Source organism: Myodes glareolus, chromosome 14 (genome assembly GCF_982192425.1).
Source record: "Myodes glareolus chromosome 14, mMyoGla1.1, whole genome shotgun sequence".
In the NCBI taxonomy this organism is placed as follows: domain Eukaryota; kingdom Metazoa; phylum Chordata; class Mammalia; order Rodentia; family Cricetidae; genus Myodes; species Myodes glareolus.
Genome location: NC_142039.1, coordinates 26919695 through 26991783, shown reverse-complemented (window position 1 = coordinate 26991783; position 72089 = coordinate 26919695). Strand labels below are relative to the sequence as shown.

Sequence of the window (72089 nt, the reverse complement as noted above, 5' to 3'; positions counted from 1 at the left end):
AATGTCAAAGTATGGACTTGAATCTCTTCTTGCTTCTTTATTTAGCCTTATCACTGACTACAAACAACTTTTCTCAGATAGGCTTATCTGTGGATTTCTTTGTGTTCACCTTGCTTAGAGTCACTTGTGATTGCTGTACAGACAGATAGTGCCTTTCTTTAAATTCAGGAAGATGGTTGTGAGCCATAATATTCAGATTTGTTTTTACTTTAAACTGTAAACTATTATTTTTTATTTAAACAATTATTTAATCTCTAAACTAGTATATTACAACGAATTTGGGGATTTCTAGCAATCATTTCTTCATGCAACTGAGAAATTAAATCTTTAGCCTTTCATCTAAATTCAAACAAGAATGTGATTTTAAAACTACCCAGAGCTAGGCAAGTCACAAATTTTGTAGAAGAACCTGTTAACCAGCATAATTCTTAACTACATTCTAAATATTTGTTCTTATGCCCAGTGATGAGTTTAGTCCTCACCCCCATCAAGGAAGCATCTCTTGGCAACAGATGAGAACCATTACAGAAAACCACGACCCGTCAAAATGCAAAGTTGTGGGGCCCAGTTCCAATGGCTACATCTACTAAACAACCTCAACACGTAAGTCTTGGGGAACATTTGCAGGAGAGGAAGTGGAAAGACTGTAAGAACAAGAGGACCAGGGAGTTTTGTGTAAGAGTGTCTCCTAATCAGCAGAAACTGCACATATAAAGTCTTACTAAGATACAAGTTGTTCAAAGACAAAAATAGACATACTGAAGTGGGTATGGGAAAGCCCACAAGACCTCACCCATACACAAAGAACAATAGGCAACTAAGGAATTCTGAGTGGAAAAAAATAGTCTTCTCCAGCAAAGACATACCAATTGATAGTCCAATACCAATTGGATATATATATATATATACACACATATATATGTTTATATGTACATACACACACAAATAACATTATACAGATTGAGCAGGTTTTAGCTAAGAATATATATGTCATCAGGCAGTAGTGGTGCAAGCCTTTAATCCCAGAACTCCAGAGACAGAGGCACATAGAGCTTTGTGAGCTCAAGCCCAGCGTGAATTCTCAGACAGCCAGGGCTACACAGTTATCCCTGCCTGAAAAAAAATATAACAAAAAGATTATATACATGTGTGTGTACACACTTATACATATATTCATGTAACAATTAATGAGAAAGAAAAGGCCATAAATTTGAAAGAAAGCAGAGCAAGAAGGTGTATTTGAGTAAGTTTGGAGAGAGGAGAAGGAATGGGAAATGATGATCATATTATCATTCCAAAATTAAGGATATAATTAAAAACCCATCAAATATTATATCATCTACAGCTCCCCAATTATATAGATTTTTTATAGGAAGATTTTTTTACCTTCATTTCATTTACAGTGGATCATAAAAAAGCATTGCAGATTTTAAGAGAAAATTGAAACTTTTATTTGTATATTAAATATCTATTTAATTGGACTTACATTTTAGTGGACATTGCATTGAAGCCAAAGAGATTTAAAGAATGATCATCCATGTGTTATTTTTGTTTCAAATACTGAAAAAAGAAATTTGTTAACTACTTTATTTGACTGATTCTATAATTGTTGGAGGAGACTATTCATTCGTTCCTGGTTGTCCTGGCCGAAATATTCACACAGAAACTGTATTAATTACAACACTGCTTGTCCTATTAGCTTATTTTTATTTCTAGATAACTCTTACATCTTAAATCAACCCATTTCTATTAATCTGTGCATCACCACAAGGTCATGACTTACCAGCAAGGTTCCAGCAGCCATCTCCTGCAGCAGCAGCTACATGGCATCTCCCTGACTCTGCCTACTCTCTCTATATATCTCTTTCATTTTGGCTTTTCTCTGTTAAGCCATTGGCCAAAAGTAGCTTCTTTATTAACCAATGGCAATAAAACATACATCACCTTTCACATCATATAATATTTGAAGAAGGAAGCCTTACTCCATCTACAGACACTTTTTATTTCTTATACATGGGCACTAGGACTCCAAACCAAATATTGTTGGTTTGAAAATCAATTATTAGAAAGGAATGGAATGTGAAAAATGCTATGACATGTTAATGTAAAATGCTAATGTCACTAGAGAGTATGAGGAATTGATAATCTGGTAAACGTTTATTCAGAATATAAGTTTAAAAATGGGTTTATTATACATACTGGGCTTTATGTGTGAAAAGGAGGGCTATATGGCAATGTTACTTTTAAAATAAATAGAATGGTTTCTCAGGTAAGTTAAACTTGAAATTCTATCAGTCAGTGGCATCTTAGATTCAAGTAAGGATATCTGAAAAGAATTTTCTAATCAACTTCTTATAGGAATGTTGGTATGTAACACTTAAAGAGCCCACCTTGATCTGGGCTGGTTCATAAACTCAGAGAGAATAAATTAAAACCTTGTTGTAAATTATAATTGCAAATATATTTACAGTATGGATGACGGCATAAATTCTGGCATATTTCTCTTTCATATGTACAAAGGTAAACTTGGTAAAATATATAGTGTTTAGGTTAAAAAAAAAAAGGTAAACTTGGACTAGTGAGATAACCCAGTGGATCAAAGAACTTACCCCAAAACCTGATGACCTATGACGACAAAACACTCACTCCCATAAGGTATCCTTTTTCCACCACACATGCTCCGTGGCACACTCCCCAAAAGTAAATGAATGTGAGACAAATTAAACAAAAAAGCCTTTCTCAGAGATGTAGCTGCAAAACAATGTGCTTTCAGCTTACACTGTAGAGGATATTTTAAAACCTGGAAATATTTGCCAAGATAATGTAAGATGATACTAGGTTTTTAAATAGATGCTATATAATTTTCTCCATTATTATTTCAATTGTTCCATGTCTTTGAATCAAGAAAATGGAAAATGACGCAAGACTTAAATTCTTTAAATATAATACTAGTCAGGATCAAAAGAAGTATCTTTGTTCAGTAAGATCTTAAACAAAAATGACCCCCAGATCCAAAATTTGAAGGAGGAAGTGAGTGCTTTATCGCTGGGCAAGTGATAAGACAAGCCTGGAAAAACTGTGTTGGAGTAATGTGTTTAAAAAAGAATCTCTCATTAAGCATTTATTGCTAAGTGTTATGCTGATAAATTAATTTTCTATCATTCTCTGAGAAATTGTTCAACAATCAAGCATCTTTGTGTCTTTATAACCACAGCATCAGCAATCTCTAATTGTTTGGGGAAGAACTGAAAAATATTCAAATGAGCTATGGGAAACCTTTTCTAGTGTTTGCTTCTCTTCGTTTCTGTTGCTGTAAAGTATACATTGTCAGAATGAGGTGTTGGGAGAGAGCGTTTCATCCTGCGTTATTCATCTAGAGAATACATGTGAAATGTTAATTTTCAGCCAGAGATGTCCGAGTGTGAAAGGGTGAGAACAGTGGACTATGCAAGATGAAATTAACCAGGAAAAGGAGGTGTGATCACGTCTGTCTGGCCTGTGTCACTCGGGCATTCAGTCCTTACAGTTCAATATAAATTTCACATCTAGGGACACAGTTGTTTCATTTTTGAGACAAAATGACTGGCTGTGTTACTTACATTTGATAGCACTGTGACAACGTGCCTGAAAGAAGAAAGTTCCTGAAGATGGGATTTGTTTTGGCTCATGGCTTAGGGGGATACCGGCGATGGGTGTGGGAAATAACACTCGCAGCACTTGTTGCAAGAGTTGGTGTCCATCTAGGCAAATTAGAAAGCAGAGATGATACAGGATGGAGGGGTCAATCTATAATTCTGAAGCCCCCCTCCCCAGAGACCCACTTTTGCTGGCTTTGCCCTCCCTGCTCCCTAAAATTTTATCACCTTTCCAAATAGTGCCACCATCCATGATTTGTAGAGGACATTTTACATCTAAACTGTACAACTGATAATCTTAGTTCTTATCATAGTGTCTTGTGCTTAACTTAATGCCGAGGACAAATCTTATGGTGGGGTGGGCTTTTATACTTATTGACAGCTACTCTGTCTGGTATTACTTTTGCTCATATCTTAAATCTTCTATACTTTATAAGGTGCACAGGATTCCAAAAGTCTGATTACTTCCTAATTTTAAAGAAAGAAACCAAAGAAGTAAACCATCCCTCAACAAGGAAAACAGTCAAGTTTAGAAGGAAGCAATGAGTTGTCAGCTAAGGGCTGGAGAGACAGCTCAGCAGCTAGAAGCATGCACTGGTCATCTAGAGGACCTGAGCCTGGCTCCCAGCACCTCTATTGGACAGCTCACAACTGCCTTTAGCTCCAATTTCAGAACATCTGACACCATCCTTTGGTGTCTAGAGAGAATGCATTCAGATGCATAAAGTGACTTTCAGAAATAAGCATATGCATAATTAATTGTGGTGGTTGGAGACAGGGTTTCTCTTTGTAGCTCTGGCTTTCCTGAAACTTGTTCTTTAAACCACTCTGGTCTTGAACTCAGAGATGCACCTGCCTCTGCCACCGAGTGCTGGGGTTAAAGGCATGTGTCACTAGGCTTGGCTCATATCTTTTTTTTTTCAAGACAGGGTTTCTCTGTAGCTATTGGGAGCTACCCAGAACGAAACTTAGCACTCACTCAAGGTTCATATGCAAACAAAAGCTAGCTTGGGAAGGGATCTGAAGGGTAGAATGAACTGAGTGACTTAGGCAGGTTTTTCCTGCCTGTTTCTTTATTCCTTGGGGGAAGATGAAAGAAGAGAAAAGAAAAGGAAAGAGCATAGGGGCACAAGGCATAAGAGTAAGGGCATAGCGTAGGGGTAAAGGCATAAGGGCTAAGGGCTCAGGCATAAAGATAAAAAGGGGTGATCTCCACGAAGTTTTCAGTTTATATGGGCATACAGACAAGTTAACAATCCCATAGGTGGTAACAATGGTACCAAGCGTGCATTTTCACAGAGTCACAAGAAGCTGCTGGCAAGGTGGCGACTATGTCTCAGAAGGGCCTTGGCTGTGAAGCTCCCCTGCAGCTGGGCACACAACTTGGTAGCCTTACTAACCTGCAGCCTTGACTTACATTAGCATCTAGCTGGCTTAGTTAAAAGCAATCTCTTCTGGGGACCTTGCTTTTTATTCTTGTGTGGTGCCCAGGTGAGAATTTTTTTCTCTGAAGCTAGTTTTGATGACTCGGGTCTTTTTCCTATATAAACAATTAATTTCCTGCGCTATGATCTTGTGTTCGTTGAAACCAAGGTGAAGGATAAATACAGAATATTAGTATTCAGTGAGACCTGAAGACCAGTAGATTATATCTCCCTGCCTCTGCTATTAGAGCAGATATATTGTCTCCAGTATGGAACCCCTTTCTTATCAGTGATTACTATCAATAAAGAAAGTTTGTGGAGGACTATTTTTATGGAGATTTTGGCAATGAGAACCAAGGATTGACTGAGTGAATCCTTTTCACATCATGGCTTCATGGTGTCTGGGGAGGTGTCCTGTTGCCCTGCAGGAAAAGTCAAAGTACATTGCTAAGATACTATAGACGAGAGAGAGACCATTATACCACAAGATTTCTACAGAGTTGTCAGTGGCTTACCCAAAGAACAGGTGTGCCTGCAGCTCTACGAAAACGGCTTAGTCCAAGTACATTTGCGTGTATATACTTCCTGTGGATTAGTCCAATAGAACCATCACCTATACATGTACTGTATAATACTTGTGGGCTCACCACATATAGCTTTGGAGCCTGTCCTGACTCCAAAAGTTCTTGTCGACCCGGCTGGCCTTGAATTCACAGAGATCTTCCTGACTCTGCCTCCCAAATGCTGGGATTAAAAGCATGTGCCACCACAGCCTAGCTTATAATTAACTTTTTAAGAGAAATAATCTTTTAACTGGCAGAACTTTTTACTCAGGTCTGTGATTTGCTGAATCTGCAGGTTTCCTTACTGGCCATGTTCCTGAATAATTTTTTTCCATTTCTTAACAAAAATTTTACTTTTCACTTTACATACCAACCCTAGTTGCCCCTTGTTTTTCTTCTCCCACCCCCTCACCTCCCTAGTTCCCATCCCCCATTCATTCCTCAGAGGGGTAAGGTACTTCCTTACAGAGTTAACAAAGTCTAGCAAAGCAATTTAAGGCAGTACCAAGCCCCTTTGCCTGTATCAAGGCTGAGCATGGTATCCCACCACAGGAAATGGGCTCCAAAAAGTGGTTCATGCACCTGGGATAGGTACTGGTACCACTGCTAGGGAGAACCCCCCCCACAACAGATCAAGTTATGTAACTGTCACCCACATTCAGAGAGTCTATGCAGGTTCCCCAGCTGTCAGTCCATAGTCTTTGAGCTCCCACTGCCTCTGGTTAGCTGTCCCTGTGGATTTTCCCATCATGCTCCTAGCCCCTTGTTCATATAGTCCCTCCTCTCTTTTTTCAATTGAACTCCAGGAGCTCAGCCCAGTGCTTGGCTGTGGGTCACTGCATCTATTTCCATCAGGTACTGGATGTAGGTTCTATGATGACAATTAGGATAGTCATTCATCTGATTAAAGGGGAAGACCCTTTCAAACACCCTCTTCACTATTGCTGGAGTCATCCTTTTGGATTTCTGAGAATTTCCCTTGCACCAGATTTCTCCCTTACTCCATAATGGCTCCATCTATCAAGATATCTCTTTCATGGCTCTCCCCCTATATCACTTTCTTAACTCAGTCTTCTTGATCCCTCATGTTCTAATCTCCCATCCCCTTCTTTCTACCCGCTTTCCAGTTTACCCAGGAGATCTTAACTCTTTTCCTTTCTAGGACCCTCTGTGTGTGTCTCCCTTAGGGTCCCTCTTTTTATCTAGTGTCTCTGAGATTATGGATTGTAGCTTGATTATCCTTTGCTTTACATCTAATATCCACTTATGAGTAAATATATATTGTGTTTGTCTTTCTGGGTCTGGGTTACCTCACTCAGGATGTTTTTTTTCTAGTTCCATCCATTTGCCTGCAAATTTCAAGATATCATTGGTTTTTATGACTGAGTAAAACTCCATTGTGTAAATATATCACATTTTCTCTACCTGTTCTTTGATTGATAGACATCTAAGTTATTTCCACCACACTTTTTCTACTGGACATGTCTGCCAGACAGAAAATTAACAGAGAAATAAGGGAACTAACAGATGTCATAACTCAAATGAACTTAAAAGACATCTACAGAACATTCCACCTAAACATAAAAGAATATACCTTTCTCTTGGCACCTCATAGAACCTTCTCATAAACTGATCACATATTCCACAACAAAGTAAACCTCAACAGATATAAAAAATAGAATAATCCCCTGTATCTTATCGAATCACCATGGTTTAAAGCTAGAATTCAACTGTTTTTAACTTAAAATGTATTAAAGATGCTTACGCCGGTTTTGTTCATTGAACTGTGCAACATACATAACCAAAATCAAAAATAGCACCAGAATGTTACTTTTATGAACATTTTATACCTAACTGTAATTCTGTGAAACTAAACTGTAAAAGATTTAGTTACATGTAAGCAAAAACAAAAATCTGCTTTTGCTTCAAGATAACTCAGCAGTTTGGTTGGAAAATGTTTTAGATTGAAATATAGTAATGATGGGTGTGGCATAAAAAATCTGTGAATGATAAAACCCATTCCGCAATAAACAGATGAAATGTGTATGTGACACAAAAAGTCTAGAAGTAGTTTTTCTTCTCTTCCTCTTTTCCCCAACCATCCCTTTCTTTTTCTCTCTTCCCTCTTTCCCTTTAGTTATTTAACTTTTCTTTTTAGTCTTCTCCCTCTCTCTCCCTTCTGTTCTTATTTTCTCCTCCTCCTCCTCCTTTTTCTCTTCTTTTTTCCTCCTCCTTTTTCTCCTCCTCCTTCCTCCTCTCCTCTTCTTTCCTCTTCTCATTTTTCTTCTTCTCCCCTCTCTCATTTTTCAATGTGTCTCATAAATGATGCCCACATGTTTCTATTTTCATAAACTTGTAAGCATAGAACTACCCCACCTTTGTGTGTGATCAGAGAGGCGGAACGGTTAAACTGGCTATAGTGAGCCACATATCGAGTGGGTGGCAGAGTGAGACACAGGTGACGACACTTGAGTAGGATTGTTGGAATGCAAAAGGTAAGACAAGACATTGTAAAGAAATGTTTCAGAATTAGTACTTAAACGTTATCATGCTCCAAACAGAAAGAAAACAAGTAAAACATTGGGCAGTGAAGTCATTTGTGAGTTTATCTCATAAATGAACCTTTACATTCACATGAATGTAACTCATTAATCCTTAGTAAGAACAAGAAAAAAGTGTATCATGAAGAAGGGGAATTAAGCATTTGTGTCTTCCCATCAGAGTAAATCATGAGTGTATTGTATGTTATCTTTGTTAGTCTGTGGGGCTCTGCATTCTCCTTAGACTGTGATGAGCATTCAACTCATAGAAAAGTGGTGGGCAGAACTCACGGGACTTTAGATCCATTGGAGGAAATTACTGTGTATAAAGTTGTTTCTTTCAAAAAAGCATGAAAACTAACCATGTATATTAGAAAACCTTTGTAAGAGTTTAATGAGTTAGATACTCAGTAATAAACAGCAGGTATTATTAGTATGACTATAATGCATTTGTCTATGTTTCTACATAGGATAAATTCATCTATTTATCAACCTACCCACCGATTGTCCACCTATCTGTCTATAAACCCATTCATGTTCTTATATTTCAAATTTCCATTTAAATTGATGTTACATTTACTATTCTTTAACACTTACTGAATTCAATGAAACCTTTAAAATAAGCCTGTTTGAAAATTTTACTGTATTTATTTGACCTATTGCTGTTTTGGGACACAGACTGTGACTCCCAAAGATTCACACACCAATATATTGGTCCTGTTAGAAGCTGCATAGACAATAGTGTTTTTAACAGGTGAGACCTAGTGCAAGGCAAACTAATCAAATGTGCTTGGAAGAAGTAAGTCCATTTCTCACGGGACGTTAAGTAGTTCTTGCAGAAGCAAGAGTTATAAAAAAAAATAAAAAATTTAAAAAAAAAAAGGCTGACAGCAAAAGTCTGTAACCCCAGTACTCAGGAATCTAAGATTGCAAGATGGAAACATTCTGAGTTACATCGTAAGACCCTTACCAAAACCAAAACCAAAGCAAAATGCCAAGAGTGAGACAGAAAGGATCGACTTTTAGCCTTTCTGCCTGCTTGTCTTACTGTGTGATATCCTCTTAATGTTTTTTCATTGTTGTTATGTCAGATGCCAATAGATCATATGAATGGGGCAGTGTGATCTTTGGACCTTCCAAATCTGAAAACTTAATAAATCTAGTTTCTCTATGAAAGCATTTACAGTCAGAAATTTTGTTAGAGCAATAAGAAAAGGACTACCATGCCTATATTTCCCTTCTCCATCTTTTGTATTTACTAAAAAATAATTGGCAGCTGTTAATCTCCTGTTCTTGTCCTTTGGATTTGACCCAATCTGTTACAGCCACTGAGTCTCTCCTGGGCGTCCGAGCTTCTTGGCTATTTCTCACATTTCTTCTATGGGTAGAGGACAGTTAGCTGCCATCCCCAGACTATAGACAGACAAGAAAGGCTTTGTATGTAGCTGTCTGAGGACACCAACCAATAACTCAACTAAATGTTACAGCGCCACAACTAGAAACCATGCCTGTCTACAAGAAATGACCAGCTCAGACTCTGTATTCTCCATTACAAAGAGTCCTCATTAGGGGTCACTCTCATAGCTACAATATGCTTCCACACTGCTTCCCAAGTGCCCCCCAATTCCACCTGTCTCTCCCAGTACTCTCTCCCTTCATCCACCTCTAACTTGATGCCTCTTAGTTCCATCCTCACCCACCGCCAGTTCTCTTGTAGAATTTATTCTTTTTTGCCTTCCCAGAGAGATCTGGGCTACCCTCTGTAATCTTCTTTACAGAATCACTCTGGGGCTACTGATTGTAACTTGCTATTATTTTCCTAACAGCTACTATCCACTTATAAGTGAAAACAACCCTATTTGTCTTTCTGGTTCTAAGTCACCTCACTTGAGATGATATATTTTTCTAGTTGTATCCATTTGCCTGCAAATTTCAACATGTCATTTTTTTAACTGCTAAGTTGTATAAATATACCACATTTTCTTTATCCAGTCTTCAGGGACATCCAAGTTATTTCCAGTTTCTGACTGTTATGAATAAATCTTCAATTAATATAGTTGAGTAAATGTCCTTGTGGTAAAATAAAGATTGCTTTGGGTTTATGCCAAGAATGGTATAGCTATATCTTGAGATAGAGTCCCAAATTTCTGGGAAACTGCTATAATAATTTCTATAGTGCCTGTACAAGTTTCCACTCTCACCAGCAGTGGGGGGGGGGTGTTCCCCTTGTTCCATATTCATGCAGCAGGAACTGTCAGTTGTCTTATTGATCTTAGTCATTCTGACAGGTGTAAGATGAAATCTCAGAGCAGTTTTGATTTGCATTTCCATGATGGCTAAGGATGTTTAGCATTTCTTTAAGTGTTTTTCAGCCATTTGAGGTACCTCTATTGAGAATTCTCTGTTTAGATCTATACCACCTTTCAAAAGGTGATTGTTGGGTATTTATTAATATCTAGATTATTGAGTTTTTCTTATGTTTTAGACATTAGACCTCTATCAGATATGGAGTTGGTAAAAATCTCTTTTCATTCTGTAGGCTGCCTTTTTTTCCCATTGACAGTGTCCTTTGCCTTACAAAAGATTTTCAGTTTCATGAGGTCTCATTTATTAATTGTTGATCTTAGTGCCTATGCTATTGGTATTATGTCTATAAGGTTGTCTACTGTGCCAATGTGCTTGAGGCTGTTCCCCAATTTATCTTCTATCAGCGTCAATGTGTATAGATTTATATTGAGGCTTTGATCCACTTGAACTTAAGTTTTGAGTAGCATGATAAATATGAACATATTTGCATTCTTCTACATGTAGATATCCATCCGATTTGACCAGCGCCATTTGCTGAAGAAGCTTTCTCTGGCCTGTATTTCTGATTTCATTATCAAAACTCAGGTGCCCATAGGTGTGTGAATTTATCTGTGGGTCTTATATTTGATTCCATTGATCAATGAATTTGTATGTGGGTCTTCAATTTGATTCCATTGATCAATGTGTCTGTTTTTAAGTCAATGCCATCTGGTTTTACTATGATAGCTCTGTAGTACAACTTGAAATCAGGGATGGTCATAACCACAGCCATCCTTTTATCCTTTTTTCCCCATGTGAAGCTGAGAGTTGTCCTTCCAAGCTCTGAAAAGTAGCGTGTTGGAATTTTGATGAGGATTGCTTGAATCTACAGATTGCTTTTGGTAGTATGGACATTTTTTTCTATGTTAATTCTAGCATTCCATTAGAATGGGAGATCTTTCCATATTCTGATATTTTCTTCAGGTTTTTTCTTCAAAGACTTGAACTTTTTGTTATAGATGTCTTCCACATGCTTGGCTTGGTTAGTATTAGCTCAAGATATTTTATATTATTTGGTGCTATTGTGAAGAGTTTTTCCCCTTGTTTTCTGGTATAGGAGGTCCTTCTGTTTATGTGTTGCTTTCATTGATTAATCAATAAAGAAACTGCTTGGCCTTTTGAGAGGGCAGAACTTAGGTAGGCAGAGTAGACAGAACTGAATGCTGGGAAGAAAAGCAGAGTGGCAGACACCATGGCTCTCCTACCTGCGATAGATGTTGGTTAGAATCTTGCCAGCAAGCCACAGTTACGTGGTGATACACATTAATGGAGAAGGGTTAAACTAAAATGTAAAAGTTAGCCAATAAGAAGTTAGAGCTAATGGGTCAGGCGGTGTTTAAATGAATGCAGTTTCTGTGTGATTATTTTAGGTATAAGCTAGCCGGGCAGCAGGAACAAAGGGACCCTCTCTCCCAACAGTTTTCTTTGTAGGTCTATTTGTCATTTCTATATAGAGAAGCTACTGATTTTTTTTTAAGTTAATCTGTATCCAGTCACTTTGTTGAAAATGTATATCGATTGAAGGAGTTTCCTAACAGAGTTTTCAGGGTCACTTATGAATCATATCATATGCAAATAAAGATACAATTCTTTTACTTTTTCCATTCCAATTTGTATACCATTTATTTTCTTCAGTTTTTTTATCCCCTTAGCTAAGAATTCAAGTACTATATTGAATAGATATGGAGAGACTAGACAGCTTTGTCTCGTTCCTGATTTAAGTGGAATTGCTTTGAGTGTCTCTCCATTTAATTTGATATTGGCATTAGGCATAAAATAAATTGTCTTTGTTATGTTCAGATATGTCCCTTTGATCCTTAATCTTTCAAGGAATTTCATCATGAAAAGTGTTATATTTTGTCAAATACTTTTTTTGGAAGTAATGAGATTATCATATTTTTATTTCTGTTTATTTGTATGGTGGATTATACTAACAGATTCTTTTATGTTGAACCATCCCTATGTCTCTGGGATAAAGCCTACTTGATCATGGTGAATTATCTTTTTAAAGTGTTCTTGGATTTTGTTTTATTGAGTACATTTTTGTCTATGTTCAAAAGAGAAATTGGTCTGTAATTCTCTTTCTTTGTTGAGTCTTTATGTGGTTTTGGTATCAGAGTAATGATGGCCTTGTGAAATAAACTGGACAATGTTCTTTCTGTTTCTAGTTTGTGGAATAATTTGAGGAGTATTGGCAGCACCACTTCATTGAATGTCTGGTTTACTTCTGTGCTAAAGTCATCTAGTCCTGGTTTGTTTATTTTTTTTCTTTTAGTGACTGTTTCTATTTCACTAGTGGTTTTGGGTATATTTAAATTATTCTTCTCATCTTGATATGCTTTTGGTAAGTGCTACTTACCAAAAGTATTCAACTTTTTTGTTTAGAATTTCCAATTTTGTGGAATAGTTTTTTAAAGTATGTCTTTATTATTATCTGAATTTCCTAAGGGGCAGTTGTTATATCCCATTTCATTCCTGATTTTATTCATTTGGACAGTCTCTTTCATTAGTTAATTTGGATAAGGATTTGTCTAGATTATTGATTTTATTAGAGAACCAGCTCATGGTTTCATTGCTTCCTTATATTGTTCTCTGTCTCTATTTTTATTGATTTTAGCCCGCAGCATGATTATTTCTTGCCATCGACTCCTCTTTTGGTTTTGACCTTTCAGGTTTGCTGCTACATTGCTACTATGATGTCTCTCCAATTTCTTTATGTAGGTTATTAGTGCCACGAGCTTTCTTCTTAACACTACTTCTTTCATTGTGTACTGTAAGTTTGGATGTGTTGTGTATCCATTTTCATTGAATTCTAGAAAGTCTCTAACTTGTTCATTTCTGTCTTGACCCATTTCCTTTTAACAGAGCATTGCTCGGTTTCCATAAATTGTAAACTTTCTGTTGTTGCTGTTCATGTCGAGCTTTAATCTGTGGTAGTCCCATAGAATAAAGGGGCTATATCAATTTTATTGTGTCAATTGAGAATTGTTTTGTATCTGAGTATGTGGTCAGCTTTAGAGAAAGTTCTGTGAGGTACTGAGAAGAAGACATTTTCTTTTGGGTTTGAGTGAAAAGTTCAGTAAATATCAGTTAGGTCCATTTGGTTTATAAAGTCTGTTAGCTCCAGCATTTTTCTATTTTGTTTTTGTCTGGATGGCTTGCCATTGGTGAATAGGATGTTGAAGTCTCGGCCTATCAATATGTGAGAGTCAATGTGTGATTCAAAATGAGGTATTTTTTTTTAAAAAAATGAATGTCTTTTTGTCTGGGGCATAGATATTAAGAACTAAAATGTCATCTTGGTGAACTTTATTTTGGTTGATTTTAAGTGTCCTTCCCAGTCTCTTTGCATTAATTTTGATTTGAAGTCTATTTTGTTAAAAAAACAAACAAACAAACAAAAAACCCTACACCAGCCTGTTTCTTGGGTCCATTTGCTTGGAATATCTTTTTCCTATCCTTGATATGGAGGCGTGTTTCTTGTATGTAACAAGAGGATGGGTCCTGTTTTTATCTCCATTCTGTTAATCTGTGTCTTTTTATTGGAGAATTGAGGCCATTGATATTGAGAGATATCAATGAACAATGGTTGTTAATTACTGTTGTTTTCTTGTTATTGTTGTCAGTGTTGGTGATACTAGTGGTAGTGGTGGTAGTGTTGTAGGAAGCCATTTGTTCCTGGCTGCTCAGCCCCAAAAGAACCACACAGCAAATGTATTATTTAAATCACTGTTTGACCAATCACTTAAGCATATTGCTAGCTAGGTCTTTCATATAGAATTAACCCATTTCCAGTATTTTATATTTTACCACGAGGCTCGTGACGTACCTGCAAGGTTCCAACATGTCTGTCTCTGGTGGCAGCTCCATGGCTTCTCCCTGACTCTGCCCTTCTTTCTCCCAGCATTCAGTTTAGTTTCCCCCATCTAGCTCTGTTCTACCCTATAAGGCCAAGCCAGTTTCTTTATTAACCAATGGTATTCACAGCATACAGACAGGAATCCCTCATCAGTGGTAGTGTATGTGTGTATGCTTCCCTTATTTTTGTTTTGATGATGTGATATTATTTATTGTCTGTGTTTTTATGGGTGTAGTTAACCTCCTTGGCTGGAATTTTTCTTCTAGCACTTTCTGTAGGACTGGATTTATAGATATTGTTTGAATTTGGCTTTATCATGAAATATTTTATTTTCTTCATTTATATTGGTTGACAGTTTTGTTGGTTTTAATAAACTGGACTAGGATCTGTGGTATCTTAATGTTTGCAGGACATCTGTCCAAGCCTTTTTGGATTTTAAAATCTCTGCAGAGAAGTCTGCTGCTATTCTAATAGGTCTGCCTTTATATGTTACTTAGTATTTTTTTCTTTGAAGTTTTTAATGTTCTTTCATTGTTCTCTATGTTTAGTGATTTGATTATTATATGTTGAGGAGACTTTCTTTTCTGGTCCAGTGTATTTGGTGGTCTGTGTGCTTCTTGTACCTTGATAGGTATCTTCTTATTTATGTTAGGAAATTTGTCTTCTATAGTTTTGTTGAAAACAAGTTCTTGGTCTTTAAACTGGTATTCTTCTCTTTTCTCTATTTTTGTTATTGCTAGAATTGTTGTTTACATAGTGCCCCTAAGTTCCTTGATGTTTTGTGTCAGGAATATTGTAGATTGAACATTTTCTTTGACAAAAGGATTATTTGTTCTATCAGCTCTTCATTCCCTGAAATTTTCTCTTTTATTTCTTGTATTATATTGGTGAAGCTTGGCTTTGTAGTTTCTGCTTGCATTTCTAAATTTTTCATTTCCTGAATTGCCTGTTTGTTTTCTTTATTGCTCCTATTTTCATTTTCAGGTCTTGAACAGCTTTGTTTCCGTCAATTGTTTGTTTTTACTTGGCTTTCTTTAAGGGACTTATTCATTCTTTCCAAATATTGTTTTTGTATTTTTCTAAATTTCATTAAGGGATTTATTCATTTTCTCCAATTGTTTCTGTTTTCCTGGATTTCTTTAAGGGGTTTTTAAATTTCCTCTTTAAGGTACTGTGTTATCATCATATAGTGGGTTTTAAGGTCTTTTTCTTATACTTCAGCTGTGTCAGAATATGTTGTAGGATATCTAGGCTCTGGTGGAGACATTGTCCTGGCTGTTACTGATTACACTCTTATCTGGATTTGGGGTTAATATAGGTCTTGGTGCTTATTTCTGGGTTTGTTTTGCTTGGGAGTTTTATGTCTTTGTTTCTCTTTGCTCTATGGATTTTCAGACAGAGTGTTGGCCTTGTGTCATCTTTATTACTGGTCTATTTGACTGGTGTCTTCACAGGGGAATGCTTTCTGGTTTTGAATGCAGGAGGAAGGAGAAGCCATGGGAAAATGGATAGTCAGGGGGATCCATGGACGGCATGTGTGGAGGGCAATCTGCCTGTGGTGTTCTGTTACAACCTAGGGATGACCCTGGAAATTGGGTCTGAGGTAACAGAGAAAGGGAAAGGTTTGCAAGGCAGTCAACTTGGTCTTCTGGAGGGTGTTGCCTATGGTTGAGCAGGTAGTGTCCACCCAGGCTGGGGGCTGAGACACAGTAATGAGTTGTTGGCCCAAAGGGGTCCCATGGAAACCCTCAAATAACCTAGACTGTTGCGAAGACTATAGGCTTGTCTCCACAAACCAGCAAGTCCCCATTGCTGAAGAAAACATCTACACCACACATTGAACGTGGAGACTCCTTTATGCACAATGGTATACCATCTGAAAGATATGCTAAGGCAATGATGTCACATAGCTTGTGTGAGTAACTAACCAATATCTGTTTGGATTTAAGGCCCACTCTACAAGATAGAACCCATACCTGACATTGTTTGTGTGATCAAGAAACTGAGACTAGATGGTACAGGGACTTAGAATAAAACCAAATATTACTATTCTAAAAATTAAAAAGAAGAAATGAAATTACACTTAATGACATTCTGCTACATTCATATGTCCGTGTCTTGTTCAGTCATCATCAGAGAAGCTTCCTCCTGCAACAGATGGGAACAAATGCAGAGACTCACAGTCAGACATACAGAAAGTGAGAAACCTTGGGAACACTCAACCCTAAACAGGATGTAATCCGTCCCCTCAGGACTCAGGGAATCCTCCTGAAGATGAAGCAGAAAGTGTGTAAAAGCCAAAGGGGATGGATGACACCAAAGGAAGAAAACACTCTAAATCAACAGAATGGATGCACGTAAGAATGCACAGAGACGGAGATAGCATGTGCAGCACCTGCAAAGGTCTGCACAGATGGTATCCTAGAGCTGAAAGAAGTAGACACATGCCCCAACCCCTAACCCAGTTGATAACCACGTAATAACACACCGGCACAAAGGTTTCCACCTGCTTATCACACAGTGAACTCTGTCAGCTTCTTCTAGTCTGAATACAAAAATCGCCTTTTTACGTGCCACTTTATCATCCTGGTGGGTGTCACTCAATCTGTCTTCTCTCCCTTCGTTTTCACCCTTCCTGCTCACTGGGGTTCATCAGTGTATTTTGTTTTTGCACATGCAATTGTGTGCGCTTACAAATAGACTCCAGGCTCAATGTGTACATGAGTAACATTCAAATGTCCTATGTTTGGGAGCAGGATTGAACAATATTTTTAACAGCATCCATTATTTATTGAATACATTTTTACTATTGTCAACTACAGTAATGATAGATGAACATATCATTCTTACATGAACTGAGTAACCTGACCAGCCCCTAAAGTTTCTTTTACATTTAAAAAAATTAGAACTGCCAGGCAGTGGTGGTGCATGCCTTTTATCCCAGCACTAGGGAGGCAAAGGCAGGCGGATCTCTGTGAGTTCAAGGCCAGCCTGGGCTACATGAGCTAGTTCCAGGACAAGCTCCAAAGCTACAGAGAAAACCTATCTCAAAAAAACAAAAAAAAAACAAAGAAACAAACAAAGAAAATTAGAACTAATAAACTAATTTGTAAACAGTATTAAAGATCTTCCAGCTCTCCAGGTACCCTGAGACCCTCCAGAGTGTGGACCCTTTATCTAATGTGGTATTTCCCTCTGTATACTGTGATTACCATTAATAAATAAATAAACTGATTTGTACTTATAGCAGGGCAGAACTTATTCAAGCGAGGAAAACTAAGCTGAATGCTAGGAGAAAGAAGGACAGAGTCAGAGAGAAGCCATGTAGACCCTGCCAGAGACAGACGCTAGGAATTTTACACGGTAAGCCACAGTCACCTGGCGATACACAGATTAAAGGAAATGGGTTAAATTAAGATGTGGTAGCCAAATAAGAAACTAGAGCTAATGGGCCAAACAGTGTTTTAAATAATGCAGTTTCTGTGTGATTATTTTGGGGCTAAGTGACTGGGAACCAAAAAACGGCCTCCACGCAACATTTATCAACATTTTTTTTCTTTTTTTCCTTTTTTCTTTTTTTTTAATTCGTTAAAAATTTCCACCTCCTTCCCACCTCCTATTTCCCTCCCACTCTCCCCACTCCCCCTTTCTCTCCCTCTCCAATCCTAAGAGCAGTCAGGGTTCCCTGCCCTGTAGGAAGTCCAAGGTCCTCCCCCCTCCATCCAGGTCTAAGAAGGTGAGCATCCAAACAAAACAGGCTCCCACAAAGCCAGTTCATGAAGTAGAATCAAAACCCAGTGCCATTGTCCTTGGCTTCCCAGTCAGCCCTCATTGACAGCCACATTCAGAGAGTCCGGACTGATGCTCCATCAGTCCCAGTCCAGCTGGCCTTGGTGAGCTCCCATTAGATCAGTCCCACCATCTCAGTTTACTCATAAATTACTAATCAATCCTCTTCTGATTTCAAACAGGCTGCTAATTTATCTCCTAGTCTGGAACATCATCTTCCCTTAGATTTTTAGCTGCAGTGACTAATTTTTTATCTTCTGGAATAGATAAAAATGCCCTGTATAATATGTTATTAAATTTATTAGCAGGTAACTTCTTAAAGACACATTTTATACAATGTATGCATGACCTCATGTGTGTATGTGTGTGTGTGTGTGTGTGTCTGTGTGTCTGTGTTTATTCACTCATTGTGTCTTTGTAATAATAGAATTTTAAAACTCAGCTCTTGAAAAAACTTCTTTTAGGTCACCTACCCTACTCAGAACAACAATGCTGAGGTTTAAAAGGGATTTTTGTTCATGGCTGACAATGCACTTTCAAGAAAAATCTTAAAGGAGTCTGACAGCTGCTGTGAAATCCTGGAATTTCTCCCCTCTCCTCTATGACACCTTGATAAGGCAATTATAGCATAATTACCTTAACAAGTGGCATTACAGGAAATTATTGTCATTCTCCTGTTAAAATAACACATAATCATCAGCAAGTGAATTCTAGAATCCCCAATCAGCATCTCATTACCTGCAGTTGGTTCCAAAAGGAGCGCAATTGGTGGGCAATAACTGACAAGGTATCTGAAGGGAGAAAGATAAAAGAGGACTATCTGGGAAATCAACAGAAATACAACCGAGTTAACCCCCAATGATCAAATTTGCACTCCACCAGCAATGTTGCCTGGTAGTCAGTGAGCCCCATAAACTTGGCAGCTTCTTTGTTTTCTGTAAATATGTTTGCGTTCCTTACCTGCCATCTTGGTTTTTTCCAAGACAGTCACCTTCTTCTACAAAGCAGCAAATTAGGCAGCTATATTCCATAAATGACACCATTTTAAACTGCATGTCACTTCAATAAAAACATTTATTTAAGCCATTCACTTCTTGATATGATAATTTGCTTCTGAAAGCTGTTGGGTTTTAGCAACAGAAGCAGGAAAATAAATCTTTAAAATCCATTCCATACTGTATAAGGCCTGACTTTTCATCAAGGATAAAGCAGTAGGATTAACATAAACAAAGGGGCAAAATTAGACAATTTAATTCTCTTTCTCTCAGTGGGGATGGAGGGATATGGCTTTATAAGTTTGTGGGTTTGAATATGTGCTTGTGTGTGGTGAATGTGCATGGATTGTAGAGGCCAACACTGGGTGTTTTTCACTGTTTTTGTTAATCTTTTTTTTTTTTTAACCAGACAAGGACTCTCAAGACCTTTTGCTAATTGTGTAGACTGGACAAGAACCTCCTGTGTCCATCTTCTCAATGCTGTTATCACAGGCCCACAACACTGACTTTCTACATGGAAGCCAGAAATCAAAACTCAGGCTCCCATGTGTAGCTTGAGAGGTTGCACAAGCTAGCATGTGCTGCAACAAGCAACATGCTGATAGAGTCATCACCCCAGGCCCAAAAGTTCCTTTCACATCTAAGAAAAAATGAGATGGTAAATGTCTGCAAATAGCAGTAGAGGCCTCGCTTGCCTCCATATGGAACTCCTGCTGCTCAGGCACCTAAACTAGCTTCATTAGAACACAATCCCTTTGCCAGAATCTTGGAGTAAATCATACACTGCTAATCAACCCTTTCCTGAATGTCCAGATGACTTTGGTTCCATAGTTTTTTTTTTAGTATAATATGTAAATAAAGAGGGAAAAGAAAAACAGCATTCCAGTAAGTACCTACTTACTGGAAGATTCATTCCATTGTTTAAATTAGAAAAGCTTTTGATACCTTGTATGACTGTGTCAACAAGGCTACTTAAGCCTATACGACGTGGAGGGAATTGGACTTCTGTGAGTTCCTAACACAAATAATAGTAATGTACAATAAAATAAATCGGTTTCTAAGAGAAAAAAAGTCTCATGGTATACAAAAATAATGATACCCAGTACACCATAGATAAAGCATATAGAGTATAGGTGCCCTGATTAGACAAATGTTTATGTGTTATGTTTTATTATTTTTAGTAATTCCTAATTATATTTATATGTGTTGTTTTAGATTCCAACATGTTAAATAAAGTTTTGACAGACAAATAGAGATTCAACTAAATGCCTTAGATCTATTTTCCATTTTCACAGAAATAATCACTGAGATCAGAACATGTGAAGTATAATATCCCAGCCCATATGTTCTGGATATTTGAAGAACATCAAGTCATATGGAGGGATGAAGAAAATCACATTGTCACTTTGTTATTAATGAGAAGTTTTAGAATTGTAAATTTGTGGCTCCTGGTTGTGTTCACACTTCCTGGGAGACTTAAGTAAATGCCTATACAACCCAGAAAAGTCATCAACTTATAAAAAGAACAATTCCATCTAAGTCCACCTTAGTGAATCTCAGAATTTATTGGGGTGAAGACAGGAACATGGCTGAGAAATTGCTTCTGGGTACATGGGTTGAGGGATACTTACAAGAGTATTGAGTGTCCCCCAAACAGCTACATCACCAAGAAGAATGAGACAAGACGTATGTCAGCTCTCTATTCATCACTTCTCTATGTCCTATGACTTTTTTAGAACCCATTTTGACAGCTCACCAAATTCAGCATTCTGCATCATTCATTGCTCTTATTATTTATGATAGTTCGCAAAAACACAACTCCGTGCCTCTACCGTGGTGGCCTTAATATCTTCCTATTGTGTCGTCAGTCTCTGCATAGCAGTATGCATTTCTGTCTGTCTTATTTATCCAACCATCAAACATCTGTCACATTTGTTAAGTCCTTGTTACTATTGAAGCAGTTTGGATAGTAAGGATGAAGAAAGCCAAAAATGTTCAAAGCAACCTCAGGCCATGAGCTTCAGCAAGGACAACACAAGTGCTGAGTACAGGAAGCAAGGCAATTTTTGAAAGTTATAGTAAAAAAAAAAAAAAGAAAAGCAAGTTTATATTTTTATTTTCTAAGAAAATATTGAGAGAACTTTCTTTTTAAATCTATGTTTTGTGGCTATCCTCAATTCTCTGTTGTTTTATAAAGGAAAAAGAAAATACCAAAGAAATAGAAGTCAAAATGAATGAGACTTGGGCCATCATGGTTTGAATAAATAATGGTCTCAAAAATTCTGGATAATTTCAAGGGCAGAAGAAGGTTTATATGGAAGATAAGGCCAAATATGTGTGTGTAATATATATACATATATATATATATATATATATATGTATGTATGTGTGTGTGCAATACATGTGGCACCTACATACACACACACACACACAGAGTGTAGTAAAAACTTTTAATTAAAATATATTTATTAAGGGCTTGATAGATGAGTCAGCTGTGAAGAGAACTGGCTGTTTCTCCAGACCTGGGCTCCCTGTTCAGCACCAACCATGTGGCCGTTCACAACCTCTGTAACTTCAGCTCCAGGAATCTGATGCCCTCTTCTAACCTTTGTGAAACCAACGTGTGTGTGTGTGTGTGTGTGTGTGTGTGTATTCATCTCCTTACACATAGTTGAAATTCCACATTTTGGGAATAGTTATTCTTTTTCACAAGGCCATGCTCTTTGATGTGTCTTCATTTTTTAAGTCAACTTTTAAAATTGAACAGTAGTTTGCAATTCCTCCCACCCATGATAAAGTTATCTTCAAACTTTGCTATTCTATCATCCTTTAGTTCTTCATATGAGAAACAGAAAAAAAGGACTCTGGGCTCTGAACTTTCCATATTGGGTTTTATATCAGAATAGTTATGAAGAAAAAAGTATTACTGACATATTTTACACTGTTATTTTGTACTGTTTTGATGGCTGATAGTATGTCCTATTCTATGTACTCATTTGATAAATCAATTTTCCATTGATTTTATATTTTCCCTCATACACTTGCACTTAGAAGTAACATTTCATTGAGCATGTTATTATGTGCAACAAAATATGCTGAGAAATACTTTTTGTATTTGCTGATTTCCCATTCAACTATGTAATTAAAATTATGTTGTATTTTTCTGTTTGGTATCTGAGAAACTGTGACATCAGGATTAAAATACTCCCACAAAGTAAAATTGAACTCTTCTTCACTTTTTAAAATCACCCAGTCCTGCCTGGTGGTGTGATCACATCTCTTCTACTGCAAGACAGAATGCTCTGTCCAGCCCTGAAGTATCCATTTTGCTATAGTCCACCAGTGTGTACAACTCCCAGAGACTCCGTGAGAAGTCCAGAAATGCAGGTCAGAAACACAGGGGCATTGATGCTCTGGAGAGGACAATTTGGGTGTGAAAGAGAGAAGGAGACTTGAGAATACATAACTCTCCTCCTTTCCCCAAGATGGACAGTCCCAAGGTAAATGACCAGTTCCTGGGACATAGATTCTGACAGAAGACATCCACACTCACTTCCTAGAACAGTGTTGGCCAGCCTTGCCAGGAGTCTTTTTATGTCTGTCTCCAAGCTTCCTCGACTCATCTCCTAGTGCCTCACTCTTTCTTTCTGGGACTGGCACATCTAACTAAAGAGTTAGCAACACTGTCACATCAAGGATTCTTTACTACAAAACCCAGTTTAAGATAGACACACACACACACACACACACACACACATAAAGTTTCACTCTTCAAATAGGAAAAATAATGACAGTCTTTTGAAAAAAATACATAAAATTATCCTAAACTGCATATTTCTTAAAGGGAGTATTAAGGCCTGTACTTTAGAATTACTGAAGTTGTTCCTACAGTATGGGTTCTTTGGAAAGACATATGAATCATTAAAGCACTTTATTAGACTATTGTTATCTATGATAACCACATAATTATTTACACCTTTGCTAATAGCATGGGAACTAATAAAAACCTTTGCGTGGGCAGAGTAATTTTTCTAGGTCACCTTGAAGATTGCATAGCTAGGTGGCCTTCAGCAGCTGCTTATTGCGTTAGATTTGGATCATTTTTACTTATGTCTGCTAGGTTTCATAAAAGCCTGATAATTATAGAAGACAGCAAGGAAGAATATCATAAAATGATAATCACAGGGTTGGTGATCATATCAATAAGATACTAGACCCCTAGTTCAATGGTGGAATAAATAAATAGGTGAACTGTTCCAGAAAACACACAGATACAGACATTGGCATATACAAAAAGGATAGATACAATTCATTATATTGCTAACTTGAAAACTGTCTCACCTCTATTTACCAGTATACCATTTGTGTGGTTTATTTGAAATAATAAATTATTATTTTGCATATGCATTTTACTTTCTTCCTTTCTTTGCTAAGTGCATTTCTGGAAGACAATATTTGGTGAACGGTCTTAGAGAAATACATCTTGCTGCAAAAGTGTGTATTTAATTACATTTTGTCATTATAATTGCAGAAGCATACTTTATGATAGCAAAGAAAATTTTTCTTTTCACATGTATGTATATGTGTATGGTCTATACATGTATATATATGTGTACTGGGTTTTTTGTTTTAATTGCATGAGAGCTTTTAAATTTTAATACATCATGCTTTGAAAGTATAGAGCAGTATACCAAATATGATTATATATTATAACATTTAAAATTCATACACAGGACTTTCATTCACAAAATAATGTCACGTAAGCTGGGACTAAGTTGCATTATCTAAGAGAAAGAAGACTATACATTTTTACATTTGAAATAGGCAACACACAAGTTTGTTTGCATAGTCAATGACGTGATAAAAATGAACCATCCCTTCTCTCAAGACGCCTTTCCCTTCATCGTGTCTGTGAAAGACACTGGCTACTTTACAGGAGACGTAGAAGATTCTTTTACATACTTCACATTACAGCAATGCAATTTTCATCTCAGTGTGCTTAAGTCTAGTCACTTACTTTGTTCAAATATGAAATTAAGGACATTGTCTACATTTATCACACTGTATTATGTATGGGTTGAATATATGTAAATTGTACTTGAACATTAATTAAACGAGACAAATGAATTCTACACATTTTTGCTTATTTGTTAGTATTTGCATGCACTGAAAAGTGAGGAAAAGATCTCCTCAAAATCTCCATGTTTTTAGAACATCTAGGTACATGCCTCGTACCCCAGCCCTATGAAGGCTGAGTGAGTAGTGTCATGAGCTCAAGGCTAGTCTGGGATACACAGTGAGATTCTATTTCAAAAACAAAATCCGTTTACTTACTCACAGTATAAAGTAGAGAAATATTTAAATATTAAAATTTCAGGATCAGTGATATAAAGATGTTTGAAAGCTTATCCTTGATCCCAGAAGCCATAGTGGAAAGAAAGACTGTACTCCTGAAAGTTCTCTTCTGACTTTTATACACATGCTGTAAAATGCAGGTGCCTGCATTCACATGCACATGCATGTACACAGATGCATTCACACTCATGCATATGCTTATGTACACATGCATGCACACACATACATGCTCACACACACACCACAATAATAATAAATAATTTTAATGTCAATCCTACACTTTTTCTAAACATCCTAGAAATATTTTTAAGTAGCGCTTTTTGCATGAACAGTCACCTACAAACAGGAGGGTACACAGTAGAAGAGAGTGACTGACACAACGCTGGTCAGGAATCAGAGGGAGAGGACAGCTGTCCTGGGAAGCTGCCTCAGTTTCCCTCTATTAGTCTCATAGGTTCCTGGTCCAAAGGTACTGCTGGATGTATTCAGGGTGGTTTTCTACCTGGGTTAGACTGAGCAGACCTTCACTGACATACTCTGAGTCATGCTTTTCTGATTTTTCAGGTGTTTACTACCTCACTGATGTTGACATTCAAGATGAATCATGGAAGGGATTTGAAGGAGAAAATGAAAAGGGGGATGATGACATATTAACATCTTAGTTTTAAAAGTTTAATACAAAGCTAATACAAAAGTTTTAAGGAGCAAAATTAAATTTAAGAAATCTGCTGTGAAATTTTCAGCAACAGCAAAATCATGAGCCACAGCCCTTGAATCTACCCCCACCATGTTTTCGTTAAAATGTTTTCATAGATTTTTTTTTACTGTAGGTTATAATGTCTACTTGGCTAAATATTTCCTTCAATGCTTGACAATTAACCTGTGCACATTTTGTGTTGTAAACTATGTGAACAGCTCATTTAAGAGAAGAGTGATATTCACAGTCTGGGGGCTTTACACTCTGTTTATGTCCATGCATTTTAAAGTGACTTTCCCCCCAAGCTCCCTCTTCACCTCAAGAAGAGACTGCCCCAACTGTCTTCATGTAGGCTGGGTGAAATGAACTGAAACAGTAGGCAGGAACTGTCATGTTTGTTCTCAGTGGCTCATGCAGATTGCAGTGCTAGGTCCTATGTCTACACTATCTCAGTATTCCACCAAAGGTCCAGAGGTGATCACCACTCTGCATCCTATTTCTCACCAGGCCACAGACTGAATCAATTATATCACACCAACAAAAAGAATACTTTCTTCTGCGAAGAAAAGAATACCTATGCTCTGTTCAAAGAATCTGTTTTTTGTATAGATTTTAGGAAAACCATTGTGACAATTAGATTTAATTCATAAACAGTGAATAAATTTTGCACTCCTGTCTGTGTGTTCGGTTACTCTTTTGTTGCTCCCTCAAAATAGAAAACATATCTGAAACAGAGATTATGGGAAGCTGGATTCCCCAGTGTACTCTCTTCCATGCCACAGTTCATTTGATGAATGTTTCCTTTTTCAACTAAGGAGAGAAAAAAATGACCTAGTCCAATCATCAAAGGGCCCTCCCCCAGTGGAAGAAGGAGGAAGTAGAGGAGACAGAGGTCAATAAAAATAAAATAATGGATGAATGAATAACTATCCAACAAACCATTGCAAGAATTCTAGCACATGGGTACCTCAATGCTTGAATTTCTGTTTTTAACTAATAGAAGCATAACAAGGCTATTAATAGAGGCTAGTTAGTAGAGAACTTGCCTAATGTATCGGAAAATCTGGCTTCAATCTCCAGAACCACATAAACTCAAGAGAAGTGGCATGTGTCTGTAATCACAACCTCCAAAACGTGATGACAGTTGAGTCAGAAGGTCAAAGTGAACCTAAGCTACATAGTATAGTTGAGGTTAACTTAGGTTACATGAGGCCCTATTGGGAAAAAAATCTAGTTGACTGCAATTAATAAAACTCTGCTCCACAATGCAGCAATAATTTGTCTACTTGTATTATAAGACAAATAGTGCTGCCTTAAGGAGTCTAAGCAGTAATCATAAACACTAATGGAAAGCCATGACTTGTGAATCCCCTGACCTGTAGCATGAATAATAAAAATCCAGAGACAGAAAATGGGGCTCAGCCTGAAGATTGGAAAAGCAAAGCAGCCATTTACTGGTTCTTACCTCTACCTTAGACCTAAATAAACCTAATTAGTGATCCTGCCTCCACGAATCCTCAGCATGAGACTGAAACTGTCTCCTTCCATTTTATATTCCTCTCTAGTGCTGGGGTTAAAGGCATGTACCACTACCATCCAGACTCTCTGGCTAACTAGTGTGGCTACAGGGATTAAAGGTGTGTGCCACCACTACCTCGTCTGTATGACTGACCAGTAGGACTGTTTTACGCACTGATCTTGGCAAGTTTTATTTATTAAAGTACAAATGAAATATTACTACAATTCCCCTTTTTGTCTAAAACAAAAAATAAGGCTATAACTAATATAAAAACTATATAAAATAAGTATAATAATTATATACAAAATATACAAACAATAAACAAATCAAAAATATCTAGTCCATTTGCACTTTATAAATTCAGAAAAAATACTCCATATCTATCCTGTTTTGGTGAGTTCAAAGTCTTGTACCTAATTTATTTTCTATCATAATTTCCATCACCATCTGAAACTATGTTTTAATATCTCTCAACCTTTACATTTACATACTTTACATTTCTTTATCCAATTTCTTTTCTGAGTCTCATAAACCATGAAGACTGTAACTGTCTAGTCTTCAACTACCTCAGAGACTGAGAAGGAAATAATAATAACTGAGTAAACAGGAAGTGTAAGCAAGTCTTTTCTCAAAAATTTGAGAAGACAGAAATATCCCCTGGATAGACACCCAAAGTTCCTCTGCAACATTGGGGAATTCATCTTCAGCATACAGGCCTAGAATATCTGACAGACTTTTCTATGAAGCAGGGTTTTTGAAGAACTATTCAACCTTGTCTGGGCAACGTTTGGTAGTCACTCTCTTTTGTGTCCTGCATGTCCCATTAGTACAGCATACTGTCAGGCGTTGAGGCAAGGGCATTTTCATTCCCAGTGGCTTACTTTTGCCACAAACAGAGCAAACTCTATGTGGAGTTTTTCAATACCTATCATCTTCTCTGAAGTAGATTGGTGCTGAAAGGAGCACACATATCTCATTATCATAAAAAGGAAAAAACCTATATTATTAAAATACCTAAAATGCCATATTCTATAGATCTCTGAAGTCTTTGAAGATGACCTATTTAAAATCTATCTCTGTTTGACCTTGAAAACATTCCTAATGTGGCCACAAGTTTGATTGTAATAGGTGACTAATTACTAACCTGTATTTCCTTATTATCCTAAACAGTTGACAATAATAACTTTCAAGTAGTATAAATTTGCATTACATTGTTAAGTTAGGTATATAGGTAAAATACCTTGAACAAGATTAGAAACATATGTACAGTCTGTTTTAACAAAATTAATGTCAAATTTGTATCTATATACAAAATTTGTATACAGTATAAAAATAGTCCAATCCAATGCAAAATATTTAAAACTAGTAGTTGTTTTCTAAAAGTAGATTTAAAAAGCTACCTTTTATCTTATTCTTTTTTTTAAAGTTTATTAAATCATAAAAGTTTCCATTTCAGCCCCTCCTCCCAACACCCTCCCACTTCCCCCACTCCCTCTCCTCCTCCCTCTCCATCCCTAAGAGTAGTCAGGGTTTCCTGCCCTGTGGGAAGTTCAAGTTCCTCCCCCCTCCCTCCAGGTCCAGGAAGGTGAGTATCCAAAGAGACTGGATCCCAAAAATCCAGTATATGCAGAGGAAACAAGTCCCAGTGTCATTGTCAATGGCTTTTCAGAAAGACTCCAGGCAAGCCACATCCAGAGATTCCGGCCAAATTCAGAGAATCTGGTTAGATCACGTGCTCATTCAGTTCCAGTCCAGCTGGCGTTGGTGAACTCTCATTAGATCAGTCCCCTTGTATCAGTGGGTGATGGCGCCCATCGCAGTCCTGATTTCTTTTTTCATCTTCTTCATCCTTCTGCTCCTCTTTAGGACCGTGGAGGGTTCCGTCCAGTGCTCCAATATGGGTCTCCGTCTGTATCGCCATCCAACGTCGGATGAAGGTTTCCTCTGCTCTTGCCTTCTTTGTTCAAGTTCTCCTTCCTTCTGCCTCTCGTTTGGACCTAGGGAGCTAGGTCCAGTGTTTCGACGTGGGTCTCCGCCTCCATCTCCCTCCATCGCCAGATGAGGGTTCTATGATGATATGCAAAATGTTCATCAGTATGGTTGTGGGCCAAGGCCGGTTCAGGCACCCTCTCCTCTGTCCAGAGAACAATCTGGGGATCTCTCCTTGGACCTGGGATCCCCTTTATACTCAAGTCTCTTGTAAAACCTAAAATGACTCCCTTAGTTGAGGTATATACTTCCCTGATCCCATATCTATCCATTCTCCCTTCCCCCCATCCCAGTCCCCCGATCTTTCCCCATTCCTCCCCTACTCCCTTCTCTCTAACCCTCTCCCCTTCCAACAGCCCCCGCACCCGCCACATGCGCCCGAGGTTACCTGGCACCCTTGTCTATTTCCAGTCTCCAGGAGGATAGCTACATGATTTTCGTCAGGTTCACCTTCTTATTTAGCTTCTCTAGGATCACGAATAATAGGCTCAAAGACCTTTAATTACGGTTAGAATCTACTTATGAGTGAATACATACCATATTCCTCTTTTTGGGTCTGGCTTACCTCACTCAGTAAAGCGTTTTCTATTTCCATCCATTTGCATGTAAAAGTCAAGATGTCATTGTTTTTTACCGCTGAGTAAAACTCTAATGTATATATGTTCCACACCTTTTTTAACCATTCTTCTATTGAGGGGCACCTAGGTTGTTTCCAGGTTCTGGCTATTACAAATAGTGCTGCTATGAACATAGTTGAACAAATGCTTTTGTGGTATGATAGGGCATCTCTTGGGTATATTTCCAAGAGTGGAATTGCTGGGTCCGGAGGGAGGTTGACTCCCAGTTTCCTGAGAAACCGCCACACTGATTTCCACAGTGGCTGCACGAGTTTGCATTCCCACCAACAATGGATGAGTGTTCCCCTCATTCCACATCCTCTCCAGCATAGGCTATCATCGGTGTTTTTGAGTTTGGCTATTCTGACAGGTGTAAGATGATACCTCAAAGTTGTTTTGATTTGCATTTCCCTGATCGCTAAGGAGGTTGAGCATGACCTTAAGTGCTTTTTAGTCATTCGAAGTTCATCTGTTGTGAATTCTCTGTTCAGTTCAGTACCCCATTTTTTAATTGGGTTAATTAGAGTTTTAGTGTCTAGTTTCATGAGTTCTTTGTATATTTTGGAGATCAGACCTTTGTCTGTTGAGGGGTTTGTGAAGATCTTCTCCCAGTCAGAAGGTAGCCTTTTTGTCTTACTGACAGTGTCCTTTGCTTTACAGAAGCTTCTCAGTTTCAGTAGGTCCCATTTATTTATTGTTTCTCTTATTGTCTGCGCTCCTGGGGTTCTGCTTAGGAAGTGGTCTCCTGTGCCTATGTCTTGTAGACTACTTCCTACTTTCTCTTCTATCAGGTTCAAAGTGGTCAGATTAATGTTGATGTCTTTAATCCATTTGGACCTGAGTTTTGTGCATGGTGATAGATATGGATCTATTTTCATTTTTCTACAGGTTGATATCCAGTTATGCCAGCACCATTTGTTAAAGATGCTATCCTTCTTCCATTGTATAGCTTTAGCTCCCTTGTCAAAAATCAGGTGTTCATACGTTTGTGGGTTAATATCCGGGTCTTCTATTCGGTTCCATAGGTCGACTTCTCTGTTGTTATGCCAATACCAAGCTGTTTTCAATACTGTTACTCTGTAATAGAGTTTGAAGTCAGGGATGGTATGCCTCCAGAAGTTCCTTTATTGTATAAGATTGTTTTGGCTATCCTGGGTTTTTTGTTTTGCCATATAAACTTGATTATTGTTCTCTCAAGGTCTGTGAAGAAGTTTGATGGGATTTTGATGGGGATTGCATTGAATCTATAGATTGCTTTTGGTAGAATTGCCATTTTTACTATGTTGATTCTCCCAATCCAAGAGCAGGGGAGGTCTTTCCATTTTCTGGTATCCTCCTCAATTTCTTTCTTCAAGGACTTAAAGTTCTTATCAAATAGGTCATTCACTTCCTTGGTTAGAGTTACCCCAAGATACTTTATGCTATTTGTGGCTATCATGAAAGGTGATATTTCTCTGATTTCCCTCTCTGCATTCTTTATCCTTTGTGTATAGGAGGGCTACCGATTTTCTGGAGTTGATCTTGCCACAACTCCTGCCACATTACTAAAGGTGTTTGTCAACTGTAGGAGTTCTTTGGTAGAGTTTTTGTGATCGCTTATGTACACTATCATATCATCTGCAAATAACGAAAGTTTAACTTCATCCTTTCCAATTCGTATCCCCTTAATCCCCTTATGTTGTCTTATTGCTATTGCTAGAACTTCAAGCACTATATTGAAGAGGTATGGTGAGAGCGGACAGCCTTGTCGTGTTCCTGAGTTTAGAGGAAAGGCTTTGAGTTTCTCTCCATTCAATTTGATGTAAGCTGACGGCTTGCTGTATATTGCTTTTATTATATTTAGGTATGATCCTTGTATCCTCAGTCTCTCCATCACCTTTATCATAAATGGGTGTTGAATTTTGTCAAATGCTTTTTCAGCATCCAATGAAATGATCATAAGGTTTTTTTCTTTCAGTTTATTTATATGATGGATTACATTGATAGATTTGCGTATGTTGAACCAGCCCTGCATCTCTGGGATGAAGCCGACTTGATCATAATGGATAATTTTTCTAATGTATTCTTGGATTCAGTTTGTCAGTATTTTATTGAGTATTTTTGCGTCAATGTTCATGAGTGAGATTGGTCTGTAATTCTCTTTCTTGGTCATGTCTTTGTGTGGTTTAGGTATCAGGGTAACTGTAGCCTCATAAAAAGTATTTGGCAATGATTCTGCTATTTCTATATTGTGAAATACATTAAGGAGTATAGGTATTAGCTCTTCCTGGAAGTTCTGGTAGAATTCTGCATTGAAACCATCTGGTCCTGGGCTTTTTTTGGTAGGGAGATTTTTAATAACAGCTTCTAATTCTTCACGACTGACAGGTCTGTTTAGATTGTTCACCTGGTCCTGGTTCAACTTTGGTATATGGTACTTATCTAAAAAAATGTCCATTTCTTGTACATTTTCCAACTTTGTGGCATATAAATTTTCGTAGTAAGATCTAATGATTCTCTGAATTTCCTCTGCGTCTGTGGTTATGTCCTCCTTTTCATTTCTGTTCTTATTAATTTGCATGTTCTCTCTCTGCCGTTTGATTAATTTGGATAGGGGCTTCTCGATCTTGTTGATTTTCTCCAAGAACCAGCTTTTTGATTCATTGATTCTTTGGATTGTTTTCTCTGTTTCTATTTTGTTGATTTCAGCCCTCAGTTTGATTATTTCCAGTCTTCTACTCCTCCTGGGTGAATCAGCTTCTGTTTTTTTAGAGCTTTCAAGTGTGCTGTTAAGTCTCCAATGTGTGCTTTCTCCGTTTTCTTTAATTGGGCACTTAGTGCTATGAACTTTCCTCTTAGCACTGCTTTCATAGTGTCCCATAGGTTTGAGTATGTTGTGTTTTTATTTTCATTAAATTCAAGGAAGACTTTAATTTCTTTCTTTATTTCTTCCTTGACCCAGGGGTGATTCAGTAGTTGACTGTTCAACTTCCATGAATTTGTTGGCTTCCTGGGGGTAGCACTGTTCTTGAATTCTAACTTTAATCCATGGTGGTCTGACAAGACACAGGTGGTTACTAATATTTTTTTGTATCTGTGGAAGTTTGCTTTGTTACCCAGTATGTGGTCAATTTTAGAGAAGGTTCCATGAGCTGCAGAGAAGAAGGTATATTCTTTCCTATTTGGGTGGAACGTTCTATAGATGTTTGTTAAGTCCATTTGATTCAATACCTCCAATAATTCTCTTATTTCTCTGTTAGGTTTCTGTCTGATTGACCTGTCCATTGGTGAGAGAGGAGTGTTGAAGTCTCCTACTATTAGTGTGTGTGGTTTGATGACTGCCTTGAGTTCTAGAAGTGTTTCTTTTACATAAGTAGGAGGCTTTATATTAGGGGCGTAGATATTCAGGATTGAGACTTCCTCCTGATGAATTGTTCCTGTTATGAGTATAAAATGTCCATCTCCATCTCTTCTGATTGATTTTAGTTTGAAGTCAATTTTGTTGGAAATTAAAATGGCCACACCTGCTTGTTTCTTAGGTCCATTTGCTTGAAAAACCTTTTCCCAGCCCTTTACTCTGAGTAGATGTCTGTCTTTGTGGTTGAGGTGTGTTTCTTGTAAACAGCAGAATGTTGGATCCTGTTTTCGTATCCAATCTCTTAGTCTGTGCCTTTTTATAGGTGAATTGAGTCCATTAATATTAAGTGATATTAATGACCAGTGGTTGTTGACTCCGGTTATTATTATTTTTTGTTTATTTGTTTAATAGAGTTTGTGTGTGTCCCTTTTTTGAGTTAAGCTCGTGAAGGGTCGCTAGATGTCTGAGTTATTGTAGGTAATGTTGGCAATGTTGGATTCCTTGGGTTGCGATTTTCCTTCTATTACTTTTAGTAAGGCTGGGTTTGTGGCTACGAATTGTTTAAATTTGTTCTTATCTTGGAATATTTTGTTTTCTCCATTGATAGTGAACGATAGCTTGGCTGGGTGTAGTAGTCTGGGTTTGCATCCGTGCTCTCTTAGTTTCTGCAGTACCTCTATGCAGGACCTTCTGGCTTTCATGGTTTCCATAGAGAAGTCCGGTGTAAGTCTGATAGGTTTACCTTTATAAGTTACTTGCCCTTTTTCCTTTGCAGCTCTTAATATTCTTTCTTTAATCTCTATGTTTTGTGTTTTGATTATTATATGGCGAGGGGATTTTTTTTTTGATCAAGTCTATTCGGTGTTCTGTATGCTTCTTGAACCTTCATAGGAATATCATTCTTTATGTTGGGAAAGTTTTCTTCTATAATTTTGTTGAATGTATTTTCTGGTCCTTTGATCTGCAGTTCCTCTCCTTCTTCAATCCCTATTATTCTTAGATTTGGTTTTTTTATTGTGTCCCAGATTTCTTGAATGTTTTGTGATGAGAATTTATTTGATTTGCTGTTTTCTTTGATCAGAGCATTTATTTTCTCTATGGTATCTTCAGACTCTGAGATTCGTTCTTCTATCTCTTGTATCCTATTGGTTATGCTTGATTCTGTAGTCTCTGTTCGTTTACTTAGATTTTCCATATCCAGCCGGCCCTCATTTTGTGTTTTCTTCATTGCCTCCATTTCAGTTTTCAATTCTTGAACTGTTTCCATTACCTGTTTGATTGTTTTTTCTTGATTTCCCAGTGTATCATTCATGGATTTGCTCATTTCTTTGAACTTTTTTTTATATTTTTCATCCATTTCTTTACTCATTTCTTCAATCTTTTTGTTGTACTTCTCATCCAGTTCTTTAAGGGAGTTATTCATATCCTGTTTAAGGGACTCTATTGCTTTCATAATGGCATTTTTTCCCGCTTCTTCTGAATTAAGAGGTTCAAGACCTTCTATTGTAGGGTCATGGGTATCTGGTGTTTTCATGTTGTTTTTTAGATTGTTGGAGGAGTTCTTGCCTTGGCGTCTGCCCATTTCTTCCTTCAAATGCTCTCTATTGGATCTTCTGGTACCAGGTCAGGTTCCCTTGTTGGGCAGGGACTTCACTGACAGAAGGTCTACCTTTCAGCAGGCAGTCTATTGAAACACAGGCACTCCCTCCTGCCGGGTTTTACTCACAGCCCCGGCCCAGTGCGCAAGGGAGCTGCTCTGTGGAGATCTTGTGGCCCCAGAGGGAAGGGAGGAAGAGAGGAAGGTGTGCCTGGATAAAGACTGGGACAGGATTCGGGAGAGCTCTGCAGGGAGGAGTCTCCTCTGCCTGGTGACCAGAAAGTCGAGGGGGGCGGGGAAAGTCTGAATACCTCCTAGCCAAAGCCCTCGGGCCAGTAGCAAACTCACGCCTCCTCCAATGGATGACTGCTAGAATATCACTGTCTCTTGCTGGCCAGGAGTGTGGCTGAGCTGAGACAGAGCTTACCTGTCCTCAGGCAGGCTCTCAAAGCAAAGGAACTGCCCCTGCCGGCCTGAGCCCACAGCCCAGGCCCAGCGTGCAAGGGAGTAGCTCTGGGGAGATCTTGTGGCCCCAGAGGGTAGGGGGGAAGAGAGGAAGGTGTACCTGGTTATAGGCTGGGATAGGATTTGGGAGAGCTCCGCAGGGAGGACCCATCTCTACCTGGTGACCAGAAAGTCGAGGGGGGCGGGGAAAGTCTCTTTTATCTTATTCTATCTATATCCTCCCTTTTTATTTTCAAAGTAGATTCTACCTCTTTTCCTATTGTATCTGTATCATCCTCTTTTCAATCTCCTTGTTTTGAAAATGCCTTGATTTCAATATTTAAGTCAAAAATATATTACTTTTGAGAAGAGGTTTTTGCTTTTGATTCCACAAAAAAAATTTGAGAGGCTGTGAATTCATTCTGGCTTAAGAAAAATAAGGTTTGATCAAGGAAGACCCCTAAAAAATCTGATAGGAGTAAATGCCCCAGATGATCTAATGTTTTAGAGCACCTCTGTTGCAGTTTCCTCTGAGTTCTACAACCAGAACAGCTTCAAGAATGCTGGCTGAGATGATTTAGCCTCATAGAAAGCTCCAGTTAGGACTCGATCATAATCCTAAATTTTCTTTGGATCCCCATAAGATTATCAGCACCCCAATCATCAGGAAGTAGCCTGGAAAACTATGCCCACATTCCCCCCCACAAAATAGATTGTGGATGTTTGTGTCTATTTAGTGTGTTGGTTACAGGTTGTTATGAACAATGATTAGGGGGAAAAAATCTGAACAAAGAAGATTAGATTCAGGGTTTTGTTTTGAAAAGAAAAAAAGAAAAAATTTATGGGATAATGCTCTTGTACAATGTAAAAATTTGTCAGTTGTATTGGTTTATTAAAATGTTGTTTGGCCAGTAACCAGGCAGGAATTATAGGCAGGGCAACCAGACTAGGAGAATTCTGGGAAGAGGAAAGGCAGAGAAACAATCATCATCCAAAGAAGAGGAAGCAAGATGAGAATGTCTTACTGAGGAAAGTCGCCAAACCACATGGCTAAACATAGATAAGAATTATGGCTAATTTAAGTTGAAAGAGCTAGTTAATAATAAACCTGAGCTAATAGACTTAATAGTTTATGATTAATATAAAACTCTGTGTGTTTCTTTGGGACTAAATGGCTGAGGGACGGGGCAGAACAGGAACTTTTGGTATAGACCATCCTGTGATTTTCAACAAATGCACATAAGAGAACTTTCAGGGCAAACACAGCAGTTTCAGTGGGGGTTGGGGAAATAACTCAGCTTTTTACATGAACTTCTTAAGAAGTAAATCCTTGTGAAATATTCTCCACTTTGATCCACTTACAGTTTAATGCATTCAGACAACTGTGCCTGCTCAATAATGCTCCTTAACTTGCTGACAGCCGTGTTCTAAGACCCTCAGTTATATTTGCACTGCTGATTTCTCTCACATTTGATAGGCATATAATCATCATCACAAATACAGAGAAAGGGTCAAAGCATATACATTTACATGCTAAGTACTTCAAAAGGGTCTTTTCTCACAATTTAAAAACAAATAAACAAATGCATTTTGGTTGATTGGCAGGCATACATAAGCAAGCCACTGGGATAATTCTTAAGCTGACCTAAAGAATATTATAAAATTTTAATGTTTGTTTCAAGAGTAACAATTTCAAGGTGGGTTGATGGTTTCAGTTATTAACTTTTTCTTTTCAATTTTCCACAGATGAGAAAGAAAAACTGTGAAGAATCCTTGTTTGCCCTCTTCAGACTTAGGGTGAGTGGCTTGTTCTTAATGGTTAAGCATTGTAATTAAAGACTTCCCCCACATCTGTTCCTGTAGTCCTAGACTTTGCATTCCACATCTTTATTACTCTTCTCAAACGGATTCAGAAGGACACTTAACATGTCTTTTTCACCAGTTTGAATATTTCTAAATGATATCAATTTAAATTTAATACTACATTGAAGAACAACTAATATTTGTTTGATTACTGCAAGAAAGTCATACTTTTCATTTAGGGAAATATTTTCCTAAATTATTAATCTTGAAGGAAATCATGTTTCCCCTTATAATTGTCAGCTGTCACAACTTCTGCCACATTTTTAGTTGTGCAAACATCATCTCTTCCTTCTGTAGTAATCAAGCAGATGTCACAAAAGGCGAATATGTGGTTGTAGTTCCCTTACACACACTAGATCATACTAATAAACTGTTATCTGATGTGTGAGCCTTCTGAGAAGCTTGCATGGTGTTCACATACACTCAAACACATAACATACATGCACAGCAAGTACACACAGAGCACATGCCCAACATGCACACACACACACGCATGCATGCACACACATCTTGCTAATTTCATATCGATGGTTTACATGCCAGAGCTTGGAGGAGTTTTTTCCTAAAATACAAGTGAAACTCCTTCAGTTCTATATGTCTTCGTCTTTTGAGATGGAAGCATTTTTGAAGTGTGGCCCCTGAAGCTGAAGAAATCACTGATAAAGGAAAGCAGAGGGGGATCAATGATGCTCCTCCACCTGCTTGCATAAGAATGTGGGCAATTGACTTATTTTTTTTTGTTTTTTTTTAAACTTTTAATGATGTAAACAAAAATATACCTAAAAGCGAAGCTTCTGGAAAAACCATTTGTTCTTCCCTGTCTTGTATCGTTCCTCAAATTTGACCTTGGCTTCCCGACTTGCCTTGTGTTTCAGGGCTGGGTCCCCAAAGACATCCTTGTTGACAACAGTTTTGTCCAGGGGGATGTCCACAGAGTACCTTGTGGGCATCAGATGGTTGTAGTTATAAACCTTCACAAAGGACTTGATCTTGGATCTCTTGGTGACTTTCTTCTTGCCCATGGCAGCTGTCACTTTTTGGGGATAGCGGTTAATTCCAGCCACCAGGGCATGGCTGTAGGGGCGGTCTGAGGTGCCATCATCAATGTTCTTCAAGATGACGGCTTTGCATCGGGAGTAGCGTCCAGCCAGGACGAGCACCACTTTCCCGGGCTTCATGAACTTGCCCATTTCTGCAGAAAACAAAGACAAGGAGCTGCTCAGAGAGTTGTAAAGCGGAAGGCCCCGGAAGCGGCTTTCCGTGTGTGAGCCCGGGTAGTAGGCCGCCGACTAGGTCACCACGCCGCCCTCAGGTCCTGCTCGACCGACATGACTCTCCACGAAGCCGCCAGAGGCTCAGAGTCAGAACGTGCCCAGCCAACGGAACCCCAGGGCCGCGATGGCAGCGGATTGCAAGACCCTCTCCAGGCCTCCACTCACCGACAGCCTGGGCAATTGACTTATAAGCAGACAAATCTATCGCCTTCTTCAAACCTTCTCATCATGCCCCAGACCTCCAAGAAAATCTTTCATCTTCTGCTTCCCACAGGGATTATTGATAAGAATATCAGGGCTGAAGACATGACTCAGTAGTTAAAAGCACTTGCTCTTGCATAGGACCTGGGTACCAGTCACAGTACCTACGTGGTGGTTGAAAACCATCCATAACTCCAGTTCCAGGGCAGTGATCTGATCCCTTCTTTTGAGAACCAGGTATGCATGTGGTACACATACGCACATGCAGGAAACGCAATCATACATATAAAATAAAATAAATGCATTCCTTTAAAAATAAATAAACAGGATCTTCTTGCACAGTTAAAAGGGAAAACCTGCAGACAACCTCAGACTACTTTCGGTCCTCTGTAAGCCCACAGTTGCCCCAGGCTGTATCACTGCCTGCACAGAGACACAGTTTCTGCAAGCAGCACCAGCTTTTGGCCAGTGTCACACAATAGACCTAAGCTAGTCCTAACACTCTCACCAATGCTGCCTAGCATCTTGAAGAGATACTTCACTAAGTCCTAATATGTACAATAGACTTTGCCTGTGTTCTGAATAAATTAATATGCAAAACAGTAACTAGAGAAGAAAACAATAATTTCTCTACGTATGCAGGATGGATTTCACCAGCAGCTGTGTTTGAGTACTTCAGGACCTAACTGAACACTGAAATCACCTCTTCCCCAGGACTGGCATAGTCACTATGGCTGACACTGTGGACATCAAAGTGAAATTGGTAGGTTCAAGGAGACAAAGTATATTTTTAGTTCTCTGCAGGCAGGTTATTACCAAGAGAAAAAAAGAATTTAGAATTATGGTGAGCCCCTCCCGCGGTCTTATTATAATTTTCCAATTAATTATCTTACCCTCCTCCAAGCTTAAAGTATGTTAACCAAGGTCAGAGTTCTAGAAATGTACTGATTTCAAGCTTGTCTCAGGAAGGAACCCTGTGAAAGAAGGAAGAAGTCTATGACAACTGCTTATTCCTGGATGAAACTGCAATATGAAAGTGGTTAAAACAAAATTTAATCTGCTTTCAATGTTATAGTTTAGAAAGTATGGTTAGGTTAGGCAATACCTTGACTTTAAGAGTTTGGTTCAGGCTCTAGCGGACATCCTTCGGATGGAACCTTCATCTGGCGATGGATGGAGATAGAGACAGAGACCCACATTGGAGCACTGGACTGAGCCCCCAAGGTCCAAATGAGGAGCAGAAGGAGGGAGAACTTGAACAAGAAATCAGGACCGTGAGGGGTGCGCTCACCCTCTGATACAAGGGGACTGATCTAATGAGAGCTCACCAAGGCCAGCTGGACTGGGACTGAACAAGCATGTGATCAAACCTGATTCTCTAATTGTGGCTGACACGGGGACTGTCTAAGAAGCCATTGATAATGGCTCTGGGACTTGTTTCCTCTGCATGTACTGGCTTTTTGGGATCCTAGTCTGTTTGAATACTCACCTTCCTAGACCTGGAGGGAGGGGGGAGGAACTTGAACTTCCCACAGGGCAGAAAACCCTGACTGCTCTTAGGGATGGAGAGGGAGGAGAAGAGGGAGTGGGGGGAATGGGAGGGTATTGGGAGGAGGGGCGGAAGTGGAAACTTTTATAAATTAATAAAAAAAGAAAAAAAAAGAGTTTGGTTCAGTTAGGTGGGTATTTTCTCTCTCTTTTCCCATCTGGGGTAACCCAAACAGATGAGTCACCTGACAGATCTAACAGAACTTCACAAAAATCCTATGGTGTATGCCACCGGTATATGCTACTTCCCCTAGAGCATTCCCCCAGAAATGATAGATTTATAATATTAATACTAAAACCATCAATAATACAAATTTGCATTATTTTATAAAAAAAAAACATGCTCCGAAAATCTGGAAAGCTCATGAAAACAAATGCAGATAGATTTATTGTTGGGTCATGATGAAAAGGGAACAATATTGGGATCTCTTGTGATCTGACATTATATGAAAATCAGAATGTTAATATAATATTTAATCATTGTTTTTATGCAATATCACAAATGTTTGCTATACTTGGTCCTGTCTGACTGCTGGCACTCTATATAAAGTATAATGGTGATAATTCAACCTATATGTTTCAAAAGGATCCTGATGGCATTAAAGAAGTAATAAATGTCCACGGAGACATGCTGTGGGACAATGGTCTTATACCCTATAAAGGTTTGTCAGTTGTACTCATTTAATAAAATGATGATTGGCCAGTAGCCAGGCAGGAAGTATAGGTGGGGTGACCAGAACAGGAGAATTCTGGGAAGAGGAAAGGCTGAGTCTGCAGCCATCACCCAGGAACAGAAGAAGCAAGACAAAGGGTACCAAGCCATATGGCTAACACAGACAAAAATTATGAGCTAATGTAAGATGTAAGAATTAGTTAATAAGAAACCCTGAGTTAATATGGCAACCAGTTTATAATTAATATAAGCCTCTGTGTGTTTCTTTGTGACTAAATGGCTGTGTGACCGGGCAGGACACAGAGAAACCTCTGTCAACAAAGATACGGCATTTCATTTCATTTGTCCTAGGGAAAGGGGTGAATTGTGTGGTCAGCTTGGTAATAGAGAAAAACAATAGTTTAAGTTCAACAATAAGGTTATATGGGTGTTTGGCAGAAATTTGAACTTCTGTCACTATAGGCTACTGTAAATTCTAGTAGGTAAATACATCTTTCTCTCTCTCTTTTTTTTTTTTTTTTTTTTTGCTTGTTTGTCTGTTTGGATGCTTGCTGACTTTAATAAATAAGAAGCAAAGACTCACTCAGTAAAACCCCAAAGAGGCTTTTTTTTCTTCTCCCTACTCACCAATGGTTACACTGTTGGATCTTATCCCACGTAAGTCAGTAGGGCATCATTTCTAGTACTAAAGGCATAGAGAGAGGCATAGAGAGACTGGTAAAAGTGACTGTCATATCTTCTGTGAAGCTGAGATCCCTGATGATAGGAAGAGGTTCAAGAACCAACAGTGATTATGGGAGAGGATAGAAGGGGAGAGAGAATGGGGAGTGGAGAAAAATACAGAACTCAATAAACACAATTAAAGGGGGGGAGAATTAACAGTGAAACAACTCAATGCTAAGTTGTAGCAAGAACCCAGCTGGCTTTACTAATAACTTCCATTTCTGTTTACAATATTTAGAGTTGATTTTGGTAGCTCACAGCCAAAGCTGGGGTGCAAAGATGGAAGTAATCCATTCTACTGAGCTTCATAGCTGGGGCAAGTGTCACAGATGGGTTTACATATCAAAATTAATAACTAAATAATTGACTAATAAATGGAATAAGTGCTAGATATTGATCCGAATGTTGTAGTGTATAGCTGAAATCAGGAATACATCTTTGTATTAAATATCCAGACACTGGCAAAAACTTGAACTCAATTGGCTGTTCATTATCATTCTAAAGGTGTGAAAGGAAAAAAAACTGAAGAAACTATGTGAACAAATATGACATAGGTAGAAAGTTACATTATCATTAGGAAGTGAACATTTTATTTTAGGTGATTAAATATGCTAATGTTTGATTATACTTAAATGAAGTAACTGTTTTGCAAATAAAAAAGTATTTAATTTATTTTCAAAAAGAGTGCTGAGAATAATGACAAGCAGTAGTAAGAGATTTTCTGCTAACGTGTCAATGAGAGACTATAATTGAAAAGCTTGATGCAGAGGTAGAATTTATTTTTTTCATGGTATTATTGAATGCTATCTTGAAAGCCTCTAGGAATTCTCTAACAACTTGTTAGAGAAAAGTGTATTTATGTTTTACTCCCCTATTTTAAATTATTCATTCTTGCAAAGCATACTTTTACTTCAGTTCATTAAGTTTTAGAATCTATAGGTTTGTAGAACTCAATTTCTTTAATCACGCATGTAAAATTAATTATTAGAATTTTTGTTTTGCTGATTTCAGCAAGTATGTGAAACCATACAACATAGCCTTCAGCAAAATATGTAATAACTAGCAGGAAAGCAAAATGTGGTTCTTGCTTTATTTCCTCTCAAAATGAATTTGCTGGTAACCGCAATTTATATTTAAATCGTTATGGAAATGTATCAATGTGTGTGTGTGTGTGTGAGAGAGAGAGAGAGAGAGAGAGAGAGAGAGAGAGAGAGAGAGAGAGAGAGAATGTATATTAAATGTATTTGGCATGTATGCAGATGAGACCAGAGGAGGATACTGAGTTTTTTGCTCTATAACCCTCTACTTCATTGCTTAGAAACAAATCTATGACTGAACTTGGAATGTAACTAAGGTGAGCAAGGAGGTAAGAGGTGGTCCTCTTACCTCCATCCACCTACAAAACTAGAGTTAGTGTATAGGCATAGCCATTATAAGTATTCATGTGGGTGGATTTGGGAACTAAGTTTCTGTTATGGTTTAGATGTTGTGAGCCCTCTCCTACCATCCACCGAGGAAACCTTGAGGCATTGGTATTTGATGTGAGACCTGTAAGTAATGGGCCTAGGGGCAGGTACATAGATTGTTGGATACCCTTAGATGGATGGTTGGATACTAATTTGTGCTTTAGATATCATCACTGGCACCATTCTCTTGCAAACACTTGGCCATCGGTATACATGCCATCAGGTGATGTAGCCTCTTCCACAACACCTGTGCTAGGTCGTCTGGGATTCTAGCCTCCAAAACTGGGTAAACAAAATACACTTCAAAGTGTCTGTATCCAGTACTTAGTTTCATAGAAAAAGAAATCTGACAAATACAGAGGCATTACTGAATGCTTTTTTTTTTTACAAAACTACTGTCTTTGTTATAACACAACCCCTTATCTTATAAACTAACACATTTCTCTAATTACTTAAATGTACACAAATATGTGCCTTCTAAAGTTAAAAAAAATAAGGGAAATTTGATTCTCTTCCTTATCAATAAATATTGAAAAACATTAAACCACAACCAAGAATTGTCAGGACAAATAAACATATTTTACATCATTTTGAAAGATTTATTTCTTTTAAATTTTGTGTATATATACATGTCTGTGTAGGAGTATTTGCAACTGTGGGTTCAGTGCTTGCAGAGACCGGAAGATTTCTGTGTATCTGCTGAAACTGGTGTTATAGGTAATTGTGAGCCATCTGAACTGGTGTCTGGAAGCCCAGCTCTGGTCCTTTGCAAGGGCAGTATGTGTTTAATCTTAACTTCTGAGTCATCTATCTCTCTAGGCCATAAATGTGTTTTAGATCCTGATAATCTTAAGTGTATAAAAACCTTATCAATAAGTGGACAAAGTAGTAGATAAATAAAAGCAGATATTCCACACTTAACATTATTTACACTCTCCCTGAACTGCCTAATGGAAGTTGCCATTTGAAGTATGTTTAATGGTTGCCATCCTGCAGTGGAACAGAAGCACCTGCGGAGTAGCTAAGAAGGCAATTGAAACATAATAATCTGAAGCCCTCTTTAAAACATTGTTTCCTATTACCAATGGCACCACCCAATGCATTGCTCCCAGGTGAGAATTTTAGAAACCAGGTGATATTCACATTGCTTTCTCACTTCCTGCACTGTGTTTGAGTATTTATTTTTTACTTATTTCACATTTGTATACCAGATTACACTGAAGTAAAATTTATACAAAGTACACAAAAAACTACAATTGCTAGTATAGTGAATATTTACCAGAACTGGACAAGTTTAGGATAATACAACAGAGTCCAATGCAGTAAATACATGTAACTAAATCATTTGGGACCACTGGAACCTTAAAACTTATTTCAGTAAACAAAGGTGGTATCTATAAAGAAATGGAGGGAGAAATGAAGAGTAGAGGAGCCCCACTCCCACCAGAAGAACTCTAGGTGCGGTCTAGGGGTGCGGTCTCAACCACTTTCTAAAGTTTCCTACATGCTGACTGGAAGAGACTGGCAGATGAGAACATATTTCTAGAGTCAACTAACCAGTCACAGTGTATAAAGTGGGGTGCAGGAAGTTGGCGGCTATGGGGAAAGACAGCGAGAATAACTTGGTTATGTGTTTGCATACTGATAGCAACTCATGAAACAGAAAGTGTGAGAGACAGACAAAATAAAGGATCAAAAAATATACCAAGATCTTTCCAACATAGTTTAAAGCTAAAACAAAACAAAACAAACACAAATTAGGCAGCCTAAATATAACTAGAGAGATGACTTTGTTGGACAGGGGACATGACTTCACTCTCTATGACCTAAGACAGGTAGACCAAGATTTAACTTCCAAAGAACATGCTAGAATATCAGCCATAAGAAATTTTTTCCTTATGTCAGAAAATCAGTTTAACTGATGAGAGTCAACAGAGGTCAGGATTCACCCCTGACTGGAGGTCTCTGGAGGAATGAATTTCAACCCTAAGGCAACCAAGACATCCTATCCATTATATATTGGTATAACATCAACATTCATGTCGCTTTCCTGGAATTCTGCTTTAATTCATCTGGTGATGCTAATATTAAAAAAAAAAGATGGTGAGAACTAAGAAGAAAAACTTTTGGTTTGTTGTTCCTTTACTGATTTGAGATAGTAGGTCTTTGAACTGGTTTAATCCAGAGCAGGTGTGTTCCATCATGCAATCTATGCAAGATTTTCTCTGAAATTCCAACCCTGAAATCATTACACATATAAATCTGTGTCATAGAAACCCACTAGAGGTAAGTCAAATTATAATTAGATCTTAGAGCTCTTATGTTAACTCTTAATGCTCTAGCCTCATCATCCTTCATGGTAAACATCATCTTTGTGCAAGAAGCAGAGATGATGAAGGATTGACAAGCGAAGAGTTAACAAAGAATGTACAGGTGCCTCCTTCGGGATAGCTGCCTACTGATGCTCCCATATGGGCAGCTACAAGTCTCCAAGATGGCAGGGCAAGTTGGTAAGGAAACCCCCCAGGTCACATTGAAGTGAGATTTGGGGCTAAAAGATAAATTTTGTTTTCCCTGAGCAGGCTCTCCTCCAAGAGGCAACAGAACAGAAACAAAGAAATAAAATAAAACCAAAGTTATTTCCTCCAAATGTAACCATAGTTTAAGTTCTCATAGACATTTTCCTGCCTTCTAGAGGGCTTCTTCTCTGTAAACTTAAGTGGAAAAACAGAGTAATCTCAGTTTTCTCAATCCATTAGACAGACATTATATTAGACAGCCATATAGAATATGGTCATTGATGGAACTTAGTAATGAAGATCCTGGAAGCTCTGCCAGATGAGAGTTCAACCTGGCTCATGTAAACCATGCTCCAGTAGCATGGGTAGACACTCCCCAAGTGCTACCAAGAGGTCTGTGTACAGAATCTAGTGAGGTTCAAATTGCATAATTAATATTTGCATCAAAACATATGGGTATTTTGCAAGTCATTCAGGATCTTCCCTGATGGCCATTTCCAAGTACCATTTGCTGTGAATCCAACTATAAATCTGATTTGATTTCTTAGAAAGACGTTTAGAGCAGTATGAAGCAAATTACATGAATCCATCAAAATTGTGGCATTTTGTTTGCTTGATTTTTGATGCAGAGGCTTGCTATGTAGCACAGACTAGCCTGGAAGTCACTGTATAATCTAGTCTGGCACAATATCATGATCCTTTGTCAGTTTCTTGAGTACTAGTATTAAAGGTATGGGGCATCTTTGCTCAGCTAAGAATGATTCCCATTATAATAAAGTAGGGAGAAAGACATAAACAAGCAAGTCAGTGGTATAAATAAAACAAGAAAAGGTATTACTATGGAGTTGTTGTGCCATTTTCCAATGAACTTTCTGAGTATTTGTCTGTTTAGCAAAGTCACATAGACCATTAGGCCCAACTTAGCACTGTCAACCATTTTTAGAACGTGGCAATTGCCAGTGCTCACAAAGCAGTCCCATGTTCAGTTATACGTCCCAGCCTTCTTGAAGGACAATCGGGTGAGGAAATAGTGACACCCAGAGATATAGGTTGAGGCCCATGCTTTCTAATTGAGGCTCAAAAATGGGATGTGATTCTCATCACATCTTCCTCCTTATGGTTTGGACAGTTTCTGTCGGTGGAAATGGCAGAGATGTAAGAAAGAAAGAACCGGATACAGACTTTGTTCAGCAGAACACTGTGTGAGGAGATCGCAGGACACTTGAGAGAATGATCAACTAATTGAGTGAGATGTAAAGTCACTGAGGTTTAAGGCAAATATGTCACTTTTAAATAATTCATAAAATCTTTGTATAGAGAATATGTGAATATATGCATACAATTTTATTGATAGCCCTTGTCTTACTGATAGAGTAATATATCTTTAGTGTTTCCATGTTTCATGCTTCCAAAAAAAAAAGAAACTTAGTCCCCATGACTATGTAGAACATATGTGTAATGGGTGTTTCAAACAAGTTTTATTTCTAAATGCATGAAAAATGGCTCTTATAGAAATCTCCATGAGGTCCATCTTCTAGTTTTAATAATACCATAATGTATTATACAGGATTTTGGGGTGGGGGATGGATGAGTCAATAGCCTTATCCAGATGTGAACCCTGTGAGCTCCAGTTGATAGACTATAAGACTCACTCCCTAGGAGGAAACACATGCCTGTTACTGTAAATATGTATAAGAATCCATGGGTGGGTAGATCGTAGTCCCCGGGGGTGAAACTATTACTATTCTCCCACTAAATGGATATAAACTGAGCATATGTATCATAGAAGTGATATCTCATCAACTCTTTCTAGAAATTTATAGAATAATACATTATATCTGTGTATACTGGATATGCATCTGAGGTCTAAACATTTTAAATATTATTGCATTGTATAGTGGACAAATGCAAAAATTCCATTTAAATAAATTATGATAACATCAAAACAAATTTAAACTCTCCCTATGAGTGTCTCAGAAATAGACATGTCCTAACTTCTTGCTTAAATACTATCCAAGAGTTTAATTTCAGTATAAGAGAAATCAAAAATAAAAATATAGGAGTAAAACTTAAATCACTGCAGAAAATGTGCACAAATACTATACATATATTATTAGAAAAGATTGTGAGTATTATTTTGTGTTAGATTCTGAAAAACAGAGTTACAAATTTCCAAAACAAATTATATAGCAAATCTTATTCTCTATGTAATTCTTTGTGGTATTCTCTATATAATTGAAAATTGGGTATTAATTATCAAGTAAATTATATAGTAACAAGAATAGAAAAAAGGTAGAATTTACATTCTGTTTGTTCATATTTGTTATAATGGTATCTTTTATTTTTCTTTAGTGTAATTAACACTAGGGCTTACTTTCCAAGTAAATACAAGAGAAGGAGAATTTCAAAAACTTACATTCTCTGTAACATTAGAAATGTACATTGCTTTTGGTTTCATTGACTTTTTATTCTGTAAAATAGGGCTTTTTATTTCTGAATATGACATGTGCATTGTTCAACCACACCAAGACAAGCAGAAGTGGCTACCAAGCATATCATCAATTCTGTGTTAATCTTCCCTGGGTACTGAAGTAAAACGTGCTGAGCTATGGCTTCCTCTCCATGGTGTAAGAAAATTTACTAAGCACTGCTGCCTCTTTCTTCAGTTGGTTTGCAGACCCATCTTTCCTTCCGAGAATACCCTCTCTGCAGCTGACGCCGGGGGATTCAGGCATGTGTCTGGGAACCGTGAATGGGCACCGTGTTTGCTCCATTGATTAACCATGAAAACAGTAATGGAGCTGCCACTGATCCCTGAAATGGTTCCTTTGAAACCCTGTATGGCATCCCTGGGGTCACTACTCATGTCCCATTGCAAGGATAAGCTTCAAGCTATTGGACTGCTTGCTAACTGCCACCTGCAATAAACTACTTACCTTTCCATTACCAACTTAACAGCCAACTGTCAGAGTGAGTGTATGAAGAACAGGTAAAGAAGTCCTTAAACATCATGACTGCCAGAACAGTACTTTGCACCATTCAGTCTGAAAAATGACTCTTGTGCACACCAGGGTGTAGATAGAGACTCTAGCTATTTTTTCAAAGTTCAGGAACTTAACAATAGAGAACCCAGACTTTTCAACAACACTATTGACTTTTCAAAGCATGGTCGCCTTTTCAGCGCTTGTCAACTTTTCAAGACTTTCTGTAAGGATATAGAAATTAGCTCCCCAGATGAAGGAAGTTGTGATGAAGTCGTGGCTAAAGTATTAGTCACATGAAATTCAGTAGGACAGGATTCAACCTATTTTCATTTTCACACCCCCTTAAACAACAATCTTTCCCTACATAGGTATACACACACACACACGCACACACACACACATATATATGCATATATATATATATATATGCATATACCTATCCTGCCCATCCAACTTCCTAACCATATTTTCATTTACAAATAAGCCTACCAATTAATTCCATTCTTCTATCCATCTATAGTCTCATATATTCCTCCATGCATCCACCCATGCATCCATCCATCTATCCATCCATTCATCCATCCATCCATCCATCCATCCATCCATCCATCCATTCATCCATCCATATTCCCATCCATGTACCAATTCATTTCAGTAAAGTTATTGCTACTAAGTTTCTGAATATAAAATAATGATTAATATTTTTTAGTTCTCACAATTTCAATCAAATTTGGGGTTGTTAAACAATAGTAACAAAATCTGTACAGGTTGTAGGAAAATTCAGAAAAGTGGCCTTATCTGAACAACCAAAAAATATGGATATATATTACCTTGTCTTCCCACTTAACTAGATATAATTATTCTGTGTGAACATCAATAATATTGGGATTTACAGAAACAACTAACCTGAACTCATGGAAGCTCAGAGTCTGAACTGATAGCTAGGAACGTGAATAGACCCTCTATGTATTTATGACAGTTGAGTAGGTTGGTCTATTTGTGGAACTCCTGGCAGTGGGAACAGAAACTGTCCCTAACTCCTTGGCTGGCTTTTGGGAACGTATTCCTTATACTGGGTTGGCTTGTCTAGCCCTAATACATGGGAAGGAACTCAGTTCTACCTCAACTTGTGTGGTCATTGTTGACAATGATGGGAGTCCTGCTCCTTTCTAAAAAGAAAGAGAGGGAGAGTGGATTGAGGAAGGGTGGAAGTGAGGTGGGAGCTGGAAATGGGAGGAGAAGGGGAAGGAGAAAATGCTGTCAGCATGTACAATAAATGAATAAAATTAGTTTATAAAAGGATTAGTGGGATTTATTTAGTTAAGAATGCTAAGTAATATGAACTTAAATTAGTATTGTTTTCCTGAGGAAAGTTGTAGACAACGTAACATGTTAGGCTACACTTGAATCATTTTTCTCTAGCATGTCTACAAATCACTAGCCTATAGATGTACCTCAGAATGACATTCCCCTTAATGTCTTCAAACCACAGAGTCTATCTACAAACCTATATTACAGTCTACTCATTTTCTGTTGCATATTAAATTCAAATGTGCCAGCTGAGACGCAAGAAACACATAACTAATCTTTTCCATTTATCCATTCAAAAGATGTCTAATAAAATAATATTATTGATAAATAGAATAGCTGATGCTCTTTGGCACAGGCAATGGACTTTACATTATGTCAAACAATTCATAAGTACTATTTTAATCTTTTGTTATGGCAACTCTTTCAGAAGGTACGTATTCTAGGTGTAAAGGAGGTTGAACTTTGCATCATATGAGATGTAAAGTGGAGACAGCTTTGCTAGGAATTCTGAGATCAAACCAGGTCAATTGTTTACTTTTCTGGTTTCTGTAAACAAATGACTGACAAGAAGCAACTTAAGAATGTCAGGGTTTATAGGTGGAGGGGATCGTTCCATTCTGCTAGCAGTGACATGATGGTAGATGAGAAAGGCAGGACAGCAGAGGGAGGAAGCTGGCTAGTCACATTGTGTCCACACTCAGAAAACAGTGATGAATGCTACGTCTCACATAGAGTTCTCTCTCTCTCTCTCTCTCTCTCTCTCTCTGCCTGTCTCTCTCTGTCTTTGTCTCTGTCTGCCTCTCTCTCTCTCTGTCTGCCTCTCTTTCTCTTCTCTTTCTTCTCTTTTCCTCTCCTCTTCTCTTTTCATCCTCTCTTCTCCTGTCTTCCCCTTTCCTTTCCTGTGTATTCAGTCCACAGCCCACAGAATGTTGCCATATACTGTTGTTGGACAATGGTCTTGTACCTTGTCACTTGTATTGTTTTTAATAAAACTGATTGGCCAGTAGCCAGGCAGGAAGTATAGGCAGGGCGACCAGGCAGAAAGTAGAGGTGGGGCAATGAGAACAGGAAAATTCTGGGAAGAGGAAAGTCTCAGTCTGCTGTCTTAACCCAGACACAGAGGAAGCAAGATAAGAATGCCTTGCTGATAAAAAAAAAAGGTACCAAGCTATGGAGCTGACCCAGACGAGAATTATGGGTTAATGTAGGATGTAAGAGTTAATAAGAAGCCTGAGCTAAAAGGCCAACCAATTTAAGATTACTGTAGATGTCTATGTATATCTTTGAGACTGAACAACTCCAGCACCAGCTGGAACAGAAACCTCTGTCAACAATATATATTTAGGCTGGAACTTCCTACTTCAATTAACCTAATAAAAATCTTTCCCATAGACATTACCTGGACATTTGTCCCCAAGATGATTCTGGATACTATCAAATTAATAATCACAATAAAAATTGCCTATCATTGGGAAAGTGTCAGCCTAGCTGGTACTCTCAGGAGAAAGACAATTCACCAACACCATGGACAAGGAGAGAACATACGTATGAAAATCATAACATAATTTCAAGGTGTAAAGCTTAGTATTTCACTGAGAAAAATTAAATAGTTGAGTTGCATGGATTATTTGGAATAAATGATGGAGGGAATTGTAGGTCATGGTAGGAATCTACTATATTTGGACCCAGGGAAGTTGGAGAAGCCAGGTCGTGGGTGTCAGATAGTTCAGGGAGTGTAAGAACATGAAGAAGCAATTTAACAAAATATAAATGAAGTGAGTAGAGCTTTGTAGGGATGCTATTTCAACCACTGTACAGACCCCAATGAAGAAAATGCTCAAATTTCCAGGGTTCAGAAAAACACACCCATGTGTTTAGAATTTGATGAGCCTACAAATGGCAAAAGTAAATATGCTAGTCTACCCTGGGAACTCCAAGTATTTCAGTGTGGATCTTATATATCTTCTGACAGGCCACAAATGAAAGGCTTGATCCTCATTCTATGGACATATTTTAAAGTGATGGCTCCTTAGTCATGTGGTCTAGTGGGAGGTATTTATGTCATTGAGGAGAATTCCTTCAAAGGGAATTATAGCACTCTAGTCTTGTCAGTTTTCATCTGTAAATCGAAGAACTTTGTCCCCCACATGTTGTTACTATGAAATGTTGCCTCACAGCAAACCTAAAGGCAATAACATCAGCTGAACATGGTCTGAAACAAACTTTAACCCTTTCAAAATTGATTATCTTGGGTATTTTGTGGCAGTGACTGAAACACCAAGTTCACATCAGTTTGTCTTATCTTAACAATATTCCTTTTTTATTTTCATTTATTTATTTTTTTAGGAAAAATCCTTGCTCATTTTACATACCAGTCTGACTTTCCTCTCCCTCCCATCCTCCGTCTCCTCTACTTTCCACCCACCCCACCCCCATCAATTTTCAGAGAGAGTAAGACTTCCCATAGGGAGTCATCAAAGTCTGGAATATCACTTTGAGGTAGAACCAAGACCCTCCATGCATATCTAGGCTGAGCAATGTATTCCTCCAATGAAAATGAGCGCAAAAAAATCACAACAACAACAACAAAAACAGTTCAAGCCTTAGGGATAAATCTTTGTCCCATAGCCAACCCCAGACACACAACTGCCATTCACATTCAGAGGCCCTAATTTGGGCCTATACAGTTCCGCTGCTGTAGGTCTGGAGTCAATGAGCTCCCATTAACACAAGTCAGCTGTTTTTGTGGGAATCCCAAATATGGTCTTGACCCCTTTGTTCATATTTTTGCTCCTCCCTCCCTTCGATTGGACTCTGGGAGTGCTAGGGAGTGGTAGCACGCTCCTTTAATCCCAGGACTCAGGAGACAGAAGCAGTTGGCAGTATTCTTAATAAGTTTCTCTTTTATTCTCTGAATTATCCTTGTTTGGATGATTAATTATATGATTATTGAACTATAAGGTGTATCTTTTCCTGTACCTGATGAAAATTTATTGAAAGCTTTTGTGCAAGAGAGTGCTGCAATTCTTGTTCTAAAAATAACACCTAGATAACTCAACTACAGCACAGGGAAAGCAGATTGAGAGCATGAGGGGTAAAGGGAACATTAAGGAGGCTGTACAAGGACTTTAGGAAAGACAGTGCTGGTTTGTATTCAATTAGTGAAATAAGAATAATCCAAGGAGTTACCAAACTGAACTTCTGAAAGTGGAATCCAATGAAATCCATCCAGTATGAAAGTAGGAGCTAACACAACTTTCCTGCTCTTAACCAGGAACTTCACGCTCATTACCTGGTATCAGGAAATGACCAGACCTAATATCTATCCAGGCAACCCTAATGTTTAACAATGTATGGATGATTCATTTTAATATTGTGCATCCTCACCCTTCTAGTCACCCATTTTAGAAGCTGAGTAACTCCTGTACAGTATGACACTCATTCTCCTGTTTGCCAAGACAAAAGCATAACAAACTTCAATTGGGAGTGCAAGCTAATAATTAATATTCTAATAATTAGAGCTAAACAATAACTATTAAAAAGTAGACTACAGTTTTCTTTTAGAAGTGTTTAATTTATTCACAATTGAAAAAAAAAATAAGATTTGGAAAGAAACCTAAGGATGATTTGCCTCCTCCATAGCACTTACCTTCTGGTCACATAGTCAAAGAACAGCCAGGAGCATTTTGTTTGCATCTCAAAATATAGCACTAATTTATGATCATTTGACTTAAATTTATCATAATTATAGCAATGGGTCTGGGTAAAATGCTTTCATGATTCTTAGAATGTGATAACTGAAATAGCAGCTTTGTATCTCTTAGTTTTTGCTGCATCATTCATTTCAATACTTATTCAATAAAGCAAAATTAGTAATATATAACAGGATGTTGGTGGTGCACACTTGGAAGGCAGAGGCAGAGTTTCTGACTTTCAGGCCAGCCTGGTCTACAGAAGTTTTGGGACAGCCAGGGCTACAAAGAGAAACCCTGTCTAAAAAAGCAAAAGAGAAAGAGAAAGAGAGAGAGAGAGAGAAAGAAAGAAAGAAAGAAAATAGTAATATGTATATATTTGTGTATAAAATATATAAATATTAGTGTGATACTATATACACTATATATGACAAAAACATTTATACATGAATATGTACACCTATACTAGAATTAGTACATATATCATAAAGATTCACATACAGGCAAGGAATATGAAGAGGAATATGCACATACGATTTCATGTGGGATGTACACAAAACATTTACAGAACTGTGCCAACCTCTAGACAGTAGATTGAACTAGAATTGCTTATAAATGCTGCTGAATTAATCCAAGGTAGGTGTTTTGAAAATACCTTGGCTTCAAATCTGAAGTCAAAAGGTATGTTACTTTGGAGTAGAGATTTTGCTTTTGTTTCCACAGAAAATGAGTGGCTGTGGATTCATTCTGAATTAAGAAAAATCCAGTTTGACCAAGGGAGACCACCTGAGAAATCTCCAGTAGAAACAGATGGCCCAGATGTCTGAGTTCTTCATCCAGAAAAGGTTCAAGACTACTGCCTGAGATGATCGAGACTCACAGGGTACTCCACTCAGGACTTGATTATAACTCTAAATTTTCTTTAGGTCCCCATAAGATTATCAGCTCCCCCAATCAACAGGAAGTAGCCTGGAAAACTACACCCACATTCCCCAAAAAAATGGACTATGGATATTTTCCTTTGTTAAAAAAAAAGAGGGGGAAGTGGTGCAGGAGAATTGTCTGTATTCTGTCAATCATATTTTAAATAAATGCTGATTGGCCAGGTAGGAAGTATAGGTGGGAAAACCAGACAGGAAGTAGAGGTGAAGCAAAGAGAACAGGAGTATTCTGGGAAGCAGGAAGCTCCCTCACCATTGCTGCCCAGATCACAGAAGAAGCAAGATGTAAGCTGCCCCACGTTGGGCGCCAGATGAAGGCATAAGTCACTAACAATCCCACACTAGTTTGGAATTATGATTAATAGAATAGTTATTTATTCAAAGGGGAAAAACTTACAGATTATCATCCCAGACAACAGCCCCTCTGCGTGATCAGGAAAGGAGACTAGGAGCCAGAAGTCAGAGAGAGAATGGAGGCCAGCTGCTGCTTTTTTAAAGAGAGAGAGACCCCACCCCAATGGGCTGGTATCTCAGCGGCTATTGGCTGAAGGAGCGGAAGGAGCTCCCGTAGCATCTTCATCTTTGACAATCTTCACTTTCTACACAACTGAGAATTCAAGATGGCCCTTGAAGCTTTTTCAGAGGAGCTGACATGTAAACTCTACAGACAAGTGAAAAGTTCTACTATACTTGGTCTTGTACAAAGCTAACATGTTCCTTAAGCACTGCACAATCTACACTGGGTCTTTGGTCTTCAAGGTCTCATGGTTTTACTGTGGATAGGGTAAGGAACAGGTACCATGGGCATAATAACAGATCAAAGGGACCACTAGGGAATGACGCAACACTGTGGAGAAGTACTGGCTCTGTGTTTGTAGAATGTAAGCATATTAGATAAGAAATTTGCTAAAGAAAATTAGTTTCAAAGATAAAAAAAATGGTACTGAGTGTGTACTTCATGTGATAGAGTGTTTACTTAGCATGCATGAAACCCTGAATTCAATCTCCTGTAATACATAAAACCTAGTGTGTTGGTAACACATCCCTGAAATACTAGCACACAGGAGATTGAGGATGGAGGGTCCTAAACTCAAGATCGTTATACGCTACATATTGAGTCCAAGTCCAGCCTGCTTTGACTCAATAAAAGAAAATAGTCAAAACTGATGAATAAAATAAGTGCCCATGGATCAAATTCAAAATTTTCTGTGCTGGAAGGACACCAGATAAGTTCATGCAAATTAATTTTGCAAAATTAACAAGGAAAGATTCCAAAAAGAGTGAGAGATTTTCCTTTATCAAGAAGTATCAATGAGGTCTGGAGAGATGGCTGGACAGCTAAAGGCTAGGCTCACAATCAAAAATATAAGACATATCAATGATAATTTCCAAATAGCTATAAGACTCAGAGGAAAAGATGAAAGTGAAAGCTGCATTTTAAAGTCTGTTCTATAATGATATAAATATACTGGAAAGAATTTATCCTTCATAATACTTGAAATACATATTTGTCAAACAAAAATGATAGAAATAAAATCTGTTTGGTGTACATTTTTAAGCTTATTTATTTAATCAAGTAATTTCAAGGAGAAAAATAATTCAATAACAGATTAAATATAAAAACATAAGTATATTTCCTTAAAATTTACTTTAGAATATGATTTCAGTTTTTATCAAACTTTGACGACATTTAACACCCTCGCTCTTTAAACAGCTTTCTAATGACATCAGTTTTAATGATTTATATAATTTGAAGTGGTTATTTTCCATACTTCATTACTTTCTCCCAAATGATCATTGATTTGATAATTACTTGATATTTTAAAGTCGGAAGACATAATGTCCTTGAGAATGTTTTAAATATCTTGTTCTAAGCATAAATAAATTACATGAACTTATGGATGATTTATTTTTTTCAAAAAAGATAAAGATCATTTGACTTTATCTTAATTAAGACTATTTAGCAACACAACTTATTGAGAAAATCAACATATAGCTGTTAACAGACCATAAAGAAGGCATTTCTCACAGGAGTCTGAAAATATCACTGTATTTTATGAGGATGACCCAGAATTATCTGTAGAAAATAGATTACTTCCTTTCAACTTCTCCCTCACTAGTCTGTAAATTTTATTTGTACAGAGTGAGTTAATATCTATTTTTTAAAAATTTTGTTAATTTTAACCATTCTATTGACTTACGTTTTTGTCATTCAATCTGGTTCATGGTTTTATAATTTTGTCATTTCTATGTGTTGTCTTTTAGACATACATAAGAGCTAAATCAAGCTGTCATATTTACAATACACATTTTACATAAGCAAAAAAGCGTAAAAGATGCAAAGCAATTTAGTATGTTTATTATACTATTATATATAAATATATATATATATATATATATATATATATATATATATATATTCTCTCTGGGAGATGTTTTAGCAGGTAAAGGAGCCTGTCGTCAAGACAAAGGATCTGAGTTTGATTCCCAGGACCACAGAGGTGGAAGGAGAGAACTGACAAAAAGTTCTGGGTATGGACACACACACACACACACACACACATTTCAGTAAATTTCTATTATAATAAATATAATATTTTAGAGGATGCTAGTGGGAAAATTAAACTTGCGTAACTCTAGCTGAATTAAAATGCATTCAATAGACATCCTTTGGCATAGATGCACACTGGGTATGGTGGCTAAGGATACTGGTGTCCTGTTGTCTGAAGGGCTCTTTGCACTACACATTCTCGCTGTAGTATTCAGTTTTAAACTGTATACATTGATTGTAATCCCTAACTCCCGAAGCTGCCTCTTCACCAGTATACACTTCAAACTGTGAAGTGATTAGTTCGTAGTAAATACTAATGAACACATATGGATACTTAACTTAAATAGATCGAGGTTAAAAAAAAGAAAATAGAGGGAGAAAATGGGCCTCCCTGTACCTTCATGCTTCAGTTAGAAGCCCTTTGCAGATTCATAGAAGGCCTCTGCTTGAGTGCCCATCACAGTTTCCCTGTCTCAGCCATCAATCACTCTGATGCCACAGGGCCCAACTGACCCAAAATATTTGGCAGAAGGTAGGATTAGGAATAGGAGTATAACTCAGTTGGTAGAGCATTTGCCTAGCATATAATAAAGCCTGGGCGACCACTGCATAAACTGGCTATGGCTGTGCATACTGTAAGCCTACAACTTTGATAGTTGCTGCAAGAGGATAAAAACTTCAAGATCATCCTCAGTTACATAGTAAGTTCAAGACCAGCCTGAGATCAGAATTAATCAAAACTGTAGAAAAAAGTGTGTGTGGGGGGTTAATCCTTAATTTCAGCTCCCACTCCTTCTTTAATGCACATTTTTCTCAGAGGATATATTCTTTAATAAAGCCATAAGCACTTTGAATATGAAACAAGTTAAGGGTAGTTCATCTAAGACATAAGAATGGGGAAATTTGAGTCTTTTAATTACTCTAAACACACACAAAAAATTATAAAGAATTTTTCGGAAGGATGGGTTTATAACTCATTCTAAAGTACTTATTATTTTATAGAATAGAACATTATCGAAAGTACTTTAATCATTACTTTTTAAAAAGTAAATATTCAAGTTCCTTAAAAATCTTCCTAATACTAAATTAATAAAAAGTTTCACTATGGTAGAGCAAACACAGGATTACCGATAGAATAAAACCTTATTAAATATGGGAACATGAGAGTTATCAAGTAGCTTTAATAAGGCGTTTTGACTTTTGTATTTTTAATCAAAGATAATAATAGATACCTTAATTATTTTAGGGTTTCCTATTTTACAGTGTTTTTTAGCTAGTCCCTTAAGATTACATGTCACTATGACTTCAGAAATATATATATTCTCATATAAAAACACAAAGAATGGGTAAACATACAAACATGCTTACATCCAGACTCTTATTGAGTCTTCAAAACAAAAATTTTTGAATATTTGTGTGCAGCAAAAACTAGATTCTAATGGAAAGACAATGTGTGCATGTGAGTATCCATCTGTCATCCATCTTTTGTTATTTATTCTTGGACTTTTACTTGTTTTAGGTTTAATAAACTCAATCTAAACCAAAAGTATGAACTATAGTATTATACATGCATAGGGTTCTGACCTTGAGTGTACTGTAACTCCTCTGCATTTTCTTGAGACTGGGCTGGCAGTGAGCAAGTCCCGGCAGTCTTCTGTCTCTATCCATATCACTGGCATTACAAGCCTACTCATGACCAAATCCAACTTTTATTTGTACGCTGGTTATTTAATTTCATTCTTGCACAGCGAGTGCTTACTTGCTTATGGAACTGTTTTTCCACCCCCTTGAATCCTTTTGACACCTAGAATATAATAAATATTTTCTATGGCCATTTGTAATAAGTTTGAAAGCATCCATTAGGACTAGGGGGAATGTAAATCATTATTAACTGTTATTACAATAGTTAATTACAGTATATTATAATGACTCAACTTCCATGTTGCATAATGTAAGAAAAATTAATTGCTCTGAATTAGAAAACATTTCTAGAAATTGAGGAGGACACCAGAAAATGGAAAGATCTCCCTTGCTCTTGGATTGGGAGGATCAACATAGTAAAAATGGCAATTCTACCAAAAGCAATCTATAGATTCAATGCAAACCCCATCAAAATCTAATCAAAATTCTTCACAGACCTTGAGAAAACAATAATCAACTTTATATGGAAAAACAAAAAATCCAGGATAGCCAAAACAATCTTATACAAAAAAGGAACTTCTAGAGGCATTACCATCCCTGACTTCAAACTCTATTACAGAGCTACAGTATTGAAAAGAGTTTGGTATTGGCATAAGAACAGAAAAGTCGACCTATGGAATTGAATAGAATACCCGGATATTAACCCACAAACCTATGAACACCTGATTTTTGACAAGGGAGCTAAAAGTATACAATGGAAGAAGAAAAGCATCTTTAACAAATGGTGCTGGCATACCTGGATGTCAACCTGTAGAAGAACGAAAATAGATCCATATCCATCACCATGCACAAAACTCAAGTCCAAATGGATTAAAGACCTCAATATTAATCTGACCACACTGAACCTGATAGAAGAGAAAGTGGGAAGTAGTCTACAAGACATGGGCACAGGAGACCACTTCCTAGGTAGAACCCCAGTAGCACAAACAATAAGAGAATCAATGAATAAATGGGACCTACTGAAACTGAGAAGCTTCTGTAAAGCAAAGGACACTATCACTAAGACAAAAAGGCTACCTTCCGACTCGGAGAAGACCTTCACCAACCCCTCATCAGACAAAGGTCTGATCTCCAAAATATACAAAGAACTCAAGAAACTAGACACTAAAACTCTAATTAACCCAATTAAAAAATGGGGTACTGAACTGAACAGAGAATTCTCAACAGAAGAACTTCGAATGGCCAAAATACACTTAAGGTCATGCTCAACCTCCTTAGCGATCAGGGAAATGCAAACCAAAACAACTTTGGGATACCATCTTACACCTGTCAGAATAGTTGAACTCAAAAACACCAATAATAGCCTACGCTGGAGAGGATGTGGAGTGAGGGGAACACTCGTCCATTGTTGGTGGGAATGCAAACTTGTGCAGTCACTGTGGAAATCAATGTGGCGGTTTCTCAGGAAACTAGGAGTCAACCTCCCTCAGGACCCAGCAATTCCACTCTTGGTAATATACCCAAGAGATGCCCTATTATACTACAAAATCATTTGTTCAACTATGTTCATAGAAGCACTATTTGTAATAGCCAGAACCTGAAAACAACCTAGGTGCCCCTCAATAGAAAAATGGTTAAAGACAGTGTGGAACATATATACACATTAGAGTTTTACTCAGCGGTAAAAAAAAAAAAAATGACATCTTGAATTTTCCATGCAAATGGATGGAAATAGAAAATGCTTTACTGAGTGAGGTAACCCAAATCCAAAAAGAGGAAAATGATATGAACTCACTCATAACTGAATTCTAGCCATAATTAAAGGCCTTTGAGCCTATAATTCGTGATCCTAGAGAAGCTAAATAAGAAAGTGAACCTGAAGAAAATCATATAGTTATCCTCCTGGATATTGGAAGTAGACAAGATTGCCAGGCAAACTTGGGGGCACGGGGGAAAGGAATGTAAGGGGAGATGGGTAGAGAGAAGGGAGAAGGGGAGGATTTGGGATAGTTTGAGGGAATCGGATGGGTGAGATGGAGGAAGGATGGATATGGGAGCAGGAAAGTAAATATCTCAACTAAGGAAATCATTTTAGGGTTTGCAAGAGACTTGATTCTGGAAGGGTTCCCAGGTCCAAGGAGAGATCCCCAGATTTTTTCCTGGGCAGCAGAGGAGAAGGTGCATGAACTTGCCTTGTCCCATAGCCATACTGATGAATATTTTGCATATCACCATAGAACCTTCATCTGGTGATCGATGGAGATAGAGACAGAGTCCCACATTGGAGCACTGGACTTAGCTCCGTAGGTCCAAATGAGGAGCAGAAGGAGGGAGAATGTGAGCAAGGAAGTCAGGATCACGAGGGGTGCATCCACCTACTGAGACGGTGGGACTGATTTAATGGGAGCTCACCAAGGCCAGCTGGACTGGGAGTGATGGAGTATGTGATCAAAATGGACACTCTGAACATGGCTGCCAATGAAGGCTGACTGAGAAGCCAAGGACAATGGCATTGGGATTTAATTCGACTACATGGACTAACTTTGTGGGAGTCTGGTTTGTTAGGATGCTCACCTTTAAAGACCTGTATGGATGGGGGAGGACCTTGGACTTCCCATGGGGCAGGGAACCCTGACTGTTCTTAAGACTAGAGAGGGAGAAGGAGGTGGGAAGGGGGAGGTGGGTAGGGAAAAAGGAGGCAGGGAAGAGATGGAAATTTTTAATAAATAATAATAATGATAATGATGATGATGGTGAAGAAGAAGAAGAAGAAGAAGAAGAAGAAGAAGAGGAGGAGGAGGAGGAGGAGGAGGAGGAGGAGGAGGAGGAGGAAGAGGAAGAGGGAGAAGGAGAAGGAGAAGGAGAAGGAGAAGGAGAAGAAGAAAAAGAAGAAGAAGAAGAAGAAGAAGAAGAAGAAGAAGAAGAAGAAGAAGAAGAAGAAGAAGAAGAAGAAGAAGAAGAAGAAGAAGAAGAAGACATTTCTAATTAGTGAAGTAAAGAGAATGATCTAGATTTGGGTACCTGCTGTATGTGGACTTAAAATATTTGAGTACATCTTTGTGCATATGTGGAAATGCATATTTTTCTGGTAAAAGAATTACAAATTATTTAAAGTATTCACCACTATTTTAGTATAAAAATGAAGAACTCCGGGTTTGAGTCACCACTAAGTACAGTTTGTGTATGTCTGGAGAAAACTGTGTAATGTACAAAGAACCATATGACAAAGACAACACAGATTCTATGGTAAGTTAAAATATAGATTATATTAATAAATTGTCATTTGCTTTTGTAGATAACTCAGAAACTTGCACACTACCTCATTTTAGACCCAGAAGTGTAGTTTTCTACCTTCCTTCAGACTCATGCATTTTTGTCAAGAGTCCTCCAAAACTCCTTGACTGGGGAAGGAATATCACTCTCAGCTCCAAGGCAGGGAGGAAAGACTGGCAAAAAATAACTAAATAAATAAAAATAAGAATAAATAAAAAAAACCTGAGTAAAATGCTGAATCCATAAAAGCATCTAGGAGATGAACCATTTCCAAACAAACATCACTGTGGTTGATTCTGTGACGTGAATGTGCTTGCCGGGAGAAGAAGACAACCAGCCGTAGAAGCTCAACCATAGAGCAAAAACTCAACTGTCAATTTTAGGTGACTGCCTCAGTGTGTCTCGTTAGTTTCTGTTGGATACTGTGAGCTCTAGATTTGTTGATATTTCTATCTGTTGTTCGCTCTTTTACACGAGTTTCACCTAAGCTGACACTTACCTGCCTGGGAATCTATAGAGAACTCCAACCAGCTGCCTTACTGGAGCTAGCTCGCTGTGTTTTTGCTGGATGTTCAAAAGCCCTGGATTTTGTGATGCTACTTTTCTGCATTTGTTTGTTCTTTTCATTGGAAACCTCATGAAATAGGCTACTCTTCTCTGCCTGTGACTCTCTATATTGGGAACTGCACCTGACTGCATTGAATGGGGCTTTCCCAGTTGATTTTTGCTGAATGTTTTGAATACCCAGTTTAATAATGCTTTGATATATCACTATCCCAGGTGTGTGTGTGTGTGTGTGTGTGTGTGTGTGTGTGTGTGAGAGAGAGAGAGAGAGAGAGAGAGAGAGATATCTGTCATCTATCATCTATCTAATCTTTTTCTGTCATCTACCTGTATTTCATCAATCTATCTTTCATCTGTCATTTGCTGGTTGTTCTTTTACTTTGACTTATTGTATGTATAGTAAACTCAATTATTATAAACAAAAATATAAACTATATAGTTGTTTGTCATTTATCTGAAAAAATGCAGTGTTCATTTATGCAAAGAACATTTATAAAAATAAAAATGGAAATATATTTAAAATCAACAAAGCAAAGTACATGTGGCAATACGAGATAAAAATTGTAATAAAAATTAAAATTGACAACCTCACAATATAAATTTAAGCAATAATACACAATATTTTGTCTAACTTGTTAATAGCATATTGTAAATCTCATTGCATTTGTATACAATGTAACTGCATTCAATCTGATATTCGGTACATAAAATTGTTCACTCAGTTTTAGATCACCATACCACATGTCATCCTGTGTATATTCAGGAACTGGAAATTAAGTAGATGAATAGTGGTAGCAGGAACTCTTATCAATTAATTTTATTAGAAGATAGAAAGTGTATATCCTGTGTGTATTTGTGTATCACATATAACAGAATTTTAAAAGACGTGCACAATTCAGGAGAGTCAGGTGAAATAACATATAGATTACCTCTCAAATTTATTAGTTTCCATGCATTGAGAATGCTTAAAATCTACTTGTTTACCTTGTCATAGAATGACATTCAGGTTTGCACTTGAATGAGGGCTGAAGATGACACAGGCAAAAGACTGACAAAAGCAGTACATACACTGATAGATGTGAATTGATAGTATCAGTAAAGACTCATGTTTAATCTCATATAAGCATGGTTACATGTGAAAATTTAATGTGAGGAATTATACAAGGACCTGAAACAAACATCTCTCTAAAGCAATAAGCCCACTCAGAAACTATATATTGTTTTCTAAAGCCATTTTCCAAGACAGGGAATGTGACTCCTGGGAGGTATGGCTAATTCTAGAGATGAGACAAGATGGATCAGGTGTAGACTCAGAAACCAAGGATTCATTTAACCTACCAAACACCAACTCCCACACTGACAGCTGTATGTCCAAGAAGCAAATTTGAAAGGGTTCTCAGGAGGCAAGACTGAATATTTTGGATAAAAAATAAACAAATAAAGGCAAAAAGTTAATGGTTATACCCCAAAATATAAAATAAATATATGTATAGATATAAACAAAAAGATATCCAAAACAAAATATCAAAAGCTGCCTCAAATATTCTGACTGAAAATTAGGAGAACTTCAAGATGCATTCCCAGGAAATGGGAAAGACATTGAGGCGAGACAAGAGGCATCTGAGTGCATTTTATATTTTATTAGATGCATGATAACTGTGCATTGGCCTTAACAAGTTTATTTATACTACTACCAATAAGAGAAAACAACATGGAGAGTTACTTGAGAACTTTCTATGCTAAGTTCTCAACTATTCTTTAAACCACAAGCTGCCTTAAAATTAAATTAGTAAAGAAGGAAGGAAAACAAAATATAGATGAGGCCAAAAGCACAGCAAACATCTCACATTCCAGTCCTTGTCAGGACATAATCCATAAATACCACCTACTGCTTCTCCTCCTACAAGAAGCAACATTAAATAAGTTAGAGTGCATCCTGACAACTCTAATGATACACAGATTCAGAAAATCTCTCCAAAGAAGAGCCTCTACAGGCAACAGAGACACCCTTGTAGAGTTAGGTATGCAGAAACCTGCACAGCCCTGTAGATGAACATTACAAAGGAGTCTCACACTAGCTTAGAACTGAGTATAATAAAGGGTTTTTTATTTAGGGGTAGACTCACAGATCACAGTCCTCTGCACAAGCAGGGGAGGGAACAGAATCCAGCAGCTGAATGAGAGTAAGTTGCCAGGCAGGAAGTATAGGTGGGCTGACCAGGGTAGGAGAATTCTGCAAAGAGGAAAGGCTCAGTATTCAGTTGTCACCCAGGTGCAGAGGAAGCAAGATGAGAATGCTTCATTGATAAAAGGTGCCAAGCCATGTGGCTAATACAGACAAGAATTATGGGTTAATTTAAGATGCAAAAAGCCTGAGCTAATTGGCCAAACAACATTTTATTAAACCAATACAAGTGACAAATCTTTACAGGGTACAAGACCACTGTCCCACAGTACAGTCCCACATAGCTTGTTTGTGGTAATATTACAACTAAATGCAATTCATCAATAACAGAAATTTAAAATTGCATAAACTGGGCTGCTCCTATTATTCCAGATGTAAACAAATGTGCAGTTCTTTTTAAATTTAATTAACTTTTTAAAAATTATTTTATATACCAATCACTGTTTCCCTTCCCTTCTCCCTTCTCTCCTCCCATTACCTCCTTTTCCCCACTCCCATATACCCCTCTCCCCAACAACTCCTCTTCCATCTCTAGTCATAAAGGGTCAGTGCTCCCATGGCCTTGAGTAAAGGATGTCACATTAAGTTAAAGCAGGATCTAGCTCCTCCTTCTGTATAAAGACTGGGCCAGGTAATCCAGCATAGGAAACAGGTTCCCAAAAGCCAGCTAAATGGCAGGGACAGGTCCTGGTGGCACAAATAGGAGCCTTACAAACAATCCAAGCTACACAACTGTCATACACAAACAGAGGAATTAGGTAGGTCCCATGCAGATTCCCATGAGCTCAGGTCAGCTGTCTCTGTTGGTTCCTCCATCATCACCTTGACCCCCTGGCTCATCTACTGTAATCAGATTGGCGACTACTCTAATTGTCATCATGGGGCCTTCATCCAGTAACTAATGGGAGCAGATGCAGAGCTCCACAGCCAGTCACTGGGCCAAGCTCTAGAAATAGTCCTGAAGAAAGAGAGGAGTGATTCTAAGCACCACTCTTATAAAACTTCATTTCAACCATGTGACTCCTAAGAAGTCACCAAGGAAGACTGCAAGATCAAGGTCCTACTGAGCTCCCAAAGCCCAGATGAAGAGCAGAAGGAAGGAGAATATAAGAAAGGAAGGTAAGACCGCAAGGGGTGTGTCCACTCATGGAGACTGTGGAACTGATCTAGTGGGAGCTCACCAAGGCCAGCTGGACTGGGTCTGAATGAGCATGTGATCAAACCAGACTCTCTGAATGTGGCTGAAAACGAGGGCGGACTGAGAAGTCAAGGATAATGACACTGGATTTTGATTCTACTGCATGTACTGACTTTTTGGGAGCCTAGTCTGTTTAGATGCACACCTTTCCTAGGATGGAGGGGGTGGGGGGAACAGGGGCCTTGGTCTTCCCACAAGGCCCCTGACTTCTCTTGGGACTGGAGAGTTGGACTTCCCTGACTTCTCTTAGGACTGGAGAGCAAGGGGGAGGAGAAATGGGGAGAGTGGGAGGGAAATGGGAGGATGGGAGGAAGTGGAAATTTTAAATTAATTAATTAATTATTTTTTTAAAAAAAGATCAAGGTTCTAGTTCACCAAACAATAAGCAGCAAAGTGTTGATGAAGAATAGCAATAAGATGCCTCTGGGAAAGTTATCTCCCAATAGATTCTTTGTCCTGATAGAGAATAATGGGAGTGATCCAGGGTCTGCACTCTACCTCCACTGGAGGTAAAAAGAGGTTAATGAGGCTAAGATTGAAAGTCAATAGAATCTTCCAGGCTTCCTTTGAGAAACAGAGGTAGAGATCAAGGTTGAATTCTGTAAAGAGTTCACATTCTCCTTGTCCGAGATTTTTCTTAGTATGTGCATACATGTATTCCTGATATATGGTGTGCTATCTAAGGAATGAATGCTCTTGTTGACATCCTTACTTGTGTCCAAACATAAATGGATCATGTGTGCACACATGTGTGCTTTTATATTTCTATGTTTCAGCATGGATGAAGGAGAGAATTATGTAGTATTGTATGGGTGTATAAGCATGTACCTGTGCATGACAGCAGTCTCAGGAGCAGGAAGAAGGAGAGGATGCTTTGTATTAGGGAAGCTGGGATTCTAGTTGCAGTCTTCTGCATCTTCGTTTACTTAACATGTCAGCAGTAACAATTTACATCCTGATTTAGGTGTGAAGAGATTGAACAAGACAGGAAACTCTCACAAAGCTAAATGTGTGTCCAAGGATATTATAACCAAGAGTCGTTTCAATTTCTTTTATTTGCCAGGTATTCCTGGATTAACTTTAATTTTTTTAACGATGGGAAAACAAGAAGTATGCCTTTGTAAGTCAGAGTAAATGACATTTTCAGAACCAAGTCAATAGAAATATGCAGCTCTTGTGGTGGGTTGTACAAGAGATGTGGACAATGGTCATTATGAAGTTATACCTCTTGATTGTAGCCCAACAGCCTATGAGTCTTCAGAGAAGTTTGAAGGACTACAAAGATCAAGGAAATCATTTAAACTCAACTTATTCTTTTTTATTGTTCAAAATGATCTATTCGTTTTTGTGCTTTAAATGATCAACTCCTTCATTTAAATGACTTGCTGGAAACACGGCTTCTAATGAAAACCCCATTATGCTTTTTCATAACTTTTGACTTGAGTGAGTTCAGCTCTGGGCTCAGAAAGATATTAATTTAAAAAGAGAAGAAAAAAGATAGGATGTAATGAGCTGTGAAAAGACCGCGCTTCCAGAAAGAATAACACTGAAAGATACTTAATATAGAGCCAATTATTTGACTGGCATTTGGATCTTGCCTTTTGTAATAACTTCAACAGAAGAAAATTTCAACATTGAGTTTTCTTAACAATATACACAATGCACAGGAGGATTCAGGGCAGTGATCCACAAGCTACAGTGTCTCCAAACATTCATGTAAGCTGCAGGGTCTTTAGGTAATTCTCCATGTCTCTTTTTCTTCTTTATATCTTATACTAGGAGTGGAAAGAGGGTTAACTACATTTATATATATAAATAAAACATATACAGTAAACAAATGACTATAAAAATATGCCATAAAAATATTAATTACTATTAATCATTTATTAATGATATTACTATTGTTATGGTTGCATTAGGTTTCAGGGAACATTATAAATATATTATAATGCGATAAATAATCAGAAAAGAAATAAATTAAAACAAATCCCATAATACATTAAGTGGTGGAAATTTTTTCGTGTAAAGGTATATACAAAACATATTATCTGGAACTTAGTCAAAGGAAACACTTCTTTACAGCTATCCTCTCAATACCATGAAACAAGAAGAGGAATAGCCTAAGGAGTTACAATGACAAAATTGAAAGTTGCTTCCTGAAAGTACTTGAAATAGAAAGCTCCTCCCCTATATTTCAGTGAAACTAAAATGGGTTATTACTAGTGGCAGAAAGTATAAATTACTTCCATAAAAGTATTAAATAAATAGATTATGGCGTTTAGAAGCTAGAAGCCAGGTGAGTAAAATCATCACAAAAATGGCAAAGTTAAAGAGGATGAGTAACTAATTCACTAGAAGTTATGAGTACGGTACAATCAGGGAGAAAATAGTAGGGCCAACCACCAAAGGTGACATTCAACTTTTGCTAAAAGGGGGGGGGGGCAAAGTGGATGACAGACAACTTGGCAAGCAGATTCCATAATGGAATAAACTTGATTGCTGACCCAGGGTTTGAGGACTGAAACTCACTGACTCAAGATGCGCAGAAATCACATTGCAGAAATCACATTGCAGGTATAGGTTATAGTGAAAGCAACTCTCCCTCTTGTTTTCAGAGCAGGAAATTGTAATATCCATACTTCTACTGTGAGTGGGAGGCAGAAAGAGAAAGGTCACCTTCAAGTTTTCTGGCCAACTAGTCTAGAGCACAAAACACAGCAATAGAAACAAGGCAGAACCTGCTTCAACAAGTGTTCACTAGGAACCAGCTACAAAAGTCATCCTCTAACCTGCATACATGCATGGTAGCATATGTAAAACCACACACACTCACACGCACACACACACACACACACACACACACACACACACACACAAACACACAAAAAAAAATATAAAAGTTAAAATAAATAAAAGTTTTAAAAAGTGAATCACATACCTTTCACAAAAATGCATAAAATGCCCCTAGATGTGTGTGAAGGCATTGCATGGTTTCCCTGAGGTACAATTGTGCATGAAAACAGTCTAAGTGATAAAACTGAATGTGACCAGAGATAAGTGCTCTTCCACGGAAACTATCTACCAGGATTCAAGTAAGCCATAAAGAAATGAACTACTAGGTCATGGACACACCATGCCCACATCTGTGTCACTTTTCTCCTTCAGTGCACACCTTAAACTTTTAGGAAGACTCTATGGCAACCAAGAGACAGTAAACAAATATTGAAATTGGTTATGATTATTTAACCTCTGCAAATAAATATCCAACATAGCCCACTGTGATTGTTAATGCTAACAATCACCTAAAAAAATTAGAATCCCTCTGGGCATGCCTTTGGAAGACTCTCTTTATCGCATTAACTGAATAAATAAGCCTTGGCTACTGTGGGTAGCATCATTCCCTAGTTGGAGTTCGGGGCTGTATAAATGAAGAAGAGGGCTGAGCAGCCACATTCATTCATATTTTCTGCTTCTTCATTGTGATTACCGTGTGACCAGCTGTTTCAAGTTCCTGCTCTCTTGACTCTCCCTCCATGAGGGACAGTATTCTTGAACTGTGGTTCACAAAGAGGCCTTTATTCTTAAGTTGCCTTTGTCAGATTACTTTTATCACATCAACAGGAAGAGTAATTAAGATACTCAGTTTAGGTCTCACTACTACTTCCTACCAGACTTCTGTTTACTCAGCTTTCCAAAGCTGCTCAAATGCTGCTCTTCAAACATGGAAATAGGCACACAATTTTTTCCTCAAACAGAGGCACAAAGAAGATAGAGGGGATTGTAGGTTGCTTGATTTTAAAGCAAGTATCTTTGTAAATTCATTAAGTACTTGCTAAGAAAATCATCACCGATACCTACAAATCTTGTAACAGATGTTCAATACCATAGACCTGTCAAGATGACAAGAACCATGGGGAAAAATCTCAGTGAGGAGCTCTTGATTTAGAGACTACCCTGTCACTTTAAAATGATCTCCTGTTGGCCTCCAACATTGCAGTAGTTTAAAAAATAAATAAATAAAATACAAGACATGAAAGGCAAGTCCAGAATCATCTAGAGAATATTTTAAATGTGAAAAAGTCCCTGTCTGTCTTGACAGCTTTTCTTTTTAAAATGTCATCAAACATCAATGTCCAGAAGACCGATTTCCAAACACCTTCCAGGGAGGAGAAAATAATGATTACAAATTAAACCGAGGGCAAAGAAAAGGGGGTAGAATCTCAAATTCTCTTTGCATCACCATGAACTGAAGAAAAATATCTCTCACCACATTGTCAAAAGAATAACTGGAGACAAGATGCCTATGAACTGTAGCCAAGGAGAGCACACATTTGTCAGATTTTTTTCTCCTGCAACCTCTCCAGAAAGATAAAAGATGCAGTAAGGATTCATAGGGAAGCATGGATGATTTATCTACTCAATTATACTTGATGTCAAGAGCCACCAAAGCAGAGGAGGGTCGCTCAGAATGGCCCTGCTCTACACTGTAGTTCATAGCTGAGCATTTTAAAGACCAATATGGCTCCAAAGAAAAATGTTTCTTTGTTCAGTGATTAGAGATGTGAAAGTTTCAGAGGAAGGAAGCAAATGGCAGAATTTCCTGTTCCACTCAGATAAGTAGCAAGTGTTAAAAATCCTGGAAGTTGTGAGTTTTGTGTCTGGGGTAGAAGGAATTGTTTACTGAGAGTCCATGAGTAAGGACACCTCCCCTGGTCCTCCTTAGGAGATCTAGTAACTGAGAAATTAGTCACAACCAAACTAGAGTCTTTTCTGCCATATGCTAATAAAAAACTCAATAATTAAAGATGGGTTATTATAAGCAGGGGAATCTCATGCTTGATAACCTGGGGAGGCAACTCTGGGTATGTGATCACAAGACAATCTCCAAAACCACGCTTTGGACAGACAATACTTGTGTCAGTGCATATGCCCAGCAAATGATTTCTGCCTTACACTGACTGGGTCTTTGTAGACAAGACTTATCATTACAAAAGAACTCAATCCTGGTCTGCCAGTGTTGATGACAACTTATGCTGGAGAGGTTGTGGGGAAAAGGGAACACTTCTGCATTGCTGGTGGGAATGCAAGCTGGTACAACCCCTTTGAATGTCAGTGTGGCAATTTCTCAGAAAATTAGGAAACAACCTTCCTCAAGACCCAGTAATACCACTTTTGGGAATATATTCAAAGAATGCTCAATCGTGCCACAAGGACATGTGCTCAAGTATGTTCATAGCAGCTTTGTTTGTCATAGCCAGAACCTGGAAAAAACCTAAATGCCCCTCAATCGAAGAAAGAATAAGAAAAATGTGGTACATTTACACAATGGAGTACTACACAGCAGAAAAAAATAATGACAGCTTGAATTTTGCAGGAAAATGGATGGAACTAGAAAACATTATTTTGAGCGAGGTAACCCAGACACAGAAAGACAATTATCACATGTACTCAATCATAGGTGGTTTTTAAATGTAAAGCAAAGAAAGCCAGCCTAAAAACCACAATCCCAGAGAACTTAGACAACAATGTGGACACTGAGAGAGATTTACGTAGATAAAATCTATGTGAGGAGTAGAAAGTAAAAAAAGACAAGATCTCCTGAGTAAATTGAAAGCATGGGGACCTTGGGGGAGAGTTGAAGGGGGAAAAGGAGAGGCAGGGAGCAGAGAAGAAAAAAATGTAGAGCTCAATAAATACAAAAAAAAACAGATAAAAAAAACAAACTAAAAGAACTCAAGTTACCCTTCTTATTTAAGCTTGGAAACCTCTCTTCCTTTGCTTCCCTGTAAGTGCAATTAACAATAGTTCTCACCTTTCCATTTGAATGTTCTTTCATTATTATAGTCATTATCTTTGAAGAATCTCTATTTGATTTGTGGTTGACCCCAATAAGCCATGGAAACTGCACATTTTCAAAACTTATCCTGGGAAATACTTGGACTATTCTTAATTCTAGAACAAGATTCTCAACCAGTGGGTAAAGACCTTTTGGGGTCGAATGATGCTTTCACAAGGGTCAAACATCAGACACCCTACCTATCAGAAATTTACATTAAGATTCATAGCAATAGCAAAATTACATTTATGAAATAACAACAAAATAATTTATGGTAGTGGGTAACATGAGGAACCGTATTAAAGAGTCACAACATTAGGAAGGTTGAGAACAACTGTGCTAGAAGGTGACATTCGAGAATCCAGATGATGACCTTACTGACTTTTGGAAGCACAATGCTCTGAGTTATATGTCTGTGGTTGTGACAAAATGTACCATTCAAAGTCAACTTTAATAGCAAAAAGGGTTAAGTTGACTTAGAATTGTAGGGCCAAGTTCCTCACCACAAGGAAATCAAGGCAGGAACTTGAAGCTGCTAGTTATGTCCATAGTTTAAAATAAAGAGAACTGAATGCACACATGTGAACTTGTGCTTGGCTCCCTCGTGACACTTACACAATCTAAGACTCAGTCCATAAAGTGTTGCTATTGACATTTAGATTAAATTGTTGACATTTGGAGTAGAGTTTTCCCATTACACACATACACACACAAAGTCTCTTTCATGGAAAAGCCTATAGAGAATTCAATCCTAACACCCTGCCTATGTGATTCTAGGTTGCATCAAGTGGACAATTTAAAATAACCATTACACATAGGATTTTTTAAATTAAGAGCATACACTAGCTTCCTAATTTTTTGACCTGCAGTTCCCACACCCTTTAGACTTGTCAATAATTAAAATTCCACTTCTTCAAATCTTTTTCTGTTTTTCGAACAC

General features: G+C 37.8%; 1 protein-coding gene across 1 annotated transcript; it reads right to left on the bottom strand.

Annotated features, from left to right (window-relative positions):
- Nucleotides 1-37296: 37296 nt before the first annotated feature.
- LOC125405068 (large ribosomal subunit protein eL27) lies at nucleotides 37297-37821 on the bottom strand. Its single transcript, XM_048441456.3, has one exon. The coding sequence runs from the start codon at nucleotides 37757-37759 to the stop codon at nucleotides 37349-37351; it is 411 nt and encodes a 136-aa protein (XP_048297413.3). The 5' UTR covers nucleotides 37760-37821; the 3' UTR covers nucleotides 37297-37348.
- Nucleotides 37822-72089: the final 34268 nt, after the last annotated feature.

Bases quoted from the DNA above. Each gene is read 5' to 3' on its own strand.
- LOC125405068 (XM_048441456.3), bottom strand. From the start codon at position 37,759: ATGGGCAAGTTCATGAAGCCCGGGAAAGTGGTGCTCGTCCTGGCTGGA.